Source organism: Schistocerca americana, chromosome X (assembly GCF_021461395.2).
Source record: "Schistocerca americana isolate TAMUIC-IGC-003095 chromosome X, iqSchAmer2.1, whole genome shotgun sequence".
Taxonomy (NCBI): Eukaryota; Metazoa; Arthropoda; class Insecta; order Orthoptera; family Acrididae; genus Schistocerca; species Schistocerca americana.
This window is the reverse complement of record NC_060130.1, coordinates 821,095,980-821,168,068: the sequence shown is the minus strand read 5'-3', so window position 1 is coordinate 821,168,068 and position 72,089 is coordinate 821,095,980. Positions and strand designations below refer to the sequence as shown.

Below are 72,089 nucleotides of genomic sequence, written 5' to 3'. Positions count from 1 at the left end.
AAGGGTTAGTAGCTTTCAAAGTCCCTCAGAGTAAGAGGAAGAGGGTATTAGAGACGAAGTATCAACTAGGACTGGCGAAGTGAATTATCTGTGCTCTTTTAAATTCAACCAACGATGTTCAGGTTGAAGTACTCTCGGAATGCCTAAATCTGGATGGTAGTACACGGAATTAAATCGCAATCTTCCCGGAAACGAATGAAATCCCTGAACATAGCTTGGACCGCACTGAATCACTTCAAGACATTGGAGACCGTTCTAAGATACGTCAAAATTTCCTTGGATGCGGCCGCTAAGTTAACTAAAAGCAACGAAAATACGATATATTTCCTTTTTTGCACAAAATATTCAGAAAATATTTGAAAAAAGAAGGCTCTACAGAACTTACGGTCGCCTCAAAATTGGCTCTGAGCACTATGGGACTTAACATCTGAAGTCATCAGTCCCCTAGACTTAGAACTACTTAAACCTAACTAACCTAAAGACATCACACACATCCATGCCCGAGGCAGGATTCGAACCTGCGACCGTAGCGGTCGCGCGGTTCCAGACTGAAGCGCCTAGAACCGCTCGGCCACACCGGCCGGCACGGTCACCTCAGAAGAGGAACTTTCCTGACGTATGTATCAGGCTGAAAATAGTTGCTTCATATGCTAAACATCGAGCAGTTTGCGTGTGTGTATCACTGACCACCGTGCAGAAACCTGACAAAGTCGTTTGGAGTTGGCGACATCGAGTCTGGACTATGATTCATTGCAGAGCAGTTCTTTTCAAAGATGATTGTCCATCAGTTTCCACAATTCCTTACGTCGCACATTCGTCTTACCCAAATGCAATAGAATTGTATTTGGTGGTAGTGGTGGTGGTGGTCATAGAGGTGGGCTCCGGTGTGGGAAGAAAGGGACTGTTTTTACGCCCAGAGGAAATATTTGTGCAACATTCCAGTCGTACAGTTGGGCCAGACATGATCGTGTGAACTGCTGTGGTTGTTTAATTTCTCGCAGATGAGGTTGTACACCGCATGGACGGGCCAGTGTAGTCCCCAGATCTGAATCTCACAGAGCATGCCTGGGTCGCCTTGGGGAACGGAAGAGCAAGGCAAAAGCCTCGCAGAATTCCAGAACTCTCTTTTTAAGGAACGGAATCGTGTGCAAACAGAACTCTTGAGCCACTGAGTCACCTTGCCAGATTACACTGGTCTTGCAATATGATTCGAAAGGCTAGAGGCGATTATGGGTTAACGCCCTGACAGCAATCACTTTAACTAGTAAGCCTTCTATTTGACTACCTGGACGATACGCCTGCTAAATTGATTTGGACCTTTGATTGTGGTTGTTATTATTAGCCTGCATTAGAGGTTATCACGTTTGTCAGAATCTGAATGAACTTAAGTGCTGAAATAAGTAAATGAGATGGTGGCCCTGCACTATCGCAGTCAATTGTTGATGGATGATTAATATACCAATACGGGATTGATCTGTTTTATAAAAATTAAGACACAAGTTTATTGATCATAAAATAAGACAAACAATACTTGTTAAGCATGATGTCAAATAAACCATGAACTTATGGTGACACAGTTAGATGCAACAAATAGTTTATACTCCACTGGGTGGCGATTGGTTTGCAAATACTAAGGTTTGTCTCATTAAGTTATTTATTCTGGCTCAAAACATGGATGACACAATCAGAAATTCCCTAACGCTGAATATTCTTCAATGCATTTATTTTACACAGAAGTTATACTACGTTGGTGCAGCTGAGAACATGTGGGGAGACTGCGATTCTGTTTGCCCTAACAAGCTGGAGCAGCAATACTATGCCCCTTTCTCGATGTGTAGCGCTGTCTCGGGTGACTGTCGTGGTTCAAGGGTATGCAGAGCGCCTATAATTCTTTATCGCAGGCACGATATTTGCAAAGTCGTGGCTGGCGATTTGTCACACGGATCTCAATTACTTTGTAATGGAGGCCTGAAATCCCGTCAAATTCCACCATGTGTCTCTCTCGTTCACTAGCCATACGATGGACCAATTAACTATACGGCACTGCGCAGAAAGAGATCAAACTTCAAGGTTGCAGACCTGGCGTGAATAAGATTGCCCTCAGCTCAGCGAGTTGTCTGAAACCACTGAAGTCTAAACTGTCGGTACAGCTAAGTCCTCGCCACAGGCTTCCCAGCCAAGACCAATGCTATTACAAAGTTATGTCCAAGACAAGTTTCCCAAGTGCAACCCACTCATAACAGGAGTCAAGACTAGAACCCTCTCCAGATTGCAGTCTGAATGAGAACACCCTCTCCAGAGCGGAGCCTAAATCAGAAGACCAAGTTTCTTATCTCCTTAGTTAACATGAAACCTCGGTAAACTCCACAAAAACACTCAAGCAATTGTGCCCACAAAGGGTTTCGTGTCAATCATAAGACTCCACGGACTCCTTGTCTCCCCTCTAATTCCTCTGCTCTACCCATCATACAATCCTAATCACAGTTAACAATATTCTTCTCTTTTCTGTAGAGGCAGCCAACCCCTGATTCGCAAATTCCCGCGCAGAGAGGAGAAGACATTGTGCTCCTGGCTTCTTTTTTTCCATGGCCACTTTAGACAACGTGTTCTGAGTTTTCGTTTAGCCCTAAAGTGAACAACACATTCATCACGGAGATTATTATCTGGACAGCCCAGACGTTACAGTGTGTTTGATCAGGGGCCTCGGATAAACCAAGAGAAGTACTTTTGTGTCCCAACATAGACAATTTCAGAGCCGCCGGAATGTTTCCTTCCATTCAAAAATTGTTTCGAAGGCCTGAGGGTGCCTATAGCCTCAACAGACAGAGGGATGACACGACCTGACAGCTCCCTTGATAGCGTCCAGTCCATGGTGAACATGGAAACTCGCGAAATCATATGGCCACCATCCCTGTTCACAAAGGGCGTTTATGGCACTGTCGAAATGCTTTGGGTGGGCAACAAAAATTTCTCTGGCGCCCCTCACCTGCCATGGCTAGAGGTGCGTAACAGGTAGGCAGTTTTTCCGCCTATTCGCCTGAAATCATTGTCTGCACACTGGCGCGAGAAATTATTGAGGCCAGCATTCTGTTCCTGGCGAGCGTTTCGAGATGTTCCTTTTGCTAATAGCTGTATGTAGCTTTCAAGGCCCAAATTTCCACTGCAAGATTTACTGTTAAATGACCAAACTGCCTGCTTGTTACCAACTCCCGAAAATACTATTCGAAGGAGAGCCACCATAATGATCCCGCATGCATGAACAGTTACACACTTCCATCAATGCCTGCTAACTTCTTGTGTCCTTATAAAAATGATGTCTTTCTTGTAAAATCAGTATTAAAGAATAGCCTTAAATATGGATAGTTAATGAGTGACTCGTCCACACTCAACATGATACAGAGCACGCTATGTTGCCGGAGGCATTAACCAGTAAACTTTTGACGTCGTGAAAGAGGATTTACGTTTTGGTCACTAAAAAGCCCACGCATATTTCAAGTTACAAAACATTTCTAATTATTTGTTTCGGACGCTATTGCAACACAAACTGTGTACCATTGCGCCTTCCCTGCTTTCCCATTCCAGTCACGAAATGTGTGTAGGAAGAAGGACTGCTGGCGACCCTCCGTAGAGCTCCATTCTCTATAAGTTTACCTTCATGGTCTTCTCGTGACATACGTGTAGCAGGTAGCAACATGTTGGTTAACTTTCTGGGACCATACGTCCCCGTGACGAATGCGTGGATTTTTCCTGAATAATCCCTATAACCTCTAACAATCCGCTAAGGGCCCCGCACAGGTGAGCGAAAGGAGCAAAAGTCAGTTATCTTCCGAAGGAGAATTCCGTAATCTTCTTCTTCGTACATCTAATGTTCTTACAAAGGATACTTTCAATGTGACTTTCAGAAGTATGATTTTCATACGATTAATTTTATGTGGTCTTTCCACTTTAAATAGCTCCATACGCGTATTCCCAGATATTTAAAGTGACTGTTTCCAGTTAATTTCAGCAACCAGTGCCTCAAAAGACAACTGGTCTTTCTGCCTATGTAGGCACAGTACGTTACATTTGTCTATGTTGAGTGTCATCTGCCGATTTCTTTACCCAGCGTTGATCATCTGCAGGTCTTCTTGCGTTTCGCTACAGGGTTTAAGAAATGCGACTTCTCTGTGTACATCACAATCCATGAAAAGCCGCATGGGCTGTCGACATTAGCAACAGTATGATATTACAGCCAGTAGTCGTTCAATAACACTCCCTTGAGGTAAGCCCGAATCGACTTTCCCGGTTGAACATATATCTACGTTAAGAACAACAAGGTGTACTGTATTGGGTAGAAACTCTACAGAGTTTCTCTGATACTCTGTGTTCTTGTGTTTGTTTCATTAGGGGACAGCAAGCAACTGTATCGAGTGCCTTCCAGAAGTTACAGAACATACACTGAAGCGCCAAAGAAACTTGTATAGGCATACGTACTCAAAGGCAGAGGTATGTAACCAAGCAGAATACGGCGCTGCGTTCGGCAGCGCCTATTTAAGACGACATGTGTCTGGCGCAGTTGTCAGATAGGTTACTGCTGCTACAATGAAGGTTCTCAAGATTTAAGCGAGTCTGAATGTTATGTTATAGTCGGCGCACTACCGATGGGACACAGCACCTCCGAGGTAGCGATTGTGTGGGGATTTTCCTGTATGACCATTTCACGAGTGTACCGTAATACCAGGAATCCGGTAAAACATCAAATCTCCGTCATCTCTGCGGGCAGAAAAAGATCCTGTAAGAACCAGACCAACGATGACTGACACACAGGAGTTACAGGAATGCAGCCGTTCCGCAAATGGCTGCTGGGCCATCAACAAGTGTCAGCGTGCGAACCGTTAAACGAAACATCATCGATATGGGCTTTCGGAGTCAAAGAACCACTCGTGTACCCTTGATGACTGCACGAGACATAACTTTACGCGTCGCCTGGACCCATCGACTGTGACACTGGACTGTTGATGACTGGAAACACGTTGCTTGGTCGGACGAGACTCGTTTCAAATTGTATCTAGCGGTTGGACGTGTATGGCTGTGGAGACAACCTCACGAATCCATGGAACCTGCATGTCAGAAGCGGACTGTTCAACTTCTTGGAGGCTCTGTAATGGTGTGCGGCGTGTGCAGTTGGAGTTATACGAGACCCCTGATACGTCTAGATACGACTCTAACAGGTGACATGTACGGAAGCATCCTGTCTGATCACCTGCATCCATTCATGTCCTTTGTGCATTCTGACAGACTTCGGCAGTTTCAGCAAGACAATGCGACACTCCACACGTCCAGAATTGCTACAGAGTGGCTCCAGGAAGGCTCTTCTGAGTTTAAACACTTCCGCTGGCCATCAAACTCTCCAGACATGAACATTATTGAGCATATGTACGATGCCTAGCAACGTACTGTACAGAGGAGACCTCCATCCCCTCGTACTCTTACTGATTTATGGACAGCCCCGCAGGATTCACGGTGTCAGTTCCCTCCAGCACTACTTCCGACGTTAGTCGAGCCCATGACACGTCGTGTTACGGCACTTGCGCTTACTCGCGGGGTACTTCACGATATTAGGCAAGTGTACCAGTTTCTTTGGCTCTTCAGCGTAACATACACCTGGGGGCAGGCGCCACCTACTGCCTTCTTAGTCTCGTCGGCGAACAGAGCAATCTGTGTTTTCACACGATCGCCAGTTACGAAAGCAGTGCTCCTTTCTACACAAGAGATACTCTGTCTTCGGAAGAGCCTTAATACACGAAAATAAAACAAAAAATTGACGGCAAATTGACGAATCGATATAGACCTGTAGTTTTTGCTTCTTTTACAGAGACCTTCTTGAAGACTGAAATAATCTGCGAATTTTACTCGTACCTCGTTACGTAGACCAAACATATCTTGTTCAGGAAGTACTATTTCATTTTCGTATTTCACTTGAGTTTCGAAACAATTCGTATTTTACTGTGCTACAAGTTTTTCATAATTCTGAAAGGACGGAGAGTAGATGGGCAGGCACTACTGATCTAAAAATTTCAACAAATCTGTGTTAGGATGAGCGTTAATGCGAATGAAAATTGTGATTAGCCTGACGTGGAGATCTGAAGAGGGGTATTCCTAGAGACCAATCCTGGTTAAGGTGTCGTAGTAGAGTAGACAATTATTTCCATGACAGAATAATTACACATCCACGAGTCGCAATACACGAGAAAGCCATTGATAAGTTGAAGGAAAAACACAGCGCATCAAGGACGCAGCGAGGACAAATTGTGCTCACGTGACGTCAGAAATGCGACTGTTGCATCACGTGGCACAGAGCAAGGTCTTGCTGTTTGTACATAATATTGCTCTACAAACTATGTGCGCAGGCTTAATTCCTATGAACCATACATTTGGTATCAGTTGCTAACAATACGATGGCGGAAAGTGAAGTTAGCAGATTATGTGAAACATGTAAGAAAATGGTAAAACAAACGGACATAAGTGTGATTTGTGGATTATGGTGTGGGAACTTGTTTCACAGTGAATGTGTTGAACTTAACAACACTGAAGTTCGCCTAGTAAATAGTTCAAAAGTAAAAATTAAGTTCTGCTGTGGTGCATGTGAAGTTAGTTTACACAAAGAACCTTTGAAAATGGCGTCTACAGCAAAATATCATCTGCTTGTTATAGGACCAGTCATAGCAGCAGCGAAAAAGTGAAGGTAGGTGACGATATAACAATCAGTGATGAATGCAAAAGTTCTGATATGCAAGACAACTCACGAAAACAAACCTGCAAAGGACATGGAGTTGAACTGCTGGAAATAGAAAACAGTGCTTGTGATGTGAATAATACGAAAAACCACCTGAGATTAACCAGTGCAGTTGAAGGTTTAACAAAATCTGTAAATCAACTAATAAAAGACAGTTCGAAAATGAGAATGCAACTCAGTACAGTGATCGCCACAAACTGTAGATTAGGAAAGCTAGCATCACATCTGACAACACCATCTCGCAAAAAAAGTGGAAAACCCCGAAAAAATATCACACTGATTGCTAAAAATAGCAACACTAAATGTCTAACAGCAAATCTAGAGTCGACTACTGAACCTGTAACACACGGCTCTGCTCCATTTATTCGAAATTCAAATGTAAGTTCGTCACAACCTCCTGTATTACTTGAAAAACAAATTGAGCATGCAAACGAAAAAAAAAAAATTACCACAATAATCGAGTTGGAACAAATAAACGATAGTGAATCAATAACCCACAGTGTAAACCGGAATCTCTGTGTGAATACTACCAGTATTTCCTCTTACAAAACAAAAACAGGGAAAGAAAACATTGCAACAACGACAGATGCATGTAACAAATCGACACAAACAAATAGGCCTACCAATAAAGAGCTTGCAGTCCATGAAGCGACAGAAGATCGATGTGTTAGCAATACTTCTTTGAACAATTCGAAAATCGGAGCCAGTATAAATGAAACCAGTTCCTATATCTTCGCCAGACCTTCAGATGAGAAACCTTCACCCAATACAGATACAAATTGGCGTGATGTACAGTGTAGGAAAAGAACTTTTCGATCTACAGATCAGTAAGTATCATTCACATCACGAAAACAACACACCAACAACATACACAAAACGAAGCAGAATGCATCTGCACAACCAAAAATGCTGTATGCAACTGCACTAAAGAGAAGTGTAGAGGAAGAAAAACCTCAAGCATCTGCCATATCATCAGTCAGAAATTCAAGTTCTAGAGAAAGAAAAAAATCAGGTAATAGGCACAGGTGAAGAACAAGGAATGCTATATGGCGAGAAAAGAGCATCGTTTCATTTAGGAAAAGTGGAAAACGGCACAACAACTGAAAATGTAACCAAATTCCTTGAGAAAATCTTTCCAGGGTATAGCAGCTTTCATGTAGAAAAACTGTAAACAAAGGGTGTGAACAGCAGCTTCAAGATTGGTGTGGACTTCCATCTAAAAGACAAGATGATGGACACAACACTAAGGCCAAAGAATGTTGTTGTCAGGCGCTTTTTATTCTGGAGATCGACCAGTGCCCCAGTAAAATAGTACCTGAAATAAAAACCCAAGGCCCCATAATATCTCACAGAAGTAACAGTAGAGATGATAGTTATGTGCCCATAGTTATAGCAGTTGTTAATATACAATGTTTAAGAACCAAGGTGGACCTTCTATCATTCCTTGTAGAAGAAGTCAAACCAGATGTTTTATGTATCTGTGAACACTGGTTAGATGAAGCAGGAGGTGATTATTACAGAGCCATTAAATATTTGGACATGGTAAATTCATGGTATCGAACTACTACAATTCATTGTGGTGTATCTGTATATGCAAGCAAGACTCTTAGTGTAAAGGAAACAGACTTAAAAAACTTTTCCACAGGCCTAGATCTAGAATTAGCTTCACTAGTGTTAACAGATATTGACCTTATTATTGTCTCTGTGTACCACTCACCAGATGGTAATTTTGAAAACTTTATTGCACAAATGGAAACCTGTTTGTCCTACCTAACACATCTTAAATCTAAAATTGCACTGTGCGGAGATTTCAACATACATATAGGTGATGGAAACACTAAAGAGAGAGTCTTCATGACTTTGATAAATAGCTATGGGCTGTTTGTTGCAAACCGACTGCCAACGAGAGGCGATGCCTGCCTAGACACAGTTATCACTAACCTCAATATCTGAGACTATAATACCAGTGTAGCTGAACCAATGATTGCTGACCATAGTGCATTAGTAATGGAAATAAGTATGAAATGCTCGAGTCAACTGCAACCAAGCTCATGGCACTCCAGTTACACATTTAGTAAAAGAATCATAAAAGAAGAAAGACTAAATGATCTTAAAATAGCCCAGTCAAGTGTAAACCGGCAGCAAAAAATAGCAGGAATGGGGGCCAGTGCCTCATTCGAATGTCTGTTCCAATCATTAAAAGCTAAATTTGATGATTTATTTCCAGAAATCCACAAGAAGTATCCTACAGGCAAAGCTAAAGGAAGGGACAAACCTACTACAAGGAAGATGTGGTATACCCCTGAGCTAAACAAATTAAAATGCATTGTGCAAATTTTCAGGGACCGTATGAAAGCAGCTAGAGATCTTCCATCTAGAGACCTGCTTCATTGTAACTATGTAAGAGCCAAACGAACTTACAGAAAACAAGTGGAGAAGGCAAAAAAGAGATACAATGACAGGCTCATTAAAGAGGCTTACAATTCATGCAAAGCAGCTTGGAATCTAGTAAACGAGTGCAGAAAAAAGCCCACCTCAGCCTTAAATTCCGGTAGCCCTGACGCCTTCAATCAGTACTTTGTTAGGATAGTGAAAGATACTATTAATGAAATACCTGACTCAGGCTTAGTCCCCAGAAGTCACATGAGAAACATAACCAGTAGCACTTTTGAAAACTGGAAGGAAGTGCACCCTAAGGATATCGTAAAAATAGTTAAGTCATACAAGAACTCAGAGAGCGAAGATATTTGTGGTATGTCTTGCACAATGCTGAAGAAAATTATTCTAGAGCTTGCTTAACTATTATCTATAGCAATTAACAAATGCTTATCCTCTGGTGTCTTCCCAATTTCTTAAACTAGCAAGGACAGTACCAACCTACAAAAAAGGTTACCCATCTGAAGTGTCCAGCTACAGACCAGTTTCTATCTTTCCTATTCTAGCTAAAGTTATGGAGTCTGTTATGAAACTCCAGTTACAGAATTATTTAGAAGTAAATAAGCTCTTCGAGGACACACAGCATGGTTTTCGCAAGGGAAAGTCAACGTTTACGGCAGCACTGGACTTAACCAGAAAAATGAGGCAAGGATTCAAAGACAGAGAGAGTGTGGCACTGACACTGTGCGATCTTAGCAAGGCATTTGACTGCATTTCCCACAAGATACTGCACAATAAATTGAAGTGTTACGGTCTCGGAGGTGTTGTTCTGGCAACTTTTCAGTCTTATCTGGAAAACCGGAGACAAGTGGTATCAATTCATGGAGCAACATCACAAGAACAAAAGCTGGAACATGCAGTACCCCAAGGGTCCGTCATAGGGCCTCTCCTGCTCCTTATTTATGTCAATGATATGGATTATAACAACAATATGTTACAGTTTGCTGATGACACCACCCTTTTTGCCAAAGGAAGAACTGCTGCAGAATCACTCCAAGAAACAATTGTACTCTTCCAAAACATTAAAGAATGGTTCATCAAAAACAAAATGAAAATAATGAAGAAAAAACACAACATTTGATGTGCACCCTTAACAACATCGGATGCCATGATAATATGGAGGCTGTCAAATTGTTGGGCTTCATGATAGACAGGAAACTAACAATGAACGAACGCACAGTGTACGTGTGCTCCAAGCTCTCCCGTGTAATATACCTTCTGAGGAGGTTAAAAGGTGTGTTGAGTGACCAATATCTCATAACAGTATATTATGCCCTATTCCATAGCCACGTCAATTATGGCCTACTGTTATGGGAACATTCTGCAGGTTGTAAGGATGTGCTAATTCTACAAAAAGAAGCTCTCAGAATATTCACATCAAGCAAAAGATAGGAGCACTGCAGGCCTATATTCAAGCAGATAGGAATTATGACAGTCTTCAGCCAGTATGTGTTTTTACCAAGGAGTCTTCAGCATGAGGCAAGATATACACAATCACAATACCCGTAACAAGAGGAGCATCGAAATACCCAAGTGTCGACTGACGGGAACGCAAGACAGCTTTCCAGTGGTTGCCCTAAAGATATTCAACTCACTGCCTTAAGAAGTGCAATCCCTGCCGCTAGGAACACTCAGAAGGAGAGTAGCACAGGACCTGAAAGAACGCCCATTGTACTCCATTGGTGAATTCTTTAATAGTGACCGAAGTGAATGGACAAACAAATATTATTTCTATTAAGTATAAATGTCTTAATTTTGTGAATATTTTTTAAAATGTATACATGTAATTAATCTTGACGCAGTCTGTCCAGTCATGGCTGGTAAACGACACAGATCTAGTAACAAAGTAATAAAGTAATATGTAGTTTTACCTATCAAAGAATAGCACCTAATACGTGGATTAAGCAAGCGGATCAGGAGACAGAGCATGCATGAAAAGAACCGATAAATTGGGGTAAAGTTTGTTTCCCAAAAAAGTTTGTGTGCAGCACGAACCGGCCGCTGTGGCCGAGCGGTTCTAGTCGCTTCAGTCCGGAACCACGCTGCTGCTACGGTCGCAGGTTCGAATTCTGCCTCGGGCATGGATGTGTGTGATGTCCTTAGGTTAGTTAGGTTAAAGTGGTTCTAGGTCTAGGGGACTGATGACCTCAGTGCTTGGAGCCATTTGATTTATGCAGCACGCATACCGACGTAATTCAGTCTGTGCTCTGACTGTAAACTGGAGAGTGTAAGTTAGTAGTTTACTCCTAAATACAAATCTTTATTGTTTCCAAGCAAAAGTAGATAGCATCATAGTAAGTGTTCTGTATAGTAGCCACTGACGTATCCAAATGTTTATAGCGCCTTACTGAAATCTATGGTACCAAACGTATCTAATGTATTATGCTTGTTTTTACCTCATCCTCTGATATTAAGAGCATTCAGAACAATTTCGTAATGAACGTGTCGATAGGAGCTAAAATACCTTTGTTCTGAGAGTAATTTCTACATTTCTGATTGCTACAAGGGACCATGAAATTTCATGTGAAGATATTCATTTTTCTATGAGAATTCTTGTCAAAGGAATTAATCGTTGGGTACTACGTGAAAGTAGCTTTTGAAATTTTGCATTGAATCGGTTCATGAAGTATAATGCAAACAAGTATTTTTAATTTTTTGTTATTTTTCGAATCATTAGTCATAAAATAGTTGGAAGATAATTCTCAAATGGTAGTGGTGAGCTATTAGTACTGTAGAAACTTCGTGAAAGTCAGAAGTTATGAAGTTACGGAAAAATTCGTAATTTGTACGACGTGATCCTAGGCAGATTGGCACTGAAAACTGTCACGGTTGAAACTATTTGACCTAACTATACAATGTGTTTCTTAATGTCATTGGAAAACGTCCGGAGCACGTAGAACGTGCCGGGCGGATAATGACTGCCCACGAGAGTAAGAGACTACGATTCTTTGCTGCTGACGACGTGATACCAACCATCACGCCGTCACCATCTCGCTCTTAACACGGCAAAGTTACGAACAGCCTGTAACACTTATATCGATTAGAAGTAGGTTTATATTATGTAACTGTGTCTCTGAAATTATGGAGTGTGTATTCTTTGTTTGTGATAGGAAAATTAGAGTTTTGTGATGTAAATATGAAAAACCCAAAATGATTTGTTAAAATTTTAAATTATTATAATATGTGTATGCCCATAAAAAGAAAATGTTTATTGAAAGCTGGTTCATGTTTAGGGCACTAGTATTTGTAATATGTAAAAGATGTAGGGAAGTCCCTCCGCAACGGAAGTGGCATGGCGCGATGTAAAAGGTAGTTTTGGCGTTCAAAATGAACGGCTCCTTGGCGTGAACGGTACGCAGTATGTGACTAGCCGTAGCACGGTACCCTTCGACGGTGTTATGGTAGCTGCTATACAATGGATTTGCCTCGGATGTGGATCTGGGTATTATTTGGTATTCTCGGCAAAAAGGAATGGCTCTAATATGTTGAAAATCCGAAACCAAGAAGAGAGTTTATAGAGGATTCGAACATGAAAAGCTGTGAGTACAGTTAGCCACCATGTCCCTTGCCACCAATCTTCGCCACTGCTTCACTACCTTCATACATTCAGTTATGTATATGGGCATGGACCAGTTAATTTGTGTGTGGTTTGAATAATAATCACAAAAACAAATTTGTGTCCAGAACCATATTTTCTATGCTGATCACGAACCTATTTAGGGTCCTCGCCCAAGTGCTACTAAAACCGAGTATACTGATTTAAATGAACAATTCTTGCATTAAAATTTTTTAAAGTAATTTTTTGCCTAATGTAAAAGGAGTAGTAAAACTTAAAAGTTAAAACTACAAAAGTGAAGTTAGATAGGATTTTGCTAAAGTATCCTTAGTTTATTACAAAGTATAGTTTTGTAGGACTGCAGTGCATGGTTATGCAAATGTTATTGTCTAAAATACCTTCTTCACAGCTGATAAAAAGGCAAATAAGTTAAGCTCATTTGCAAAAATAGCGTGGTTTTGATTTCTCTCATGAATGGTTCCTTTTTTGAAGTTAATTAAGCTCAGTGTTGTGTTTTATTGTCTTAGAAAGTAAATTATGAACTACTCCATGTGAAGTAAATGATTATCTTTTTGAATTAGTCTTTCTTTTTACTGTAATAATCAGAGAGAGTTGACTAGAGAAATTATACTAGTTTATGGGTCCCCATCATATTCTCCACTTAGTAGAAAAAAAATTGAACTATTACTGTTGCTAAGGAAAACTAATGTATGTAGAGGAGCTTACACAGTGTATTTATGAGATCATTCATCTTTACTGTTTTTATGTCAGTTAAGATAAAAGCCCCTCATGTAAAAATTTAGTTCTGCACTTCATGCAGTAACATTTCAGTATTTGATTAAGTAACGCTCTTGAGTGTAGTTGTCATTAGTATGAGTTTGGTGTAAAATTACTTCTTATAATTTACTGATGTGTGCGTTATTGATAACCGCTGCTACACACAGTTCAGAGTGCACTGTGTTAGTTTTTATCCTGTTTGCTATTCAAAGGGAAATCTCAACGAAAGTAACTTCAATAACCAATATTCAATTTTCTTAAACGTATATTCCAAAATTAATGTGCATAATTTGGCTGGCAACTTTTCATTTTTCTTCATCCACTTATGATTTTATCACTTCCATTAACTCCCAAGGTTAAAGTCCGTTTGGTTTTCTTCTGTTAATTTCACCAAATTCAAAATTATAGTCCGATACCTTTGTCCATTAGACACATGCGCAGTCAATCTTAAAAATTCTCCCAGATGGTAACAATAACTTGTTTCACGGTACGTTAGTGTTATATGTGGCTTTTCCCTTGACAGGAGTAAAGGTTCGGTTGTTAGGGAAGAGTGACATACAAACTAGTGTTACAAGTCTTCTCCACAAATGCTGTAACGCTCCACCCTCACAGCTCTCTCCTACTTAAAAAAGTTCTCCTGCACTAGTACATCCGGAAGTAAGGATATTTTGGAGAAATGGCTAAAGTTCTGCACCCATATGGTTTCGTATCATCGCGCACTTCACTTCAGTGAGCAGTTCATTCTGGAACTAAGAATTGTCACTAAGTACCAATAATCAACATTAGCACTTGTCTTCCTCACCCCAGATGTATTGACGTAGTAAGCCTTAGACGCCCGTTCAGAGGACACACTACTTTACCTGTTATATCTGTTATCCAAATTTGACTGTATTCCACTACAGCTGTACGACACAGTAATTTCCGTAGATGTAAATCCATGAAGAAACATAGGCAGAAATGCAATCTGGATTTGATCGACGAAGACAGGCGCACAACAAGGGTTTGGTTCTGCGTGAGGAGAAGGGTAGTAGCGTATCAGTGGACATTTTGGTCAGAAAATCGCTGACATCAGCGTAAGTTTCCTGGAATCGATCGGAATGTCTTTCCTGGAAATCCCTGTTCCCCTCTCTTCTCCATCCCCTCCCCCCTCCCTCATCCCCCATCTCCTCTCCCCCTCGCTCTGTGGGCGAAGGCGTCACGTCGACGTGATCGTGCTGTCTGCCAATCGCTGTAAGGTACGCGGGGTGTCATGGATGAATACCAGAGGGGCTCTGCTGTGAAAAGAACTAGCGCCACCACCACCACCACTTCTGGTTGTCAGGCCACATGGTGAGCGACATCCAGGTGGTATCTCCCCACTGTCCGGGGCATCTGGAGTAGAACTGAAGCAGTCCTGCTTCGGTCTGATAGCAGATGACCAGCGAAGAAGTGTCTGGAGACGCCACAGATACCAACCCGATTGTCGCCTGCAATACGGCCTTGCAACCAGGAGTAATGGTCTAGGGTGGCATTTCATTAAATGACAAGCCCCATTTGGTTGTCATCAGCGGTACCCTAGCAGCACAGTGGTACATTCATAAGACAGGCCCTGAATCTGCTACAGCACATATTAAATTACAAGAAATAACAGAAGGCAACAACATGAAATTGAAAGTGCACATTGTCAGTCAAAATACTTAGATCCTATAGCATCTAACTATTCCTTTTTATACAGTATATAAGACTGTTCTTACGTATTGTGACATGTGAATGTTTGGAAGATATTCGTTTAGTTTATTTTGTTAATGTGTGTGAAATCTTATGGGACTTAACTGCTAAGGTCATCAGTCCCTAAGCTTACACACTACGTAACCTAAATTATCCTAAGTACAAACACACATACCCGTGCCCGAGGGAGGACTCGAACCTCCTCCGAGACCAGCCGCACTGTCCATGACTGCAGTGCCGTTTAGTTTATTGTTTGTGAAGAACCATATCTGTTTATTAGGTCCCTGAAGTGTCTAGCTACTTAACGAGGCATTTTACAAATACCAAGTTTCAAACTGATAATTAATTTTATGGTTGTGGCGATTCCTATTCTGTTTTGCATCACACTATCTCCACTGTTATGTTACTGGTCATTTTTCTTCGGCTAGTGATTTATATTCACTGTCTATGCCCATTGTTCTATTAACTGTAGTTTCTGTATCATATTTTTCACGGTAACATAGGACCGAATAGATGGTACTGAAGTAAGACAGGACACTAGTACTCTAAAGGAATGGCGTCCCACCCATACCCTTCCTAGCTTGTGCTACCTCTTTAAGGATCTCTTCGTCCGCAGGTCGTTAAACCCTCTTCTTCCTTCTGTCCGTCTCTGCGACATAAGGTAGTATGAGATATACTTCAAACTGACTCATTATTGATACTGTAAGTAATGCATAACTTCACTTTTAGGCAGTTGATTGTTCTATTGGATTCATGTACTACAGTAAAGATAATGCTAAATTTCATAAATCTATGCTTTTGTACGTCGGTCATCTGACTCCTGGACAGCTGAATTACCCCTTCCTTTCTCATCGAGTAGTAATTACACACAACAAACTTTAGATAATAAACCTGTTTCGGACAACTGACAGTTTTCATTTAGGTAACGCAGCACCAAACCGTCCAAAAAACAGTGTCGACTAATAACCAAGATACAATCGTACGGAGTTTCTTCACAGAAACGCGATTGGCCAAAAGAATTTTTGACTGGTAGCACACTCAACATTGTGCTGGACGAATAATGTTCAACGTGAAACTCCAAAGGATGCGTAATAGAATCACTTACATTCTCCGTTTAGACAAACTATTTACCGGGTACAGCCAGAAGTACTATGATGCTAACCACTGACTATGCTGTTGTCTGCAAGAAAAAGCTGTAGTTTAAAAATCTGAGGGAAAAGCAGAAACGTTTGTCAGAAATTCCATTTGGTAAAAGAATCACAGCATTCTTTAAATGTCGAGAAATATAAAAAATTCCCATTAGAAAAAACAACCAAAATTAGTGGTAAAGTTCCCAAAGCACGTCATGTCGTTTACATAGTTAAGGCAACACCCAAACGCGATATGAAATTGGGCGAACAACTAAAATTAGAAATAAGGATGTTCAACGCAATAGAAGGTTCTGGTAGAGTGCAATCCATCTGCGAAGCAAGTAGCGCACAAAACATTAGGGCGATCAGTTTTAGAATCCAGTTCGAGCGCTCGGGCCCCACATCTGGTAGGTGTAACAACAGACCAACGAATTCTGAGATGAAGTGGTGGGTTTGTAACAGAACGACACAGACCATTTGAAAATGTAAGACAGATGATGAGGGAACATATATGTGATCATTGTAAGACAAGCACACTGATGTCGAGAAGCCTGCTCGGGTTCAGATGTTCTTCGGATCATCCTTAGCGTCGCCAGCCTACAGAGCTAGAGACAATTTTTCGGAAATTTGCTGTAAGTTCCTATGGGACCAAACTGCTGAGGTCATCTGTCCCTAGGCTTACACACCACTTAATCTAACTTAAGGGGGGTAGGACGTCAAACGGGCCGACTTGGAGCAGGAGAGGCACCACAGGACATTTTAATTTCCACTGTCTATACTTTTACAAGTAAATTCATAAAACTTTGTCAGCATGACCAGGAAGGATTCAGGATTCACACTCGTAGCAGCGGAAGTTCAAGACCATAACAAAATAATTTTGTTAACGTGAAATTTCATCATTTTTCACTTACTATTGGCTGCATTTCTTGCTATAGGTACACTTTTCTTCATAAGTAAGAGAGACTGCACAGCATGCAAACCATTCTTACAGGTGTCTGAAACTCTAGAATCTATTTAATTCATGAAAAAATGAATGAGCTGTTACGTTGTAAACTTTATGTTTAGAAAAAATCAAATTTTGTAGTTAATTATCTCCATTTTTACCACAGTTTTTAATAGATTTGGAAAATTCTAGAGTTTCATACACCTGTAAGTATGGTTTGTATTCTGTGCAAAATTCATCAAAGAATCTCTCTTACTTGTGAAGAAAAATGTACCTATAGCAACAAATGCAGCCAACAGTAAGTGAAAAAATGATGAAATTTCGTATCTAAAAAAATTTATTTTGTTACGTTTTTGCACTTCCACTGCTATGAGTGTGAATTCTGAATCCTTCCTGGTCATGCCGACAAAGTTTTATGAATTTATTTGTAAAAGTATAGACAGTAGAAAATAAAATGTCCTGTGGTGCCTCTCCTGCTCCAAGTCAGCTCGTTTGACATCCTACCCCCCTTAAACTAACTTACGTTAAGGACAAAACACACATCCATGCCCGAGGGAGGACTCCAACCTCCGACGTGGGAAACCGCGCGGACCGTGGCGTGGCGCCCTAGACCGCGTGACTACCCCGCGTGGCGCTCCAAACAAATTTCGCGACGTACTGCTGTGCAGATTTAATCGAAACACTTAATGGCGGCCCTGGCTTAATTCTCTGTCCTGTTAGACTAATAAAATAATCTAAATTAGTGCACCAGTCTGGCCTTTACCTGCGAAACAAGGTTCAAATTTTCGCTACTTCATTCTCAATAACCAAAGTCTCGCAGCAGTCAACTACTTCTCGAAAGATTTGGTTGTCTGACCACTGGACTTGGATTTGCACACCTCTAGCAGTTCGTACACCGTCTATAAAAGGCCACTAGCAACAAAACAGGAATACTCAGTGCCTCACAAAAAGGTAGTGTACTCACAAGACACTGTTGGATGTCAATGTAACTACATAGACATACACCAAACTGGTGTATATGCAAATGATTAGACTTGCAATTTTCTGCAAAAACGGCCACCAGAGTGCATTACTGTTGTTTGTGTTTAGTGTTGTTACCAAAAATGGTTCAAATGGCTCTGAGCACTATGGGACTTGAACATCGATGGTCATCAGTCCCCTAGAACTTAGATCTACTTAAACCTAACTAACCTAAGGACAGCACACAACACCCAGTCATCACGAGGCAGAGAAAATCCCTGACCCCGCCGGGAATCGAACCCGGGAACCCGGGCGTGGGAAGCGAGAACGCTACCGTGTTGTTACCAGACTTGGCAGCAAGATGAGCGGCGTAAACAGTGTCAGATGTTGAGTAATTACTAGTTAGGACACAACAAATATTGCTTACTCGTGTGACAGATTTGTGGAGCATTCGGTTATGACTCTGGCCCTATTCTGGACTACACTGAGGAGCCAAAGACTCTGGTACACCTGCCTGATGTATAGGGCACCTGCAAGCACGCAGAAGTACCGCATCGCGATGTGGCATGGACTCGACTAATGTCTGAAGTAGTGCTGGAGAGAACCTACGTCATGAATTCTGCAGGGCTGTCCATAAATCCGTAAGAGTATGAAGGCGTGGAGATCTGTTCTGAACAGGCATCCCAGATATGCTCAACAATGTTCATGTTTGGCGAGTCTGGTGGCCAGCGGAAGAGTTTAAACCCAGAAGAGTGTTCCTGAAGCCACTCTGTAGCAATTCTAGAGGAGTGGGGAGTCGCGCTGTCCTGTTGGAATTGCCGAAGTCCGTAGGAATGCACGACGGACATGAATGGACGCACGTGATCGGACAGGTTGCTTACGTACGTGCCACCTGTCAGAGTCGTATCTAGACGTTTCAGGGGTTCCATATCACTCCAACTGCACATGCCCCGGACCATTACAGAGCCTCCATCAGCTTGAACAGTCATCTGTTCACGTGACGGTCCATGGAATCATGAGGTTGTCTCCATACACATACTCGTCCATCCACTCGATATAATTTGAAATGAGACTCGTCCGGCAGGGGTAACATGTTTCCAGTCTTCAACAGTCAAATGTCGGTTTTGACAGGCGAGGCGTAAAGCTTTGTATCGTGCAGCCATTAAGGGTACACGCGTGGGCCTTCGGCTCCGAAAGCACATATCGAAGATGTTTCGTTGAATGGTTCGCACACTGACAGTCGTTGCTGGCCGAGTATTGAAATCTGCATCAATTTGCAGAAGGGTTGCACTTACGTCACGTTGAACGATTCTCTTCAGTCGTCGTTGGTCCCTGTCTTGCGGGATCTTTTTCAGCCCGCACAGATTTGATGTTTCACCGGATTCCTGACATTCACGATACACGCGTGAAATGGTCGTACGGGAAAATCCTCACTACATCGCTACCTCGGAGATGCGGTTTCCCATCGCCCGTGCGCCAGTTATAACACCACGTTGAAACTCTCTTAAATCTTGATAAGCTGCCATTGTAGCAGCAGTAACCGATCTAACAACTGCGCCAGACTCTTTTATTATACAGACGTTTCCTACTGTAGCACTGTATTCTGCCTGTTTACATATCTCACTCGTACCTGCACCAGTCTCTTTGGCGCTTCATTGTGTATGGAAAGGTGGGGGAAGGCATACTTATTACCACGGAGTCGGCAGACCACGTCCCACCACCACAAGGGAGGCTCACGATACTGTTCACCAAGCACAATGACCTCTTCACATCTGCGAATGCCATCCGAGAAGAAATAACGCATTCAGTGCAGCATCTTGTGTCATCCTCGTCATTGAATGGAGCCTAGCAATAGCCGGACTAGGGAATTACCGTACCATCCGTAGGCTGGTGTTAACACTAGAACACAAACGGCGGTGTTTAGAGAGATGCCGTGACCGTGCTGAAGATTAGTGTTGCACTCTGTTCAGTGACGAGTCGTGGCTCCGCACAAACCTGGATGACCACCTTCGGCGAGTACGCCGGCAATCTGGGGAGAGATCCCTTTCTTCTAATGTTTTGAAGAGGCACAGCGATGTTACTTCTTCATTAACGTGTGTGGAACCATGGGGTATGACTTCGGGGCATGGCTGGTTAGGACTGAGGGAACTTTGACTGCACAGTGGTAGTCACGGACATATCGTGTCCTGATATGGTTCCCCTCAGGCGACTGTATCACGGTGCCATTTTTCAACAACACAGTTTTCGTCTCCACACTGCGCTTGTCCTTGCGAACTTCGGCATAATCTTAAGGTACCATCGTTGCCAGCAAGATCCCCAGTTTTATCCCCGAAAGAACGTATGAGGGACCAATTTATACATCAACTCCGTCCTAGTGCAGGTATCAAATTTATCGAGAAGCAATTACGACATTTATCGGCCACATTGCCTCAGTATATGATTCGACGGCTTTATGGCACCCTTTCCAACCGAATAAGTGGATTAATCCAGACCAGAGAGAGTAGAACGTGTAAAATATCTGTACCTTAGGGACTTGCGTTTAATAGGAGATGACAATAAATCTCCCGATTAACGAACCTTCCTCAAGAATTGTGTTTTTAACTACACTGTTTTTGTTTTGAAACATTTGTTTGAAATTTATTCTCTCATTTTCATATTTGCGCTGTAGTGTTTGGGGAACGCATTTCTTTCAATTTCTGACTCTTTAGAACTTTAGTTATCCTGTCACAATTTGTGTGTTTGCAGATGTATGACAATAGAGTTTCTTTCTCATATCATATTCCTTCGAAGTTAATGGAGACTACCGTCAGAGCTGGCCTTTCGTGATTCTCATTGTTGTTGTCCTGGTGCTGGAAGGATCTGCCGCTAGGATGACTCCTAACGTTGCCCAGGGTACGCCCGATCGTTTGCGTTGGCATATTATCAGCAGATCGATGTTTGGGAAGATCCTTTCTTGTACCACCTCCAACTCCAGTCGACAAAATCTATCAGCTGACAGGCATAGCACCCCCGGAGATATGACGAAGAACAGCGACAGAAGCTGAAAAGAAACAACAGGAAAACGATCCCAGGCACCCCGTGTCTGGAAGTGATGCACCGTGCTCGAGGCTGAAGTCCAGAAAGAGTTTGCTGCAAACAACTGAAGCAATCATATCTTCACCTTCCACTTCCGAATTGAGCTGTGGAGGGACAAAATAATTGGAAATAATGGCCAAAACCTAAAGGAAGAGACTACTGCTGGTATCCAACTACGTTCCCTATTAGATGTGAAAGACTCGGAGCAGACTGTCGACTCGAGTGACGCGGTACAAACAAATATTGAAAAAATGGGGATACATTTCTGGAGATGCAGCCTGCGAATGCGGAGAATCTCAAGACGATGCACGCCTGTTGGTCTGCCCGAAGTTGCTGAATCCTGTACACCTGAAGACCTGGTCGCAGCAAATGTCCCAGCAATCAAGACTGCCAATTTCTGGGCATCAAAACCAATTTGACTAGTATAAAATCCTGTGTATATGTTGTAGATATGTTTGATTTTGTAAATAATTTTATTGTACTGTCCTGGATACGAAAATAATTGTAATAATAATAATTATCCTGTAATATTGCAGCTGTTTCTCACATCAGTAACTGGCAAATATTTGAACGTTTAACAGTATTCAGACACAAGAACTTCATCACAAATTTATGTACAAGAATATATGTCATACAACAGCCAACTTCGGAACATTCTTCTGCTTCGTTTCCTGTCATTAACTGACCGCATTTATATATCTGATAGTACAGCCGAAGAAATGTATCTCTAAATCTTACATTTCCTCATTTTATTACCTTTGCGTCGTTTGAACTGAGGATACGGCCTGATACGAAAAGTCATCATGATAAGTGGGGTGATGCTGCCAGGTTCTTCGCGAATTTGACTCGATTTGTTCTCACTGGTATTGTATGACGTATCCTCTAAACCTGTGAAGGTCCATTTACTTTCCTCCTCCCCTTCTGGGTGCTTCACTGTTTTGGTTATTAAGAGTATTTAAAAGAAAATCGAAAAAAAGAGTCACACGGAAACATCAATCTCAAATTTGGACGAAATAAATGAAATTTATTTATTGACCCAAGCCAAGCCTGTCACCCAACACCACCTCCAGCTGGCTAATGGCTCCACGCTCTGTTGGGAGGCCTCTTTTTATCCAACAAATCTACGTTCACTAACCTGAAACACTCGCCAAAAGAAACAGGAAAATAGCTGAGCAGAATTCGACCCCCGCACATGGTATCGCACTTTCGAAGGCTTTGTAGTCTTTCCGCACCGAAAAAGTAAACTTGTTGAGTACGAGAGACCACTAACTCCAAGCTTCCGGAAAGGTAATCACTTTAAAGCACATATTGTACCCACGACATGCCAGGGCTGCCGGCTGTTTTCGTGAGCTCCCAAAACGCTCCACGAAATTATTTAAACTTTAGGCATTCCATCCAACCACAATTACGAGCAGAATGCAGGTATTCTCATTGACCATTTTCTACTAGCGCTAATAGTGCTACGGTAAAATGCTGATCCCTGCCGGGATTTTTATGAGTTTCTCTGCCACGGATGTTGTACCCCAAGCCGTTGTAGCGAAATCACTCGCCCCGTGAGCCAGCCATGTACGCTCCGGCCGCAAAACATTTAGGAGGAGTAGAAAGACCATCCCATCGGCTTCAGGATGAAGAAACATTCCTTCCCCCTGTCCCCGACCCTGTGCTGGACAACAGCCAAAGTAAGAGCACCCAGGCATGCCCAGGGTATGAGATGTTACAGGGTAAATGTGGATCTCAGTTATCGACGAAGACCATACGACAATTTCGGTAGCATCAGTATATACACTCCTGGAAACGGAAAAAAGAACACATTGACACCGGTGTGTCAGACCCACCATACTTGCTCCGGACACTGCGAGAGGGCTGAACAAGCAATGATCACACGCATGGCACAGCGGACACACCAGGAACCGCGGTGTTGGCCGTCGAATGGCGCTAGCTGCACAGCATTTGTGCACCGCCGCCGTCAGTGTCAGCCAGTTTGCCGTGGCATACGGAGCTCCATCGCAGTCTTTAACACTGGTAGCATGCCGCGACAGCGTGGACGTGAATCGTATGTGCAGTTGACGGACTTTGAGCGAGGGCGTATTGTGGGCATGCGGGAGGCCGGGTGGACGTACCGCCGAATTGCTCAACACGTGGGGCATGAGGTCTCCACAGTACATCGATGTTGTCGCCAGTGGTCGGCGGAAGGTGCACGTGCCCGTCGACCTGGGACCGGACCGCAGCGACGCACGGATGCACGCCAAGACCGTAGGATCCTACGCAGTGCCGTAGGGGACCGCACCGCCACTTCCCAGCAAGTTAGGGACACTGTTGCTCCTGGGGTATCGGCGAGGACCATTCGCAACCGTCTCCATGAAGCTGGGCTACGGTCCCGCACACCGTTAGGCCATCTTCCGCTCACGCCCCAACATCGTGCAGCCCGCCTCCAGTGGTGTCGCGACAGGCGTGAATGGAGGGACGAATGGAGACGTGTCGTCTTCAGCGATGAGAGTCGCTTCTGCCTTGGTACCAATGATGGTCGTATGCGTGTTTGGCGCCGTGCAGGTGAGCGCCACAATCAGGACTGCATACGACCGAGGCACACAGGGCCAACACCCGGCATCATGGTGTGGGGAGCGATCTCCTACACTGGCCGTACACCACTGGTGATCGTCGAGGGGACACTGAATAGTGCACGGTACATCCAAACCGTCATCGAACCTATTGTTCTACCATTCCTAGACCGGCAAGGGAACTTGCTGTTCCAACAGGACAATGCACGTCCGCATGTATCCCGTGCCACCCAACGTGCTCTAGAAGGTGTAAGTCAACTACCCTGGCCAGCAAGATCTCCGGATCTGTCCCCCATTGAGCATGTTTGGGACTGGATGAAGCGTCGTCTCACGCGGTCTGCACGTCCAGCACGAACGCTGGTCCAACTGAGGCGCCAGGTGGAAATGGCATGGCAAGCCGTTCCACAGGACTACATCCAGCATCTCTACGATCGTTTCCATGGGAGAATAGCAGCCTGCATTGCTGCGAAAGGTGGATATACACTGTACTAGTGCCGACATTGTGCATGCTCTGTTGCCTGTGTCTATGTGCCTGTGGTTCTGTCAGTGTGATCATGTGATGTATCTGACCCCAGGAATGTGTCAATAAAGTTTCCCCTTCCTGGGACAATGAATTCACGGTGTTCTTATTTCAGTTTCCAGGAGTGTATCTCGCTTAGATACAGGGTGATTATTATTGAACTGTATGAAGAAAAAGTAAATTAGTTAAAATTGCGGCGTGCACACACTTTATCCAACATGTAAACTTCACCACAGATATTCGGGTTTAGGTTATGACGTGTTCGACACGTCTGACATCATTGTCGACGATTAGACGCTGGCGAATACCAAAATTCCGCATGACCCTCTGAAGTGTCGGAATATCGATGCTGTCGATGACCTCCTGAACGCCTGTTTTCAGCACAGCAATCGTTTTGGGGTTATTACTGTACACGTTGTCTTTAACATAGCCCCACAAAAAAAGGAGTCGCAAGTGTTCAGATGCGGAGAACGTGATGACCAATCGAGGCCCATGCCAATGGCATCTGGGTACCCCAGAGACAGAATGCGGTCTCCAAAGTGTTCGTCCACGACATCAAACACTCTCCTCCTTCGATGGGGTCGAGCTCCGTCTTGCATGAACCACATTCTGTCTAAATCATGGTCACTTTGGATATTGGGGATGAAATCATCTTGCAAAACCTTCACGTACTGTTCGGTGGTCACCGTGCCATCAACGGATATCGCACCGTTTATTCGTGACTAGACACTGCACACCACACAGTCAGCGGTTGTGGGTGAAGGGACATCTCGGTAGCAAAACACGTATTCTCAGTCCCCCAAATGCACCAGTTTTGTTTACTGACGACCAAATCCAAATGAAAGTGGGCTTCATAATTCTCATCACGTCCCGCGGCCAACCGTGCAGTTTCAACGTACTAACTCAAACCGTTCAGAAGTTATGACGATTTTATTTCATATAGTTCCATAATTGTGACCCTGTATGTACCATCGTAAAGAGGTGAAAGAGATTAGGGCGTGTACAAACTGAACTCCATCGACAAAATTTCGGAGGTTGTTCAGGGATAATTTATGACTATTTTGATATGAGAGCCATGTTTTTCGGTGACTCGTTATAGGGTGATTCCATTTCGTTTGATTCCTAGCCCTCGACGTATATTTGCATCTCTAGTTAAAAAATGAAGTTTCGAGTTCTGGCCCAAGACGTGCCAATCTGTCCCGAAAGACAAGTGTGTCATCTTCTGCCTCTGCCAATACCCGCAATGCATGCTGTAAGGTGGGGGAGGGGGGGGGGGCGGGAGTTAGGGGGGGGGGGCGAGGAGTTAGCAGCACACCGCTCTCCCGTGTCGTTGTCGGGTGTCTTGACCCACGAAATAACCGGTCGACTAGCCTCACGAGAGTGGGTATAGCTTGTAACAATCCTCCCACTAAGAAAAAAATCCATGACACTACTGGGAATCGAACCCGTGTGTTAAATATTAGCGCTAGCCATCCGCGTTGACCACACATTCACGGAGATAGACGTCTTTGCCTCTGAACTGGACTGAAAATATATGTACAGCAATGGAACTGCCTACGATAGGTGCTGTGTGTCTTGTTCCATTCACTCGCGGTAGTACAAAGAGTTGGAGGTATGCACCTCGTATATGGGTTCAATGATGCAATGAAATAACGGCGCTGTGCTGGGCTGTTCCTGTTGCGACAGCAATAACATCACAGTGCTTTCGCATCTGTGCATAGGTGCCTAAGAAAGCCGGTTCATTCTGTGGTTCTGTTGTATGTTTTGGTGATGGCAGATGATAGGTTTTTTGCTGTCGTGAAGGCAAGTTAACAGAAATAAGGTAATCGTGGTAACACTCTGAATGAATCATAATTACGTCATTACTCTGAAATACTCAGAAAACTCTCTGAGTAACCTTCGAAATTTTGTCTGTGTAGTTCGCGTTCACCCTGCGGACAGTAATTCTTTCCTCGCTCAACATGCGACTGAAATAAGATAGAGAATCGGTAATACTGGTGCAAAACACACTTTCCTCATCACTGTGCAGCAGGGAGCGGAGAATATATTAGTAGAGAAACGTTGTCTGCTAAGTAGACTGCGTAGGGTGTGAGATCACCGAGTGACAGTAGTTTTTGTCCGCTATGGCGAAGCCATAGAATAAATACCGACTTCCGCGAGGTGTGTTCGTAGCTTCACGCCTCATCGGTAACGAGGTCGTTAAAACGGTGCGTTTCTAGCAGAACTTTCTACTGCTACCTGGCAGCCATTGTTAACGCGCCACCGCGGCCGCAACCACTTTTATTATTCGTTGTGGGCCGTGCTAGCCATAGTAAATACGTGTCAGCCGCTCCTCGCTCGTTTAGCTGCCCCCCGCTGATAACCGACACAGCGATCGTTCGTACGACTCTTATTGCAGAGAAGCCAGGTCCGCTTGATTTAACAGCAAGCTTTTATGGGTTTTTACACCATTTACTGGAACTACGCTTTGGTGCTCGTGTGGCAGCAGGGTGATTACACATCTGTCAACGAGAAAGCTGCCCGTGCACTTCTGTACACGGGTTCCAGCGTGTTACTTTACTATTCACATCATAATGTTCATAATATGGGGCTGAAAGATGAGGGCCTAATGAACAATGCGAGGCTTCGGACATTCACTTAAATGTGACGTCATATGTTACGTAGATGGGATATGTGACGTCATTGTATGTTTTACTTGTAGTTATGATTCGTGCGCTTTATTTTCAGTACGTTCAGTTCTTGTGGTTGGTGGCTTAGATCGTGTTGCTAGTTAGACCTATACAGGTCTAACGGATATGTCGAATGAACTGAACAGGCGTTTTCCTTTGTCGTTTTCTAATGGAAGCCGTGAACAGCTGAACAGTACGGTACCTTGATTAGGCTGGAAGGTGACTGGTTGTGTGGCACGGAGTCAACGAATATGTCTTGACAATATTTTTAGTTAAACATTTGGATGTCCATAGTAACATTGACGTTGCTCATGAAAGCCTCTATTTTACATTGTGGTCTTTCATTTAAGCGTTTTTTCTGAGTTTGAAGCCGTTAATAACAAGAAAATCTGAATTAAAACCGCTGCTCTCTGATAGGTCCAGTTAGTTTGTTGTTTGGTTGTTTCTTGCGCCTCGTTTCTCCACCACGGTAATGACGTCGTAGGTCTTCCGCTTTGGAATGACGATGTTTATTAATTCCACCGAAGGACAGGAGCTGATCAGCTGTAACAGTGTTCGCTTTTCTTTAATAACACGATATATAGTTGTATTCTAGGTTATGATTCAAACGCATTCGATTTTTGAGTGGCTGAATTCCATCGTCTAGCAACTTACCATACATGAACGATTTTCATGAAGTCTACTTACGGTTCTGATGATGAAGTGTGGCGACCTTGTCGTGAATTGTGTTTCAATATGCACTGAAGAACCAAAGAAACTGGTACATCTGCCTAACATCGTGAAGGGCCCCCGCAAGCACTCAGCAGTGCCGCAACACGACGTGGCATGAAGTCGACTAATGCCTGAAGTAGTGATGGAGGGAACTGCCACCATGAAACCTGCAGGGCTGTCCTTGTATCCGTAAGAGTGCGATGGGGTGGAGATCTCTTCTCAACAGCACGTTGTGAGGCATTCCACATATGCTCAATAATGTTATGTCTGGGGAGTTTGGTGGCAAGCGGAAGTGTTTAAACTCACAAGAGTATTCCTGGAGCCACTTTATGCATTGTAATTGTGAACATGAATTGGTGCAGGTGATCAGACTGGATGCTTACGTATGTGTTACCTGTCAGAGTCGTAACTAGACGTATCACGGGCCCCATATCACTCCAGCTGCACACACCCTACACCATTACAGAGCCTCCAACAGCTTGAACAGTCCACTGTTGATATGCAGGGTCCATGCAATCATGAGATTGTCTCCATACCCGTAAAGGTCCATCTGCTCGACGCAAGAAACGAGACTCGTCCGACCAGGCAACATGTTTCCAGTCATCGACAGCCCGACGGGCCCAGACGAGGCGTAAAGCCTGTGTCAGTTCTTGTAAGTTAATTGTGTACGTCCTTCACGTCAGTGAGGTTAGCCTGGTGGGAACATCTTTTAGAAATACCACCATTCGATGTTTAAACTCTTGCAAAGAAAGAAAGGGATCCCTACAGTACTAACACGAGCTCGTTCTCATATTGGTATAAATGAAGATGTCACTGCATATTCCGGTAAATATTAACGGAATGTACGACACTAGTGTGTAATGACAGAGGAAAGTTCTGTAAGCACCGCAGTTTTACCGATTTCCAAGACTGTCAACCACAAACATATAAAATACGGTATGTATAACATTTAAAAGATTGCTACACACCCAGATTTTTATGAACTTCACATTGCATTCGCCATATAATGTGGATTGAACGAGCCAAGCGAGATGCCGGCAGTGTATCGAACTCCTCGAGCAGCAGCGGCCGCCACCAAATCCCTCGCAGCCAGCGAGGGAGCCGCACATGACTGCCCTATACTACGCCAGACCATCGTCCCAGGAACGGTAGAGAAACTTCCGTTATTTAAACAGTATGTATGTGTAATAGTCTGCGACGCAACTCACCTGGTGGCTTGCCCAAAACGCACAGCTACGAAATCCGAAATTCATGGAGAGGGCATCCCTTCACAGCAAACAAATCGAAACTCGCCGATGCCTACACTATCACCAGCCCCGAAATCTGTGGTCAGGTTTGTGGAAAAGCGTTGGTAATGGGTGGAAGGGGGGGGGGGGGTGAGAGAGAAATTGGAAATTTGTGGTAAGTCCTATGGGACCAAACTTCTGAGGTCATCGGTCGCTAAGCTTACGCACTACTTAAACTAACTTACACTAAGGACAACACACACACACACATGCCCGAGGGAGGACTCGAACCTCCGATGAGGGGAGCCGCGCGGACCGTGATAAGGAACCCGAGACCGCGCGGCTGGTGACAGAGAGAGAGAGAGACAGAGAGAGAGAGGGAGAGAGAGACAGAGAGAGAGAGAAAGAGGGGGATGGGGGGGGGGGGTGGAGTAAACATTTACCGATATGTCTAACGTGGCGAGCAAGTTGTTGAATTATCTCTGTCTTTCACCCAATGTCAAGACGGTATCGCCTAGTGTATACTGTGAACAGAGTGTACAAAGAGATTGTACAATAATCTTATGTAAAATTATAAAATTAAATGTTTCAGTATTGGCACAAACCAAACCAGGTTATGTAAAACTATGCCAATGTCAAAAGTTTCGAGCCCCAGCATTATCTGATAGTTTCTTCAAAATTTCACTTTTTTACAAAATTTCTGAAGCTTGTAATATAGAACTTAAAAAATTGTAGTTTTGGAATTAGATTCAGTTTGCCATAAAAACATATGGTATAAACTTCTACGAATCTACCTCATTCACTTCATGAATTATTAAGTAACAACCAATTTCCGTGCCAAGTATTATAAAATAGAGTTATATAAAATTATCTTAGTATAGCAAATACAAAGCTAAAATGATGGCACTGTAATTGATGTAAGTAATAATGAAACTGTACCAGCTTTCAATATGATAAAGGCTGAAGTGTCTGCACTGCACAGGTTATAAGATCATTGTGAGACACACAGAAATGTGATACGTTCCACTTCAGAATGTGCCGTGTTTGTGCCTGTGTCCGCTTATGCCTTGGATTTTTTTCGGTTGGGTAACATACGTCGTACAACTTGTTAAACGGCGTGAAAGTGAACTAACTTGAATTAATAATTTAACTGGAAAGCTAGTGTTTCTTGTTCGATGTTCTGTTTCATGTAGCCCCCGCGCCCCTCCCTATGGACAAGTAGTAGAAATTGTGTCTCAACTGTGTCAATTTTTAGGCCCTTTTAAAAGGCTGTGGTATCCAAAAATCAAAAACCAAGGCAGCCAAACACAAAAACGTTCAAAAGCTTAAGATTAATAAACCTAATTAATTTTAACCACTGGCCCACGCACTCCATCCACTCCCCCTTTCTCTCTGGACCAATAAGAGACGAGCGACCCCTCCTCCCCGAACCATCTCTTATCATTTCCAGAGCCTATGTGTGGGTGGCATCTTTGTTTTCCTGTTCACCACAGGGAGTGGATCATTGTGGAACACCAGCAACAGCACAGATCAGCCAGAGACCTAGCTGGAATGAGGACACGAAGCACGATATAAACCATCGCATTATTATTATTACACAGAGTGTGGCATTGGTAGTAGACGAGTAAAGAATACTTGTAGGAGAACTACCAATCCTTCTGTGTTTTGCAGGAATGGAGCAATGTAACTAAACTGCTACATCCCCCACCTGACACGTGAGCCATACTGGGTGGAATCTGCCAGTGATCCCAGGCAGAATGAAAATGAATAAATGAATGTAACTCACGCAATACGAGTGTGTGACGTCACTATAAAACTTGTAAATAGATACAGAGTGTATGTACACATGCCAGTCATCCATATGACATGGAGCGATGCCAACAGAGAAGGAAAATAGACTGTTTCTAGATATGCTGTCACAGACTCACAGAGGTCACGACGCGTCTCTCGCTATATGACAAAAAATGCGACCTTAGAGAAAGCTGTAGACTTCGTGCACTGTGTGTCGATAAGGCGATTCACCAACGACGAATAATTAATCATCCACGAATAGGAATTAGTATGTCAACAACAAACGTGCAGTGACTGCCGGAAAAAAAGTTCTGCATATACCTAATATCAGTAGAATCACCGCCATTTCGTTTCCATTTTCACCACCGCATGTCACTAGGTAGCTCAGAGCTGCCAACGCAACGGCGTTCCTCGCGTAAATGAAATGCCTTGCACAGGGGAGGAACCGCCACACCCTAAACGTGCGGACATTGGCAGACAGTAACAGCGAGAACTCTTTCTACGTGTCGGAGGATCTCCGTCGTACTGTCGTTCGTGGTAGCGGCCAAATTCCTTTTCCCCCGCCCACGAATTTTCACTACAACATCCAGAGGGTGCTCTTTGACCAGCAATGAAACAGTAGCTGAATAGGGAGTAGGCCAACCCACAGGAAGCCAGTGATGAATAAGGCTGTTCGTGTGTCACCTGCGGAAGACACGAGACAGCCAGCGGACGCAGGCATATGTAAAACGTTCTAAATCATTTTTATTAGACGGCTCATGTATGTCGCTCAGCTCATCTGTAAGCTGTAGGTTTTACCCATACAGTCTTATAAGCAAAACACGTCGATATCCTGTATTAAACGGAATGCGTTATTCGATAACAAATACGTCCCACATGTACTCGACACAATACTGAGATGTAATGTGTTGAACCTTAACATTTAACCATAAATCCTTCTCTCTTGGTTATAAACTATCATTGGAGATTCTATAATGTACCGTATATGACATTACCATTGGAGGTGAAGCACAAAATCAGCTAGTATCAAAGTCAAGTTCAGAGTCTGATGCTTCTGAGAGGGGAAGACTGTACGTAGGATATTAGTAAATCACTTTTCTGTTCTCTGCCAAGAAGGTGAATGTGACAGTTCGTTTGGAAAGCCACTTCATCCTAGCATGCGATGATTTCCTCTTACGGCTAGAAGTGTTCTGGGTAATTTAAATTGGGAACATACGTTTAGGAAAACCATATACCATATCTATTAATCCAACCTCGTATGGGTCTCAGGCTGAAGAGAAAGCCATGTAAACCGACGCTTTTTTTTTACGTAAAACACGTTTTAAAAAACGCGTCGATTCATTTCAAAATACGGGGTATGAAAGCAGTAAATAATTACAGAATGATGACAATCGATATTTATGGGTATTCTGTGACAGAGTATTGACATTAACATGACGTTGTGGAGCTGTGACACTCTTCCAGATAAACACAATGAAGAGCCAAACAAATTGGTACACCTGCCTAATATCGTGTAGGGTCCTCTCGAGAAAGCAGAAGTGCCGCAACACGATGTGGAATGGACTCGACTAAAGCCTGACATTCCACATATGCTCAATAATGTTATGTCTGGGGACCTTGGTGGCCAGCGGAAGTGTTTAAACTCAGAAGAGTGTTCGTGGAGCCACTCTGTATTAATTCTGAACGTGTTGGGTGCCGCATTGCCTTGTTGGAATTGCCCAAGTCCGTCGGAATGCACAATGGACATGAATAGATGCAGGTGATCAGACAGGATGCTTAAGTACGTGTCGCCTGTCAGAGTCTTATCTAGACGTATCAGAGTCCCATATCACTCCAACTGCACACGCCCCGCATCACTACAGAGCCTCCACCAGCTTGAACAGTCCCCCGCTGATATGCAGCGAGCATGGATTCATGAAGTTTTCTCCATACCCGTACAAGTCCATATGCTCGATACAATTCGAAACAGTACTCGTCGACCAGGCAACATGTTTCCAGCCATCAACAGTCCAATGTTGGTTTTGACGGGCCAAAACGAAGCGTAAAGCTTTGTGTCGTGCAGTCATCAAGGGTACACAGCTCCGAAAGCCCGTATTGATGATGTTTCGTTGAATGGCTCGCACGCTGACACTTGTTAATGTCCCAGCATTGAAATTTGCAGCAATTTCCGGAGGGGTTGCACTTCTGCACGTTGAACGATTCTCTACAGTTGTCGTTGGTACCATTCTTGCAAGATATTCTAGCCACAGCAGCTATGTCGGAGATTTGATGTTTTACCAGATCCCTGGTATTCACAGTACACTCGTGAAATAGTCATACGGGAAAATCTCCACTTCATCACTACCTTGGAGATGCTGTGTCCCATCGCTCGTGCGCCGACTGTAACTCCACGTTCGAACTGACTCAAATCTTGATAACCTGCCAATGTAGCACAACTGTGCCATACACGTCTTACACAGGCGTTGCCGACCGGAGCGCCATATTCTGCTTGTTTACATATCTCTATATTGGAATACACATGCTTATACTAGTTTCTTTCGCGCTTTAGTATATACATCTGTATGTATAGACAAACAAATCGAAAACACGACGAACCAACCAAGCAAATTACACAATTTTTTTTCGTCTTGTGTCAATACGAATTCTAATATTTTTAGGAGGCATGACTGAAACTGATGTTATTATTACTTATAATACCTATGCTCTTGTTTGTAAGGCTAGGGATAAAGTTGCATGCATTAGTCTATAATCTAACAATTCCTTCTCCGACACGACCTTGAGTTTCCTGGATCTTGCCCTTTCGATGGATTTCTCTTCCACCATACGGTGAGTATCACGACGTTCCCTTCTGCAGAATAACAGCGTATTACACTGGTAAATGGTTATTTGTCGTTATCCCTCGACCAAAGCACATGAAAATCGGAATCAGTTCCGGAAACATGGTATGCAAGCGATGAAAATAGTTACAGATTAGATCGACCCAGGCGGGTAAACATTTGGTGACGCATCGCTGCTTTGAAGTACGTACTGGTATATGTATCAGACACACAGTTTTTATCGACAGATGCGCAGCCTTGCTCGTCTTCACATTCCATGTGCGTTAACTCCGCTGTAGTGCGTGTGAGATAGCGATACGCAGCCGCGTGGTCTCGGGCGCCTTGTCGCGGTTCGCGCGGCTCACCCCGTCGGAGGTTCGAGTCGTCCCTCAGGCATGGGTGTGTGTGTTGTCCTTAGCATAAGTTAGCTTAACTTCGATTAAGTAGTGTGACCGATGACCTTAGCAGTTTGGTCCCATGGGAACTTACCACAAAAAGTGGCGATGCGCACATATACAGATGGTGGTAGTATTGTGTACACAAGGTGTAAAAGGGCAGTCGTTTGGCGAAGCTATCATTTTTACTCAGGCGATTCGTGAAAAGGTTTCAGAAGTGGCTATGGCCACACAATGAGAATTAACAGACTTTGAACGCGGAATGGTAGTTGGGGGTAGACGCATGGGACATTCCATTGCGGAAATCGTTAGGGAATTTAGTATTCCGCTATCGATAGTCTGAAGAGTATGCCACATTACAGGCATTACCTCTCGCCATGGACAACGCAGTGAGCAATGGCCTTCATTTAACGACCAAGAGCAGCGACGGTTGTGTAGAGTTGTCAGTGCTAACAGACAAGCAACATTGCGTGAAATAACAGCAGAAATCAATGTGGGACGTACGATGAACGTATCCGTTATGACACTGCGGCGACATTTGGCGTTAATGGGATATGGCAGCAGACAACCGATGCGAGCGCCTGTGCTAACAGCACGACATCGCCTGCAGCGCTTCTCCTGGGCTCGTGACCATTCGCATGGGACCCTAGACGACTGGAAAACTGTGACGTGGTCAGATGAGTCTCGATTTCACTTGGTAAGAGCTGATGGTAGGGTTCGAGTGTAGCGTAGCGCAGACCCTACGAAGCCAAGGCACTGTGTAAGATGGTAGTGGCTCCATAATTGTGTTGACTACGTCCTCTGGTCAAGCTGAAATGATCATTGATTGAAAATAGTTATCTTCGGCTACTTAGAGACAATTTACAGCCACGTATGAATTTCAACTTCCCAAACGACGATGTAATTTTTATGGGTGACAATGCATCATGTCACTGGGCCACAGTTGTTGGCGATCCGTTTGAAAACATTCTGAACAATTCGAGCGAATGATTTGGCCACCCAAATCGACGTTCATCCTATCGAACATTTATGGGACGTAATCGAAAGGTCAGTTCGTACACAAAATCCGACACCGGCAACACTATCGCAATTGTGAACGGTTATAGAGGCTGCATGACTCAATATTTCTGCACTGGACTTCCAGCGACTTGTTGAGTCCGTGCCACGTCAAATTGCTGCACTACGTCGGACGAAAGGAGGTCCGACACAAATGCTGGGAGGTATACCATGACTTTTTTTCGCCTCTCCGTAATATCAACTTACATCTTAAAGCAGCACGAAGGTGTGTTCTTACTACCGCAGCAAAGTCTGAAAATCCGAAACCTTTTAAGTAAGTGATAAAATAATTATAGATTAGATAGGTGATCCCCTGTATCTATTTACAACAACGTGCTGATATTAGTGTTGCGGGACGGTAACGTACCACATCTGGGAAGTTGAATCTTCTGCCGGACATAGCTGCGAGTTTATAACAGAGCATGTCTCCCATTTTTACTTCTATAGGAAGTAGCTGATTCTAGTAACATAGCCGACGAATTAGTTTCAGTCATCTGGCAGAGTACCTTCGATCTCCCCCAAGAGATCGACTGCTAAGAGCTCTCAGTATCGCTGTTTTGTGTTATCAATTTCTACTTTAAAACTGTAGGCATGCAGTATATAGAAGTATAACCCATTATTTGCTCCTGTCTCCTTTTTTAAGTAAAGTATCGAGGTATGGTACAGCATCTTGCTATTACCGGGTATCTCATTTCAGCTACAGTCTCCCATGACATTTAGATAGCTAGCTAAAAATATAACACTGATGCATTCTAATTTTAGCAATCATAACCAGAAAACACATCATGATCAAGTGATCAACAACATGTAACAAAGTATAACATCAGTAGGCCCAAGCACTACATATACGAAAACATAAGAGGTAATCGGCTAGGTCTTCTCGACACACTTTGGCTCCTCTGTGTGTCAAGAAGGAATGTTCTATACCTCTGCCAGCAAGACAGTGAGGCTCTCTACAGATGTACACTCGCACTTTGCATTCTACGATTTAGTGCCACTACAAGTTTCTATATTGTTGACACGATCAAAAAGCCTCTGGGGAGGTATTGCATCCCATATTGATTTGCTTATGACGAATACAGACATCCACCAATAGACATTCCACAGTAGAACTGCCAGCACTGCTGTTTGGTGGTTCATGAAATCGATTTCCAGGTTAAATAATTGAAACTATAGACATATACAGCATCGCTTTACTAGGGGCGCTTTTTTTCGAGAAGTCTTCGGTCCGGAATCTCACTGAATGGAGTAGAATTGTCTTCAGTGACAAGTGTCCCATAGAATAGAGCCCCGATGACCAGCGAAGAATTCCGAACAGCGATGAAATACCAACCTAACTGTCGCACGCCTTACGGTTCGAGAGCCAGAAGTCTGTCTGGGGCGCCAATTTTTTCGTAGCTGGACCCCTTTTGCTGTCATCCGCGACACCCTTACAACACAGCGATACGTCGCGATACACCGCGTTTGTTGCCCTCCATGACAAGCCTTCGTGGACTTACATTTCAGCAAGATAATACCCGCTCGCACACGGCGAGGGTTTTTACTGCTTGTCTTCGTGCTTGCTAAAGCCTATCTTTGCCAGCAAGGTCACTGGGTCTCTCCCGAATTATGGACAGGGTCCGTCAACTATCTCTGAATTTTGACGATCTAACGCGCCAATTAGATAGAATTTGCCACGTTATCCATCAGCATGACACCCAACAACTCAGTCAACCAATTGCAAGCCGAATTGTTGCTTGCAAAAGGGTCAGAGGCGAACCAACGCGTTATTGACTTTCTCAGTTTGTGAAGCTCTTTCTCTTGAAAAAATCATATAATTATTCCGAAATTGTGATCATTTATTTGTCTGTACGTGTACATCACATTGACCGAATTCCGTCCGATTCGGATAATTCCTTCGTGGTGAGTCTTTTTTTGCTCATTGTGGTGTCACCGCCAGACACCACACTTGCTAGGTGGTAGCCTTTAAATCGGCCGCGGTCCGGTAGTATACGCCGGACCCGCGTGTCGCCACTATCAGTGATTGCAGACCGAGCGCCGCCACACGGCGGGTCTAGAGAGACGTCCTAGCGCTCGCCCCAGTTGTACAGCCGACTTTGCTAGCGATGGTTCACTGACAAATTACGCTCTCATTAGCCGAGACGATAGTTAGCATCGCCTTCAGCTACGTCATTTGCTACGCCTAGGAAGGCGCCATTATCATTTGCTATTTATCTTGTGATGCATGTACCGTCAGAGCGATGTTCACCCATTATGGATTAAAGTTAAGTATTCCAGAAGCTACGTACCTTTTTTGCTAGTCTCAAGACATTGTCCTGTTCCAGACCTCACGCCAGCCTGCGTGAGCTTAACGCGTGCCTTTCGGCTTCCTCTCATTGTGGGTTGGCGCTCTGGCCAGTCCACAACACTCATAGTGTATATAATTACCTTAAACGTTTTTTCCCCAAACAAAATACCCAGAATAGTGCTAGTCATAAGAGGAAATCATCGCTTACAAGGATGACGTGGCATTTTCTAAACGAATTGTCACATTTATCACATTAAAAGAGAAGGAAAAAAAGACTTAGTAATATCGTACCTACAGACTTATCGTCTCGGCAGGAGACGAACATGACTTCGATATTAACAGATTTGTGCTTCCTCTTCAGAGACAATGTCAGAGCACTAACGATATTTGAGAGCTAGGAGAGAGGAGGATATGAGGTATAATCTTAATATCCAATACTTTACACCTGTTTCTTTTTTGTATCTAGTACAATTGGGAATGTATTTGTTACTAAATAACACAGTTTATGTAACATAGGATATTGATGTATTTTTGTTAATAAGACTTTATGGGTAAATCCTACAGCCAACAGACATGCTCAACGACGAAGCAATTCGGCCGTTACCACGAACGACATATATGGCGGGTATTCTCTGACACACAGAAAGGTTTTCCTCTGTTGTTGTCACCCTGTGTCCGCGCGTTGATGGTGTGACAGTTCGTTATTTCATTTACACGATGATCGTCGTTGCATCGACAGCTCTAAGCTATATGGCGACATCCAGTGGCGGAAATGGCGATGATTCTACTGTTACAATATGTGCAGACCGTTTTTCCATCAGTCATTTTATGTCTTGTTCACATATTAATTCCTATTTATAGAATATTAACTGTTCGTCTTTGGTGAATCGACTTATCGACAGACAGTGCTCGAATCTGCAGTACTCTCTAAGATGGCATTTTTTTCATCTATAGCGAGAAATGTGCCGTGACCTCTATGAGTCTTTGACTGAACGTCTAGAAATTCCATAGTTTACTTCTGCTGCACTGTTGCCTTTGCTTAGTCTCATTTTGGTGGCTGGGACATGTATATATATTCTGTATCTATTTACGATTCTTATAGCGACATCACACACTCATATTGTGTGGCTCATATGTTCTTATTTTGCCTGTGACACTGGCAGGTCTCACACGGTATGGTCCATGTGGGGGATACAGCAGTTTAGTTACAAAGCACCGTTCCTGCCCACGTTTGAGGAAATTCCATATTTAATAGCAGTGTGATAAGTGTGATAGACACAGAAGGATTAGTAGTTCTCCTACTAGTATTTTATGCGTCTTCTAGTAATGGCACACACTCTCTAATAATAATAATAATAATAATAATAATAGTAATAAAACAGATAGAAGCTCTAAAAGCATGCGCAGAGAAAGTAGGCCTGCTGATATCACCTGAAAAGACAGTGTTTATAAACAAAAATTTAAAAATATTCAAATTACAAACTAAATATCGAGAAATTAACAGAGTATCACACTTTAAATATCTAGGAGAAATTATCTCTGAAAAAGCTGCACAACAAGAAAGAATACAAAAAGCTCGTAAAGGTTTAGGATGGTGCAAAACCTCTATATTAAAAAATGCTTATCTTTAAATGCCAAAATTATACATTACAAAACAGTAATTAAACAATCAATGTTATATGCCAGCGAAACTTTGGCACTAAACAGGAGAACTGATGTAGAAAATCTAAAGAAAGAAGAAAGAAAAATCATTAGGTAAATTTTGGGACCAAGATTGACCGAGAATGGATATAGACTACAGAAAACGTCAAAGATTGAAGAATATTCTAAGATGGAGACAGACATGAGGAAAATAAGCCTCAAATTCTATGGCCACATAATGAGGCTTCCCGAACACAGACTAACAAAATGAATAGTAAAACACGTAGATTCCCTCGCTAATGGAGGAGAATGGATCCAAAATGTTAAAAAAGACTTGGAATTAGCCATAGTCACCAAAGAAGAAATAGACGTAAGAAACAATTTCAGAATAAAATTAGAAAACTGGGAGGTTAAACCAGAGACAAAAGCCCGGAGAACAGAGACAAAATCGAGCGAAGAAAGAAGAGCTGAATCCACGCAAACAATAAAAAAAATGGAGGGCAAAAAAAAGGAACCAGAAGAACAAGAAGAACGGAAAATGAACCATCTTTACTTAGCATCCTCCACTATAGGAACTTTGCGACTAATAATAATAATAACGTGATAATTTATATCATGTTACATGCCTTAATTCCACCTGGCTGCTCTGGCAGATGCCTGCTATTGTTGGTATTTCATAATGATCATCTCCCTATGATGAACAGACCAAGAAAGATGCCACTGACGCATAGGATCCAGTATTAAAATCTGGCTGGTGTGGGTCGAAGAAGGAAGCCTGCCTCTTATTGGCTCAAAGACAAAGTGGGAGGGGAGATCATCACTTGGCATTTAAACGAGTAGCGACTTTTATGCGCAAAGTAGTCCACAGATTCTCGATGGTGAACGTGTAGGCGTTAGCGAGTTACGACTTGTTTGCTGTGGTGCGATTTCCTCTCTCTGATTTCGTAGCAGTGATTTTTGTGCAACCATCAGGATGGTTGCATCGGAGACGATTACACATACATATATTTTTTAAATAATGTAAGTCTGTCTACCAATCCTGCGGAAATGATGTGGCGTAGTGATGGGCAGACATGTAGACATCTCCCTCGCTCACAGCCAGTTATTCGGTGGAGGCTGGGGTCACTAGAGCATCTCACTTGGCTCGTTTGACCAACATTATCCAGCGAATGCAGTGGAGAGTTCCTCGTGATCTAGGTGTGTATTTGTAGCAGTGTACTAAATGTTACAAATAACGTATTTTACATGTTTATTGTTGACAGTGTTGGAAATCGGTAAATCTGCGGTGTTTACAAAATTTTGCTGTGACATCACACTCTGTGTCGTACATTCCGTGGTGATATTTCTGCTAGGTGTTCCCACCAGGCCAACAACACCAAGGTGAAGGACGCACACAACCTCAACCCGTTGATGAACTAACTTTTTCCAAAAAATCTAATAACTCACAAGAATCAACTTTAGGAACAACTTCTTGCTTTGTAGTGAACATTCTGATGTCATTAATTTAGCCACATGCTGCATTTTCATAGTATTGTACACCATAAATTACGTTAATATTTAAGGTCATTTGCATAATATGACTTGACGTCATCAATTTAGCCACACACTGCATTATCATTGTGTCTTATACCACCAAAAAAAAATGGTTCAAATGGCTCTGAGCACTATGGGACTTAACATCTATGGTCATCAGTCCCCTAGAACTTAGAACTACTTAAACCTAACTAACCTAAGGACAGCACACAACACCCAGTTATCACGAGGCAGAGAAAATCCCTGACCCCGCCGGGATATACCACAAATTACGTTAAAATTTGCCATCAGTTACCGAAATATGTAATGACGTCGTTATTTCTACCAACGTTTTCGTTTCTAACATATAAACTATGGGGCCACACGAACACACACACACACACACACACACACACACCAACACACACTAGTAATGAAATGGTGGCTTAGCAATGATAAATAATAAGTGCGCACAACCTGCATTGTGATTAAGTGAGTGCATCATGACGTCGGCGCAACGCGATGCTGACGGTGGTTCGATGAACTCCCTGCCAGGCAGGGGCACACTTTATATACCCTCCACAGATAATGCCGCCAACTGCCGTCTGTGTGTGTTTATTGCACGTTAGGCGATGGTCCCACTAGCCCTTTGCGGACGGCAACCCTTCCGATCGGCGGTGGCCATACTGCCGCACCAGCCTACGACCCTACGGGTACGTTTCCGCTTTTGTGTCAAGCGTATCTGCCCACTTATCGGTATGATGGCTCCCTTCTGTGACGGAATGGTGCTGAAATGTGCTCGAACATCTGGATCTACTTGCATTTTCGGGACTCCTCTCATAGATTCCATCTATGGGAACAAAACTCGATATTTGCACTTGCGTTTTCGTGTTTGGTGCGAATTGTGTCTTTAAAAGGTTGGAGTGACGATGAAATTAGAGAAATACTGTTAAATGTAGACTTAGCTGTGGAATTTGGCAATGCTTTCGAAGACCACGAAGACAAAGGTATTACCAAGGGGAAGTGAAGATTCATCGAGTGACGTTGGAATCATTAACGAACTGGGTCCTTCGCAGGCAAGAAAGAAGAAAAAAATCGAGAACACTGAGTACAGATGGCTGACATACGTCGTGTTTACATCTGAGATTTACGCTTTTTATAACGATAAATCTGCAGTGGATCCTCATTGTGGACTAAGTGAGGCACCTATTGAATGTGGATGTTTTGAGCTTATACTGGACAGGCTATTGATGAGATACGTTGCCAATGAAACTAACAACTTTTGCAAAGTAGTGAATGAACGCTTACAAAGATCTTCCCTGGGAATACAGTGGACAGATACAAATGCAGACAAGATGCAAGACTATTGGTTTACACACAAAATGACGGAAACATCTTTCCTTTCGAAAGTAATGTCTAGGTACAGTTTTTGATAGTTCTTAGAATGTTATATTTGAGTGAAGCAGGCGCTGTGGGAGACGCTAAGAGGGTGAATAGGCTTCATGAAATTAAGTGTACTGCGAATTTTTTGACAGTGAAATTGAAGTTAATCCTATATCCATTAAGAAATTGGTGCTTTTACGAGTGTCGAATTCTGTGGGAAGGTATACTTGTTTTAAACAGTATATACCAAGCAAAAGGCACAGACCTGGAACAAAACTGTTTACACTGTGCAATATTGAAACTATATTTGTTTTAGATATCATAGTGTGAACAGAAACTGAAGAGCCTTGTGGGCTTGGTGTTTTTGTCGCTATTGTAACTACTCTGTTGAAACTATACCTCAACAGAAAATTTTACGCTTCTATGTAATACTTAACTAGTAATTAAGTAAAATAAAATGAGTTGATGAGAAAATAGCAACGAAATAGCTTGTTTTATTTCAAGAAGCTATGTAATTCATGAGTCCCAAAATAACTCAGTCAAGGGAAGTAGGTGAGTGTACAAAAAAATTATCTTCAAAGGGTTAATGTGATTTGACCGTGTATGTCAAAGATCGTATTAAAAAGATTTTTTTGCGTCTAGGTTCATGGCGCCACTTACACAGTGTTAGTTGTATTTCAGCAATATATGCGAATTTCTTTGACGCCAAGTCATTAGATTCATGCCCGTGAAAATGACGGATAAGGTCAATAGATCGTAATACTGCCACGCTCATCGCCACCTCTGTTGTGGATTCCACTTGAAATCATGTGAGAGTAGTTTGAGTAGTCTGCAGTGTCCCAGCCTTCACTAACGTCCGCAGTGGATCACTGGGCATCTTTTCGCCCTCTAGAAAAGGCGTTATTAGATGAGATTTGGAAGGGAAGTGGTTGGCATGCGGCTCCCCCAGCTTTCCGACCTTAGAGTTTCCATTTCTGATCATAGGAACTCTTCAGGTCGCTTCACGAGCGCGCCCCCTTATGATCCTCCCACCATGGAAAGATCTCTGGTACTGCCGGGAATCGAATTTTTTTATATTCTTGTTTACAAAATCATGGTAATTTGTTTTTAACACTACGTATGAAATATACAGATTTTAATGATTATCGGTACTTTGTAATCGCAAAAAAAACATTTTTGTATTCATTGCGAAAATTTTTAGCGTTTTCCATAGCTATTCGTGGTTTTAATGTTTTTCATCTTGATTGGTATAGATGATTTTTAGATTAGAATACTCAACTACCTTAGTCTTACAAACACATGAACAGATAGATGCATATTAAAGTATATAGTAACATGCAAATGTTGTTATACCGTACATTGACATAATGACGTTTTTCTATCACAAGTAGTGGCATACTGTCCAAAAATACTCACGCCGAAAATCAGTAATTTTTGAGAAGATTTTCTCGTGGAGTCATAACACCTGCTCCGTTCACCACCACCATCTACCACCATGGTATAAATTCTCTTAAGGTGGTCGCATTCAGGCCGAAACCGATATCTATTGTAAATAAATATTTTAATGCGGTCAAGACTGTTTTTAATTCATTTTTAAAATACTTACGTTGGAAAATGCTTACAAGAAAGTTTCCAAATTATTATATGGAGATCATTATAAAGTAATGCCATCAAAAATAATCATAAATAGACAACAAAAGAACACCCATTAGTATCTTAGCATGGTCCCGAAAGACTTAAATAGACTTATTTGTGTGAATTAAGTAAATGTCGAGTGAGTTATTTTACACGCTTGGAAACAGGCGTGAAAAGTAAAGTAATTGCTCAATTGTGTTCATTAATCATAATTTAAGTGCATCTCTTTTGTTACAGCAAACATCTGTTGTTAAGCAAATACAAAATCTCATGAAAGGTATCCGAACATCTACGTAAAGTGAAATTGACCACTAAATGTCACCAGAGGCGGAACCGTCTAAAAGAAGGCGTAGAGTGTTGCGTTGTCAGTGGCGAAGCGGAACAGCAGATTGGGTCGGTCAGAGAGCACAATGACTTCGAACGTGGACTAGTCATTCGATGTCACCTGAGTGACAAATCCATCATGGTCGTTCCAACACTTCTAAAACTGCCTAAATCGACAGTTGGGTTATGTGATTTGAATGTGAAATTCAAAGCCGAAAGAACAGCCACAGCTGTACCAAGAGCAGGCAGACCTAATGTACTGTCCATCAGGGACTATCGAACATTGCGGAGGGTGGTCGTAAAATATCACATCCAGTCAGCGAAAGGAGTCACTCGCGAGTTCCAAAGTGCTGACAGCAGTCAACCTAGCTCAGTGACTCTGCGTAGAGGGTTAAAAAGAATGGAGTACCATGGTCGAGCAGCTCCTCATAAGCCACACATGTCCTTACTCAATCTAAGCGACGCCTGATATGACCTACTGTATGCTTTCTACAGAGCGACGCCATTCGACAGCGGATGACTGGAAACAAGTAATTTGGGGTAATGATTTACGATATACCCTGTGGCAATCCGGTAGAATTGTTTGGGTTCTGATGGAAACTGAAGAAACGAATTAAAATTTGTGCCACGGCCGAACTCGAACCCAGATCTTCTTGCTTAGTAGGCACAACTGCTGACCGTGTAATGCTGTAATGGTCAGCATTTCTGCCCAGTAAGCAAGAAGACCCATGTTCGAGTCCCGGCAGTGGCACAAATTTTAATCACTTTCTTCAGCTTCCATCATTATTGTAGATAAAGATGAGACTTAAATTTCTCGGGGAAAATTTAATTATAAGATCTAGAAGTGTTTGAGGATTGGCAAATGCTTGGAGGAAGGTGCCTGGCATCATGTGGAGTACCAAAAGTGAAGTGTGGAAGAGGTGGTGTTATGGCATGGGATTAATTTGCCATGGTCAGTGTGTGGTTTCTCATTGAGCTTGGGAAAACACTAAATATGGAACTATATGAATACATTTTACATCATTGTGTTGTACTTACTGTAGAAGAACCTTTCGGAGGAGATAGTAGTTTGAATCAGCATGAAAGTGAATCCTGTCAGTAAGTAGCATTTGTGAGGCAATGGTTTGTGGAAAATAACATTCCTGAAATGGACTGACTTGCCCAGAGTCGCGACCTGAACTCAATGGAAGTCAAAGATCAGCACATTCTCTGGTTTCGGCTCTTGAGGAGTAACAGGTTATAATTCCTTCACCGACGTTCAGATACCTCGTTGAAAGTGTCCCCAGCAGAATTCAAGCCGTGAAGAGTGCACATAACCCATATTAATGTCCACTAATACACTCCTGGAAATTGAAATAAGAACACCGTGAATTCATTGTCCCAGGAAGGGGAAACTTTATTGACACATTCCTGGGGTCAGATACATCACATGATCACACTGACAGAACCACAGGCACATAGACACAGGCAACAGAGCATGCACAATTTCGGCACTAGTACAGTGTATATCCACCTTTCGCAGCAATGCAGGCTGCTATTCTCCCATGGAGACGATCGTAGAGATGCTGGATGTAGTCCTGTGGAACGGCTTGCCATGCCATTTCCACCTGGCGCCTCAGTTGGACCAGCGATCGTGCTGGACGTGCAGACCGCGTGAGACGACGCTTCATCCAGTCCCAAACATGCTCAATGGGGGACAGATCCGGAGATCTTGCTGGCCAGGGTAGTTGACTTACACCTTCTACAGCACGTTGGGTGGTACGGGATACATGCGGACGTGCATTTTCCTGTTGGAACAGCAAGTTCCCTTGCCGGTCTAGGAATGGTAGAACGATGGGTTCGATGACGGTTTGGATGTACCGTGCACTATTCAGTGTCCCCTCGACGATCACCAGTGGTGTACGGCCAGTGTAGGAGATCGCTCCCCACACCATGATGCCGGGTGTTGGCCCTGTGTGCCTCGGTCGTATGCAGTCCTGATTGTGGCGCTCACCTGCACGGCGCCAAACACGCATACGACCACCATTGGCACCAAGGCAGAAGCGACTCTCATCGCTGAAGACGACACGTCTCCATTCGTCCCTCCATTCACGCCTGTCGCGACACCACTGGAGGCGGGCTGCACGATGTTGGGGCGTGAGCGGAAGACGGCCTAACGGTGTGCGGGACCGTAGCCCAGCTTCATGGAGACGGTTGCGAATGGTCCTCGCCGATACCCCAGGAGCAACAGTGTCCCTAATTTGCTGGGAAGTGGCGGTGCGGTCCCCTACGGCACTGCGTAGGATCCTACGGTCTTGGCGTGCATCCGTGCGTCGCTGCGGTCCGGTCCCAGGTCGACGGGCACGTGCACCTTCCGCCGACCACTGGCGACAACATCGATGTACTGTGGAGACCTCACGCCCCACGTGTTGAGCAATTCGGCGGTACGTCCACCCGGCCTCCCGCATGCCCACTATACGCCCTCGCTCAAAGTCCGTCAACTGCACATACGGTTCACGTCCACGCTGTCGCGGCATGCTACCAGTGTTAAAGACTGCGATGGAGCTCCGTATGCCACGGCAAACTGGCTGACACTGACGGCGGCGGTGCACAAATGCTGCGCAGCTAGCGCCATTCGACGGCCAACACCGCGGTCCCTGGTGTGTCCGCTGTGCCGTGCGTGTGATCATTGCTTGTACAGCCCTCTCGCAGTGTCCGGATCAAGTATGGTGGGTCTGACACACCGGTGTCAATGTGTTCTTTTTTCCATTTCCAGGAGTGTAGTTCCGGATACTTTTGATCAGGTAACGTAAACATTAACAGATAGATCTAATGGAGAAATTATTTATGCGGCGTCATACGCAAAGAAAATATACAAATAAAATGACAAAAGCCCAAATGCAAGTTTCACATAATGTTATTTATTGAATTTACTTTCACTTACTAGAGCATGAACAAGATGACATACCTTATTAGTGAAGAAGCCAACAAAATTATGCACGTTCGTTTGAATGCATTTGCCTGTGCGGAGCGCATGTTTTCGACACGCAATAAATCAGAGGCATTATTTCGACAGCTTGATTTCGTACGAATATTCTATACACTACGAAGATCGTTTTGTGCACTACGCACTCAACACGTCTTTGTTTGTTAGTGCTAGCAATGACAGAGATGAACTGTGAGGTAGATATTCTTGAATGCGGAGTACAGTGGTATCTGTAGGAAGTTGTGGAAATGGTCGTACTACTCTCGTTTTCTTTTCGTTTTATTATTTAATTTCCACCAGTCCAATAGATACACTAATGTGTCTTTCTGTTACATGAACTGTAATCACAGTTACTGATAAAGTTATCCTTCTTTTCAGCCGTGGAAATGGTTCGATGTCAGGGCCTCTGAACACACCGAGTATGATGCACCTCTGATTGGTTCTATTGATCTAGTCAATCGTTCATTGGCACGTAGACATATCTCGAGCCATAGAAAATGGCGTTGTTGGACGTACTGCATTTATAACATAGTTTTATATCTGTTAGTCTATCACTAAACGGCAAGAAGTTTCAGAAACAGCAATCAGAGCACTCTCCGCTGAAGAATGAAAGATTCAGTCTGGTACACTATCATTCGTTGCTACCGTCTGATTCATTATTCCTAGGTTTCCGCACCTCAGTCGGTAAAACCGACACTTTGTTGTCTGTGTGTTAAGACCACATTTCCTCAGGGTTGAGAAAAAGTATCAAGTTCAAATTTATGTCACATACTAAGGTCTACGGGCCCTTGGCAATGAAAGAAACTTAAACTTCTGTCAGTGCATTCATGATGTCACAAAATTTGATACTGGCAAACTCATTCATCAAAACCTGTCGATGAACTATCTATGTGCAGTACATAATTAAGTTTGTATAGAACCTTGAGAGCGCGAGTCCTACTCGCATTTGTTCGATGTTTTTGCTGTACTTTTTGCTGGCCCAATGCAATCATCTATATTTTCCAAGACTTTCTCCCGTTGTTAGCACCCAGTTTTCGACGCTGTTATGTTGCTGAGTATTTCCGCTCGTAAAGCTTGGTATGTATTCTGCGTTGTACTTTCGCCGACATTGTCTGCTAGAGCCAACATGGGTTTGAGCATTTTTGAACAGATTCTGTGTTGATTTCTGAACAAATCATAAGCAGATTTTTGCATGGCCGCTGATGCACGTGCTGTCTCTGCCAGGGAAACCCCCGTCGCATCTAAAAATAAAAAGAAACTTTCCCATGGACAAAAGGGAACGGGGCTATACGAGCTGACCCGAACAGGTGACTGCTAATCGCTGTTTGCTTACGTGTTTGATTCGGTGTGCCAATGATAAGCGTTGTTATAATTGTTAGCGAAATCCAAAGATTCAGATTACCAGAGTGGCAATAAACGACTAACAGGAATAACAGGTAAGAAAGGTTACATATTATCTTCTCGGTGTATCCAAGAAAACAAAATTTTGACAGAAATGTTTTGGCAGATCGCTACACTTCAGTTTTACAGTCCCCTGTTAGCAGCTGCTTTAAGTTCTATTTTCGGAATAGCGCGATAAACGCGTTGTACGAACGTTCAATGACGCCTAACCGCAGAATAAACGCGGGATAACTGTATCTGTGATCCTCGTAGGGTTAGTGAAGTTTTCCAGAGAATAGATTGATTGTTAGAACGAGGAAGAAGTACAAACGTGGAAATCACACAAATTATATGGAAGAATATGACGATTCCAAATATGTATAAAAATTTCGTACTACTACTTTTCGATCTCATGCTTGAGAAACTAGAGTGTATGAATGGAATATGAAACAGTCTCCTAACATAAAACTTTTTGCTTGTAGTAGGCCTGATAGACATTTGATATTGGTACTTCGTCAATTATGTACTGTCATGTGATTTATGTAAATGAGGTGCATAAAAATGACGATTTGCACCAAAACAATCTCTCTTATTTGGCGTGTGTTACTTTTGCTGCTGTATTAGAATGACCTATTTCGTTTTATGTTGCAGGCACTGACAAAATAGACGTAATCAAATCGAGAAACCCTACCCATCTTGGGTCCTATTCGTATTAACAGTTTTTTCAATATTAGAAAACGACATTTTAATTTTTCACGTAGAAAAACGTTTGACGAACTTTGATAAGGTAATAGGGTCTTTCGCAGAAAGGAAAGCGTGCTATGTAAAACTGTAACACGATTAGAGAGAAAAAATGCTGGGACCTAAGGACTGAAGAAATGTCTACTGTCTTGCTTATTTCTTGTCTTCACTGGTTTTATGTTTCCTACACTTAATTTTATTTCACAGCTAAGAGAAAGTTATTAGCTAATATGCACTAAAGAGCGCAAATTTTCTGAAGAGTTTCTGTTCTCTTGGTCACAAATAATACCATCCAGCATTAATTGTGAATAATTTTTAAGGGGGTAGGATGTCAAACCGGCCGACTGTGAGCGGGAGAGGCACTACAACACAATTTAATTTCCACTGTTCTGGATATAGGATTGATGGCTTCCATTATAAAACATACACGTTTGAATACCACAGAGCGAAATACAGTGATGCTCGTTAGAAGAATACTGTGTCAACAGTATGGCACTGCACTTTGGCACCCTTAAGACCGAATAACATGTCTTACATTTCCTCTATCACATGTGTTTTATGTATCAAACTCTCAGAAATATGTGCGCTACAAAATGAGCAATTTTTTGAAAAATCGATCTTTTTATATTTTTGACGTCCTATTTAAAATCAAGTTCTTGCCCCTGTTCGGAAATATCGTAGATCTGGGGCTGTTGGAGTTGCACGCTACTTTCGGAATTTCGACGAACCTGTTTGCTAATCATATTCCTGATGCCCTTCGGACAGTTTTCCTGTGCAGCGCAAAATTTGTGAACTAGCAGGGCTGTGCATTGTGTTTTCAGGTCAGCTAGGTTCGTGATGCATTTCCCACACTATTAATCTGCAGGCCCATTAGCTTCAATTTAAAGGCCTTTCACTGTCACAATAACAAATAAACTTCTCGGATCTGTCACTTTCATTAGCTGCATCTCTTGGTGTAAAGGACTTGTCTGCTAAGTTCTACTGTTACCTCTGCGAAAGGATTACTTACTATCTAGGATTCACAATATACTACTTAATATGGTCTCATCTAGGAAACAGTAGACAGAAAGCTTTTGAATTTCCAGTTCAATCCAGAGGGGAAGAAATGCCACACCAACGAAAAGAGCTTCTGCGACACTTCCAACTGCTAGTCGATTATGCTTCCAGCATGGCTGCAATGAAAGCTTCGTAACTGGATTGTTACCGTTGTTTCTGGGCACCTATAATGTCTACTGTGTGAGCCACAGTAGTCTCGTTCCTGAAACACGACAAAATCTTCGCCAGAGAAGACACTACAATTATCAAATTGCTCCCGCATCCCGTGCTCTGGACGGGAAGAAAATCGAAAGAAAATGTTTTAAAACAGAACAATGAGTAAAGAAACCTCTCAGTGCCTAAAAAAAGGAAAAAGAAACTTGAGGTACATTTATCAAGACACATTAAGTTTTTAACAAACATGTTTGGTTTAAAAATTTTCGGGAAGAGAAAGAAGGACAGGCCAAGAACGAAAGTAATCGATCTTCAGGAGCTGACAAAATGAGAACATTATCATGAAATGAAGAGGTCAGTAGAAAACAGAGAACGGCTACAATGTGAAGGCTTAGCTTTTAAGATATTAAACCTTATGGTGCAAGGTACGTCACTCCAGTATATATTGGTTCTTCCACATTGGCAATTTTCTCTACTATAACATTAGCTGTTTAGTTGAAATAGAAAACTGTGAAAGATTGATAAAAAAAGAGTTAGGGAAATTAAGGATTAGAGTGTATTGTATGCCACAGAAATGTCTCAAAATCATTTGCTTCGAAGGCGACGTGTGGTTTTGCCCGAATTATTGTTTTCGTTTTTGACCCATAAATGAAGACAATAAATTCGAGGAAGATACTTCTGTGTCTCCTCGCTACAGGTTTTCTCACTTGTTTTCGGGAGTAGGGAGGCCTACTCGATACTTCATAGTAAACCAAGAGCTACTGCAGCAAAATGAATAATCAAATCAGTAGGAAAACAAATCAAACACGTAATTATTTAAACGAGTTTCTTCCTTGTTTATGGCTGGAAGACTTTCTGATTTTCAGTATTCACATATTTTAAATGAAATTCAGCTTAATTCATTCTATTTGAACGTCGTACGAATCCAATGAAGTTGAGCTCCTACAATGAAGACAAAAAAAAGCTGGTATGCCTGCCTAAAATGGTGTACGGCACCCGCGAGCACGCAGAAGTGCCTCAACACGACGTGCCATGGTTTCGACTAATGTCTGAAGTAGTGCTGGAGGGAACTGACATAATGAATCCTGCTGGGCCGTCCATGAATCCGTACGAGGAAGTGGAGATCTCTTCTGAGCACCACGTTGCAAGACAACTCAGATATGCTCAACAATATTCATGTCTGGGGAGTTTGGTGGCCAGCGGAAATGTTTAAACTCAGAAAAGTGTTCCTGAAACCACTCTGTAGCTATTATGGACGTGTAGGGTGTCACAGTGTCTTGCTGGAATTGCCCAAGACTGTTGGAATGCACAATGGACATGAATGGAAGCAGGTGATCAGACAGGATGCTTACGTAAGATCACCTGTCAGAGTCGTATCTACACGTATCAGGGTTCCCATATCACTCCAACTGCACACGCCCCACACCATTAAAGAATCTCCAGCTTGAACAGTCCATTACTGCCATCCAGGGCCCATCGATGCATGAGGTTGTCTCCATACCCGTACACGTCAATGCGCCCGATACAATTTCAAACGAGACTCGTCCCACCAGACGACATGTTTCGAACCATCAACAGTCCAATGCCGGTGTTGACGGGCCCCGGCGAGGCGTAAAGCTTTGTGCCGTGCCTTCGTCTCCGAAAGCCCATATCGATGATGTTTTGTTGAATGTTTCGCACGCTGACGCTTGTTGATGGCCCAGCATTGAAATATGCACCAATTTGCGGAACGGTTGCATTTATGTCACGTTGAACGATTCTCTTCAATCGTAGACGTTCCAGTTCTTGCAGGACCTTTTACCGGCCTCTACGATGCCGAAGATTTTATGGTTTACCGGATTCTTGATATTCACGGTACACTCGTCAAAGGGTCGTACGGGAAAATCCCCACTTCATCGTTACCTCGGAGATTCTGTGCCCGTCGCTCGTAAGTCGACTGTAACACCACGTTGCGGACCGCGGTGGCCACGCGGCTTAGGCGCTGCAGTTCGGAACCGCGCGACTGGTACGGTCGCAGGTTCGAATCCTGCCTCGGGCATGGATGTGTGTGATGTCCTTAGGTTAGTTAGGTTTAAGTAGTTCTAAGTTCTAGGGGACTGATGACCTCAGATGTTAAGTCCCATAGTGCTCAGAGCCATTTGAACCATTTAACACCACGTTGAAACTCGCTTAATTCTTCATAACCAGCCATTGTAACAGCAATAACCGATCTAAAAACTTGTTGTCTTATAGGCGTTGCCGACTGCAGCGCCGTGTTCTGCCTGTTTACATATCTCTGTATTTGAATACGAGTGTCTGTACCAGATTCTTTGGCGCTTCAGTGCATTTTGAGTGTCATTCCTGAGCTGGGGTCTTGCTAATATTTTCTGTATCGTACCAATTTTAGTATATGTGTCGCCGAAGCGAGTACAGCAAGCAGTGAGTGACGCTTACCGCCAAGCTACACGGGCGGACGTCGCCACAGCGCGCTCAGATAGGTCAATATACTGCAACTTGCACGCAGGCCTAGAGAGCAGTATCGTGCCACGTAATTCATTACACCAAGAACTGTATTACACTTCCAAAATAATGACGACGGCGTTTGTGCCAGTGTAGGCGATGACGTGCATACCGTCGCTTTTGGGCAGTAGCGTGACAACGAAAACAGTGGTGGCGCCTTTCGGCTGACGGTTATGCAGCGGGAGATGAGAAGGACGGGGGTGCAGCACGCAGCGTGGGCGCCGCGGCAGGCCAGCACGGCCGGGCGGCCAACCAGCCAACCAGCAAGCTAATTACAAAAGGGAGCAGTGCGGCCCGTTACACGCCACTGCCGCCCGGCCCGCGTTTCTTCTCGCCCCCCTCCCCGCTACCGCGCTCTCAATGCTTCAGTAATTTTCACGCCCTTCGAGCGAGTGATTCATGCTGAAGAAATGTAGACGTTTTCAAGCAGCAATGCCAAAAGGTAGCGAGCGCGCCGCGGTCCCTGCCCCGCCGAGCCGCCTGCAAAGAAGTCGTGGACATCAATTACGGGACGTGCATTTACTGACCTCAATCCGGCGGGTTCCGCTTCTCGCCCTTTGTCACTCGTTTAGCGGAGTTTCACTTTGCTCTCTTTGTGATTTTACGTGCGCAAGAATGACACGAAAGCACATTCCGCGCCGCGCGAGCGGTACAGGCAGTCGGCCGTATAGTCATATCCCTCATCGTGCCGTCGTATCGTGACGTGTTTGTCCAGTCTCGGTGTGGCTCCGGACGAACTTCGTCAGCACGCTGTGTCCGGCGCGTCCAGTACTACTGGATCCGCAGACACTCTTTGTGATACAGCTGACACATATCACGTGTGGCATTACTACATCTCCACTTAAAAGCTGAAATCTTTTCTTTACCTAATTTAGTTTGGTTTATTTGATCAGAAATCGTAAGGAGGAAACTTAATCGCGGTAGATATAGTGTTATTAAAGGACTAGCGTAAGAACGCTTGTTAGCCGCCTGACTCTATTCGTCCACACGCAACGTAAGCGCATATATCTCACTGCATATAGGTGGGTGTGCGGCGTAACTGAAGGCGTCGGAAAGACAGGCGAGTAAACTACGGTGGGAAAGGTCTAACGATATTGTTGAATCCTGCCTAGTCGTCAAATGTGGCGTGTCTAGGAACCTGCTTTCTCGGTACGCTAGACAACAAATGGTTCAAATGGCTCTGAGCACTATGGGTCTTAAACTAGACAACAATTCAAACAAAGCGTATTACTGAGTTTTATTACGAAAAGTAAATGACAGTTCTTAACTTTGTGTTAAACAAACATGTCGCAAGCAAAGGGCGTCAGACAAAATAGGAAATCTCTTCAGTATAACAATTCCAGGTTTGAGCTACAAAGAATGTACAAGCAAAGTAACGAGCATTGACGCTTCTGTCCCAGTTGTTAGTCTTGAAGCTGCTGTAGAAATGGGGCACTAATGTCCTCTTCACATCGAGTCTGCTGCTGTCGCGTTGTTGTCCTGGAGATGGGTCGGTAAGCGTGCAATTGAATGACGTCTAGTCATAGCCCTCTCCACTCTATCGTTCCCGACTGGCATGTTGGCGATAAACTTTACGTCGTAACAGATATAAACACTAAACCATAAATACTTACTGTTAATTGTGAACAAAGACTAGAATTATTAAGAATACGAAACTGTATTTGCTTATTGTCGGTACTACAGTAATATGTCAATAAGATGAGAACATCGGACGAAAACTTACAAGAGAGTGGTCCAATTCGACATGTTGAAAACTGCCACGAAATGTTTTATACATGAAGAATACACCGAAAGAAATACAATAAGTGTTAAAAATGTTGAAAACTGTCAAATTTGTAGCTCGACAGACTATTAAAGAAGTGTACACTCTTGTTGTAGCTGCAGCAGTCAGCGCATGCGCGACACGCCTGACACATATCGTTGGTTGGCGGCACATCGGTAAACAGGTAACGCGGCACAACACGACTGTAATTTGTAAAGCGAATTTCAGTCTCTACTGATACTTTCTCTGACACAGTCAGTTGCTCACAGTTAGTCTACTATTCACTCCAATTTGCTACTCATTTAATATCCATAAGAATTAGTATTTGCCTTTGCTGTATCTCTATGTTAACAGCGGCCCTAAAACTGAGTTAATTTTCTTTGTAGTTTCATCACATACGCTTCCTAATAGCATTTGTCTCTGTGCAGGTTCCAGAGTTCACAGTAATGTGGAATCCGTTTAATGATTTCAACCTTAGAAAGATAATATATGAAGAACGTTGTATTCAGTCGAAATCGCTTGCTTCTGAAGACCTACATGTGTGTTATTTGTGGTTAATTTCTTGGACACTAATTCGAATGATGTAGACATTTCGTTAGGAATTATGGAGGCATTAGAAGTAACAGGAAATAACTCTGACGATTCCATGAATTGTGGTTCAAACGATGATCTTGTAATTAAAGTTCAGAATAAAAATGGAATTCCTTCCAAGCCCAAAGAAAACGTGTACAGTGATGGTTTTACTGACCAACAAAAGGATGTAAATTTTTTGGTTAAACATAGGAGGGAGAAAATGCTTCAACCTAACCCTTTCATGGTTAAAATTTATTTTCATAAATTTGAAAAATAAAAGGTTGAAAACTGTCTTGTTTTGTGATACATGATATATTTTCACTACCAAAAAAGTTATGGACTGACCGATTGTCAAAACAGGTGAAGTGGGACACATATGTCCCACGAACCTAGCTACATCCATGTTTTCTCGTGAAAGTAGGATTTTCAGAACTATATTTCTAATGGTACCAAAACACATTTATTTTCCTGTCAATTGGAAACGTAAAATACTCCACACAAGTTTTCAAAAATGGTTCAAATGGCTCTGAGCACTATGGGACTTAACATCTGAGGTCATCAGTCCCCTAGAACTTGGAACTATTTAAACCTAACTAACCTGAGGACATCTCACACATCCATGGCCGAGGCAGGATTCCAACCTGCGACCGTAGCGGTCACGCGGTTCCAAACTGAAGTGCCTAGAACCCGTCGGTCACATCGGCCGGCACACAAGTTTTCAACATAACATTTGAAGGTGGCTTAGACATAGCACACACCAATGATTTATACATTCTATGAAGTTTTCGTGGGTATGTATATGTCCCACTACCTACAAATTATGTACAAGCCAATAGGATTGGTTCAAATGGCTCTGAGCACTATGGGACTCAACTGCTGAGGTCATTAGTCCCCTAGAACTTAGAACTAGTTAAACCTAACTAACCTAAGGACATCTCAAACATCCATGCCCGAGGCAGGATTCGAATCTGCGACCGTAGCGGTCTTGCGGTTCCAGACTGCAGCGCCTTTAACCGCACGGCCACATCGGCCGGCCCAATAGGATTACTAAGGTGTGTGGCAATGTTGTAAAACAATGTGTATGATGTGTAACATAAAACAGTTAGTTACTTCAGATGTTCTTGTAATGAAGAAGATGTTGATTCGATCTGATTTTCGTGAAATAAAAGCACTATGCCACCTATAACAATACGCCACCCAATTTGATTGCTCACAGCCTTCTATATATCCAACCTATTGTCTGTAGAATTTTTTTCAAGTTACGAAAGCATCTCGCTACATGTTAGCAACAAACAGATGTAACAATAGACGTATAAACGTTTATAACTGCGTATTACTTTAGTGGGACATACGTATCCCATCAACGACGGAAGGTTAAGCAGTGTGCAATACAGGTTTCATTTCGTAAAATCTTAACATGAATTGTATAAATGGTAGAAATATTTACGTGGATTACGAAATATGCGCCAAAATGAAACTGGGAATATTGTGGAAGGAAACTATTCGAAAGATTTAGAACTGCTCGTGAGAATCAATGCACTGATATCTAGGGAGATCTAACAGACTTGGCACTCTGAATTCCAGGTGATACCACCATTAATGATTTCCAGGCTTCTTCGACATGGTTAAATAGATGCAGAAAATTGTACGGAAAAGGAAGTTGTAAAATTACGAAGTATACCTGAAGTAAATCTGTAGCGGAGATGTCATTAATAGGTAGTACTGTAGAGAAATTCTTAGCTAACCTGAATACGAAGCTTCTTGTTATCCCCTTAAAGATTGTGCATAAAGCCAATCAGTCAGGTTTTCAGCAATAACTGCGTGCAAACCGCACTTTGTCATTTCGATCGACGAAAAGGCAGAGTCACTTGTCCAGTGAATGAATGCTATGACGCATCCTTATACAACAATGTCAGTGTCACTGGATTACTGTTTTCTCAACTTTATACACTGAAGCGCGAAATAAACTGATACAGGCATGCGCATTCAAATACAGATATATGTAAACAAGCAGCATACGGTGCTGCGGTCGGCAACGCCTGTATAGGACAAGTTCAAATGGCTCTGAGCACTATGGGACTTAACATCTATGGTCATCAGTCCCCTAGAACTTAGAACTACTTAAACCTAACTAACCTAAGGACAGCACACAACACCCAGCCATCACGAGGCAGAGAAAATCCCTGACCCCGCCGGGAATCGAACCCGGGAACCCGGGCGTGGGAAGCGAGAACGCTACCGCACGACCACGAGATGCGGGCTATAGGACAAGTGTCTGGCGCAGTTGTTAGATCGGTTACTGCTGCTAAAGTGGCAGGTTATAGAGATTAAAGTGAGTTTGATCGTGGTGTTATAGTCGGCACCCGAGCCATGGGACGCAGCATCTCCGAGGTAGCGATGAAGTGGGGATTTTCCCGTACGATCATTTCACGAGTGTACTGTGAATATCAAGTATCCGGTAAAACATCATCTTCGACATCGCTACAGCCGCAAAAAGATCCTGCAAGAACGGGATCCACGACGGCTGAAGAGAATCGTTCAACATAACAGAAATGCAGCCCTTCCGCGAACTGTTGATGACTGCACGACACAAAGCTTTACGCCTCTCCTGGATCCGCAAACACCGACATTGGGCTGTTGATGACTGGAAATTTATTGTGTGGTCGGACGAGTCTCGTTTCAAATTGTATAGAGCGGATGGACGTGTATGGGAATGGAGAATCCATGGAGCCGGCATATCAGCAGGGGACTGTTCAAGCTGGTGGTGTGGGGCGTGTGCAGTTGGAGTGATACAGGACCCCTGCTACGTCTAGATACCACTCTGACAGGTTTCACGTACGTAAGCATCCTGAATGATAGATCACCTGCATCCATTCATGTCCATTGTGCATTCTGACAGACTTGGGCAATTCCAGCAGGACTATGCGACACCACACACGTCCAGAATTGCTACAGAGTCGATCCAGGAACACTCTTATGAGTTTAATGACTTCCGCTGGCCACCAAACTCCTGAGACATGAACATTACTGAGCATATCTCCGATGTCTTGCAACATGCTGTTCAGAAGAAATCTGCCCCCCCTCGTCCTCTTACTGATTTTTGGACAGCTCTGCAGAATTCATGGTGTCAATTCCCTCCAGCTCTACTTCAGACATTAGTCGAGTCCGTGCAATGTCGTGTTGCAGTACGTCTGCGTGACCGCGCGGGGCTTACACGATATTAGGCAGATGTACCAGTTTCTTTTGTTCTTCAATGTATCTGTCTTCAGAGCAGGGAAGAACTGACTGCTGGTGAAGGCGTCGTGCCGTGTTAGGCGATGCGTCGTGGTTCTGCACTACACAGGACAACCAAAGACTGTGTGTTGGCGACCTTGGGAGAGGAACCAACCACCAAATGTGTTGCAGAGATCCATCAGTATCCCTCCTGGCGTCATATGGGCGGGAAGATTCGGAATGACTTCAGGTCACGAACTGGTAGTGACAGAGGGAACCGTGCATCAGTCATCGTGCACCCTCATGTGTTAACTCTCATGCGGAAATATCGTGCTGCCGTTTTCCAACAGAACGATGCTCGTCCACACATGGCACTTTTAAGTACGAACTGTCTACGTGATGATGAGGTACTCCTGTGGACAGCAAGTTCCCAAGATCTGTCCCCAGTAGAACATGTCAGGAGCCAGCTCTGTCCCAGTGCCTGTTTGCCGGATATTAAGGACCTTTTGCAACATTTGTGGCCAGACTGCCTCAGGAGACAATGCAACCGCTCTAGAGCACACATATATCCAACCCACAGGGGATGAAACGTCATACTGATAAGTGGGCTCATAGTGCCAACTTGTTTTTAGATTTGACTAAATTTTGTAATCATTAAAATAACATCACATACCCCCTCAATACATCACGTTTCGTTTCGTTTCCACCTCCCCTTCAGGGTGCCTCACTTTGCTGTCAGAGAGCTAATGTGCAGGCGTGATAATCATAAACGTTAAAATTGTTAGTCTTTGAAAGCTGGAGCCAAACTAGTGCTTCGAATCGTGAGAAAGCGAGCCCTCTCTTACTGCTCTACACGCTGTTAGATGAGTGTTAATATTCCACCTTGTTTCAATGCAATTTACAAAATGCTTATTCTGTTCTTGCCTCCCAAGCGTTAGTCTAACTTTAGAAGACTAAAATTATTGTAAAATAAAACTAAAAGAGCTAAATCTCATGAATCAAATGACATACGTTTTAGCGTATTCATGATGAAATACTTGGGATATTTAGAGTTGGAGAGTAGCCCGATGTAACCAAGAGAGCGGAAACACAGTGTTTCAAACGTAAAAAGTAGGGAGGTTTACTTTACAATAGCACATTTCCTTAGGTTAGCTTGACATATTCCATTCATTGATGAGCCACCTAACATGGCGCATATCTACATCTGCATCTACATACATACTCCGCAATCCATCATACGGTGCGTGGCGGAGGGTTCCTCGTACCACAACTAGCATCTTCTCACCCTGTTCCACTCCCAAACATAACGAGGGAAAAGTGTGTGCCTATATGCCTCCGTACGAGCACTAATCTCTCTTATCTTATCTTTGTGGTCTTTCTGCGAAATATAAGTTGGCGGCAGTAAAATTGTACTGCAGTCAGCCTCAAATGCTGGTTCTCTAAATTTCCTCAGTAGCGATTCACGAAAAGAACGCCTCCTTTCCTCCAGAGATTCCCACTCGAGTTCCTGAAGCATTTCCGTAACACTCGCGTGACGATCAAACCTACCAGTAACAAATCTAGCAGCCCGCCTCTGAATTGCTTCTATGTCCTCCCTCAATCCGACCTGATAGGGATCCAAAACGCTCGAGCAGTACTCAGCAAACAGCCGCACATTGCTATCCACCCTATCCAAAAGATCATTTATGTAGATAGAAAACAACAGCGGACCTACCACATTTCCCTGGGGCACTCCAGATGATACACTCACCTCCGATGAACACTCACCATCGAGGACAACGTACTGGATGCCATATTCACCGTCTAAGGTGGTTCATTAGTGAATGGAACATGTCAAGCTAAAGTAAACAGATGTGCTATCGTACGATTTCTGCATTCTGTTTTTTTAAGACTAAACAATCATCTCTGAGCGTTGCATATACGGACATGGGCATGTACGCAAGATGCTTTTTGATTGTAAACGTTATATTTTTGACAGACCTTTGCATAATATGCTATATTTTGTCTACTAATATGACAACTTGCCATGAGGTTCCAGCTCACAATGAAAACGTTTTATAACAAAAATTATTGAACGCCAGAAGACGATAGCAAAGCCTGTGAAACCGGTTGTCGAAAATAAAGAAGTATTTATGAGATTTTGGCTATAGAAAGCTTTTCTATACTTTCTCTTGCTTACATGATGACCATCAAGTATTTAACACATTAACTCATTCTTGCAGTAATCGTAAGCTTAATGTAGAGGAGTTCGTGCTTGACATAATCTGGGCTTTACTGGTTACTTACTATCTGGAAAGCACTGTGGGGTTAAGAACTACCTATGTGCCACAGGAGTGGGGGTGACACTAAAGTGTGACTCAGGATCATATGGCGCAATTTAAATCAGATCTGTTACGTACATGACTTACTATTTGTATAAAATTCTGTTGGAGTTAGATTCCCACTGCCACTTACGGTGGGGGTGTGGATGACAAGAAGTGACGTAAAAATTTCATTAACCTACCTGTTGATCTCTCTTTCCTGTATTTAGTTGACTTGGAATAATATGAAAAGTGTGAAGTGCAATGTGTCTCCTATTTGTCCAGCTCAGTGCATCAACCAGAACGCGAGAAAGATCACTGTAGCGAGCCAATAATTTTGTCAACGTATTTCTGGGCCTACGATCAATCTAGACAGCTGAATACCATAGATAAACTTAACAACCTACCAAAGCCGTATGGTGTAAAACAGAAGAGCATCAGACATAAAGAGATTGGACAAAGAACGTCAACTGCTAAATCGCAACGGTGACCAAAGTGTGTGTTGAGTGATAATAAAAGGCGATTATTGAAGAGAATTGTGACGAAAAGTAAGGGCATGACATCCGCAAAAGTTACTGCAGAACTGAGCGTCACACTCAGGAATTCTGTTAGCATCAAAGCAACACGAAGGGAGCTCCACAAGCAAAGAATTACAGAACCTGCTGGAATTCCAAAACCACTTATCGCTATGCAAATGCCCGTAACAAGAAAACGCAGTGGCAAACTTATAAAACCTGGACTATGGGCAATGGAAAGAAGTCATTCTGCCACATGAGTCTTGTTTCACGCTGTTTTTTCCAACCTCTGGCTGAGTTTACGTTTCAAGGGTGAAACATGACGAGCGTTCGACAATAATTTGGGCAGCCATATCGTGGTATTAAATTGGCGTCATGGTTACCCTGAAAGATCGCATTGCTGCCGAGGATTATGTGACTCTTTTTGGTGATCAGACCCATCCCATGCTGCAATGTTTGTTCCCTAATAGTGATGCTGTGTTCCAAGACGACACGGGCCCCTGTTCACACAGCTCGCATCACCACGACTGGTTTTACGGGCACGAAGAAGATCTGTCAGACCTCACCAGATCTCAATATCATTGAGCCTTTGTGATCTACTTTAGAGAGGGGAGTGCGTGATCACTGCCCACTCCATCACCGTTAAGTGAACTCGTCACTATTTTGTAGGTAGAATGGTGTAAGATTCCCTTGGAAAACATACATTAATAGCGTTTCTCAAAAAGAACGTAGCCTTGCCTCCAGGGATTCTCATTTCAGTTCCCGAAGCATTTTCGTAACACTTATGTGTTGTTCGAACCTACTGGTAACAAATTTAGGAGCCCACCTCTGAATTTCCTCGACGTCTTCTTTTAATCCGCCCTGGTACGAGTCCCATTACGCATATGTTCAAAATTTTCTTCTAACGCCCTGGATAGATTTCAAACAAACTTGAAACCTCCTTTTGATATAGGTGCGGGTGTGATAAAGGGGTAACGGACAAAGAAGAGGAGATGAGTAGGTGAACGGAGGGAGGGGGGATCACTAGATGGACAGAGAGAGGGGGAAGGAGATGGAAGCAGAAAGGGGGAAGGAAGAGAAGAATGGAGTAAATAAATGCACTGCTAACGCCGGGGTTCTCAGCTAGATTTGTTATATATGCTGATTACATTATAGCTCACCTGAATGCACATGTTATTTTAATGATTGTCAGTGAATCAGTCTGTTAGTTTTAGGCCATCCTTTTTATCACATAAATTGTCGAGCCAAAGGAATATTGAACACATACTGTAGACGCTGTGGTTAGTAACAGAATACCGACTTTTAACAGAGAGAAAATTAGTTCTTGTGACCAAAAAAAATCAATTCGCAGGAAGCTGAAAAACATATGCCGTAAAATTTGATTACAGTAATAAAAGAATGGGATTTAAATAGAAAAATACAAATACGAATGTATTTCATTCCGTGATTGTCAGTGACTGGAAGTACGGGGCAAGGAAAAAAGGCAGTATACAGGCTGAATCAGAATTCCACCGACAAAATTTCTGAGGTTTTCCAGAAATATCTTCTGAGTATTTTGGTTTAAGGGTCCAACAGTCCCTGGCAGCTCGTTACCGGCTAGTAATGTAATTATGATTTACTCAGTTTGTTTCCCCAATTACCTTGGCCGTGTAGAAAATAGCTCCACAACAGCGAAGAAGATTTAACATGCAAACACCAAAACGTACAACACACAACACTGAGGAATGGAACAGTTCTTTAGAAATGCGAAGCACTGTGATGCGGTTGCTGCCGGTGCGGGGAACCTCACCGCAGCGTTGCATTCAGTGAACCAATACGCGAGGTGCATATCGGCCAATTCTTTATCAGTAAACTTATCTATAGTACTTCTGTGTATCAGTTGCCGCACCACACTGCCGGAAGACAAAACCCGTAGACGAACCAAGCAGTGCTGAATGCAAACTAGAGGGCAACGCCTTAAACATAGTATTACTTTTGTCAACAGTAGGTACAAGCGAATGGAAACAAGACATTTTCACTGTTGTGCACTGTTTTCAGTGAATTACACACACAAATATAATTGGGGTCGATGCATTAACTCTGTAACGAGACGCCAGAAACCGTGTCCCCTTATGCCAAGAAACTCACAAGGTGTCCGTTGCCAGCTTCTGAAAATTTGTCGGTGAAGTTCTGGTTTTCCATTTAGGAGATATCCAAAAAATGGTTCAAATGGTTCTGAGCACTATGGGACTCAACATCTGAGGTCATCAGTCCCCTAGACTTAGAACTACTTAAACCTAACTAACCTAAGGACATCACACACATCCATGCCCGAGGCAGGATTCGAACCTGCGACCGTAGCAGCAGCGCGGTTCCAGACTGAAGTGCCTAGAACCGCTCGGACAACGGCCGGCAGCCGGCCGAAGTGGCCGTGCGGTTAAAGGCGCTGCAGTCTGGAACCGCAAGACCGCTACGGTCGCAGGTTCGAATCCTGCCTCGGGCATGGATGTTTGTGATGTCCTTAGGTTAGTTAGGTTTAACTAGTTCTAAGTTTTAGGGGACTAATGACCTCAGCAGTTGAGTCCCATAGTGCTCAGAGCCATTTGAACCATTTGAACAACGGCCGGCAGAAGGTATCCCATTTTAGAGAGAAGAGTACAGTAAGTAATGTCAGATTATCACACTGAGAGTAAGTCATTGTTTATGTTGTCGGTATATTCTTGAAAGAGTTCGCCTCCAAAACTAAGTGATCAGCGCTGCTGGCTGCCTTGCGGAGTACCCGGGTTTGATTCGCGGTACTGCCAGGGATTTTTCCTCGATAGGGGGACTGTAACGGGTTGCACTCAGCCTCGTGATGACAACTGATGAGCTGCATGACCCAGTAACAGCGGTTCCAGGTCACGTAATCTGACAATAGCCGGGAGGAAATTGTGCTAGCCCAACCCCGCTCCATACCTCAACCAATGCCGCCGTTGGCAGAGGACATCACGGCGGTGGGCCAGTACTGATTGTTCTTCTTTTTAAGCTTGTATCTCGGTAAGAGATGATGTAAAAAACAGACGGAAGAGAACATTTTTTCTTGTTTTCCGCGTCTAGACAGGAAAGGGAACTACAAAAAAGATCTACTTGCCACCACCACTTGTGTCCTAAGAAAAAAAGACCTGCACCTCTTCAGTCATTGGCGTCCATGTATGTTTATCCCAAAACAATCAACCCTTTATTAAAAGAGGGGTAGCGAAGGTAGGAAGGAGGTGGCGAGAACACACAGGGAAGTGATGAAAATGAAAGGAGCTGTGTACGGGCTTTTTATAAATTTACTAATTTATCTTTTGTAATGTACCAGAATTTCGGGATGGTGAAAAATCCAAACATGTCCTCCCTAAATTTTAGTGGAGATTCCGTTTTTAATTCGTTCAGAACATCATGTCGGCAAAATACGCATCAGCATCTCATGGCCTGGACGTTCCAGTTGGAAGACGGTTCACGAAAGGCGCTCTATTGAAATTTTGAAAAAAAAGTGCTTGTATCTGGAGTTACGGACAAGTGCGCAGTCTCGATCATTAAGGTACTTCGAATAACCTAGTTACGATTTCCGTCGGGGCCAAAAAGGCAGCGGACTGTATGGCCGCGTATCAAATTCACAGCGTTAGTTTTCGTCGCAGGGTAATGAATCACGTCTGAGAATATAAACGACTGGAATGTGATCCGAGCAGGCATCTGTCGGGTAATGAAAGCCGAGATACTCTGCGCGCGCCTCCAGGCGTCAGACGAGGATCACATGAGAATCCACAACACAGTGAACATACAGGGGAGTGTATGCGAGGCGGATGCTGAGACAAACTAAACTGATTGACCTGTTTGCCATTGACGATATATCAGGCGGGTTGGGCACTGGTGTCGAGAAAGCCTGCATGCACCGCTTTCCGTACACGACGTCATATAATCTGTGGAAATTTGTGTTCGATGGGATTGGGGGGCCGATGCATTTGTAATGCGTCGAGTACAGTCTTTGTCCGGAGTAGTCATGGAGGTGGTAAGGAGTGCAATGGGGCTGCCTGCGCCTGTGGGCTGAGGTTATACTCTTAAAAGTGTAGTGTAACCACGGTTAACCTGACAAGGGTGAAATATTATACGTAACGTAAACTAAAAATCTGGCCGATAAACAGCACAGAATTTTTTATTTTTAAGGCTGGATACAAATAGAAGGTTTGGTTTCATGACCAGTCAGTCACTCGTAGGTTTTCGTCCCTTGGTATAAATTTCGTTTTATGCTTAAACAGCAAATCAGCTTGTGACGATTATTATTGTTTACCACCGTGTCTCAAACATGGTGGCCCTTCAGGGTATTATAAAGGGGAAGGCCTCAAATACGGCCAACAGATTCGGCCCATATTGGGCAGGTCGCTTGTGTACAACATAAAACAAAAGACTCAGTTATTCTGGCTCAACTACCAGCACCCCCGTCCCCTCCTCTCTGTTTCTGAGAAAATTAGCCCTAAAATTCATGAGGCGCAATCGACTCAGAAATTACAGGGTCGATAGATTCTGGAAAACTGAGGATTTTTCACCAACATGTACGGGGGTCCGAAAACGAATATTTTCCTGGAAGTCGAGGAAATGAACCTATTCGACTGCCGCTTATGTATCTTATGTACCAAGAAGGTATGCACTGTTGAACGAAAGCGACCAAGACATCTGGCACGGAACCAGAGAGCCTGTATTCTGTTCCCAGTTGCATTCTACAGTATCTTTTTCTTTTTAACTGATTGGAATAGAAGGGTTAATACGGTAAGTGTATTAACAAGAAATAATAGCGAAGTAGGCAAATAAATTTCTAAAGCGACTTGAATTAGTAATGAATTAAAATTTTAAGCCTCGTTGTATGAAAACAGTTCCGAGCAAGAAGACGAGTAATCAACCCACGATATCGCATAAGGAAGAAAAACCAACAGCGTCTGGAAATATGTTCCCTCCAGTTTTCCCGTGTATATAAGAAACTAATGATTAAGCTGGTCCTTGGGGTATAGAAGAGGTCAACTGCTTAACCGACTCGTCAAACAATGTTTACTTCACTTGGTTCAAACCAGAGGAATATAAGAATTCTATTTACTAATCATATCTTGAGAATATTTTAAGACTATATGTTGCTGATAATAAGTTTTGTCTGATACTACATTTCTGGGGTGGGGAAACCAACACCGTCATGTATCAACACAACGGAAAAACACCCAAAGTTGCAGGTTTCACATTTATTTATTTGATGACAAGTGCCGAGTAGAGACTCATTTTCAAATCATCCGAATAGTCAAAATGGTATTTCCAAATATATAAGAACCACGTCAAGGTAATAAACATATACGTATAACAAAGTGCAAACGAGCAGTTACAGAGCATACGGATATATCCGTATAGAGTTATGTGCATGTTCCATAAATGCTTATTATTACTTCGTTGTGCATTAGTGTTTTTTTATCTTGACATGGTTCTTATATTTTGGGAAATACGATTTTGACTATTTTTTGATCTGAAAATAGGTTCCGACCTGAAACTATTCATTATGTAAATAAAACTGGAATTCTATGTTGCAGTGCCTGTGTTACTCCAAATTACGGTGCAATGTTCCTTCGGACATGGATGCTGTCGGAAGGAACAGGCATTGCGACGACCACAGCCGTCATGAAATACGTGAACTGTACTCGCAGCTGCGAATATAGACAACCATCAGCTATATAACGGATGAAAGTGTTGTGGTAGACCGGGACTCGAACCCGGATCTCCCGCCTTACCATTTGGCTGCCCGAGCACGACAGACGACCACACCTTAGTTTCCACATGTTGTCAACCGCTTGTCCACAACTTATACTCGTATATCCATTATGTATATTCCCGTCCAGGGGAGACATTTTACTTGAAAGTAGCTTGCCCATTGTCGGCGGATAAATACGATATTGCAGTGCTTGTGTTGCTCCGAATAGCTTTATGCATGCACACCCAAAGGAACATTGCATCCTAATTCGGAATACAAATCTAAAAAATTGCAAACTGTGAGTCGAGCACGTGTTCTCTGCTCCGTAGTCAGCTGCCTTGATCACCGTACCAACTGCGCTTTAGCTAAAAAGCTTTTATCTTATGGGTACATAGGCGTCAGTCGAAAGAGTTTATTTTCTCGATTTCTAGGAAAATATGCCTTTACGGACCCCATATATCTTGAGCGGAAATGCTGAAGTTTCAATTATCTATCGACCCTGTCAATTCTGAGTCGATTTCACTTCTTGAGCATTAGGAGCAGTATTATCAAACGCGGGGCATGTTGAGTCTTTTATTTAAGGCTGTACACAAGCGACCTTCAAAATTCCGGATGGTAATAATTAAGGTCCAGTTACTCACAGGGCTCCAGTGTGGGCTATAATTACTACACTCATGGAAATGGAAAACAGAACACATTGACACCGGTGTGTCAGACCCACCATACTTGCTCCGGACACTGCGAGAGGGCTGTACAAGCAATGATCACACGCACGGCACAGCGGACACACCAGAAACCGCGGTGTTGGCCGTCGAATGGCGCTAGATGCGCAGCATTTGTGCACCGCCGCCGTCAGTGTCAGCCAGTTTGCCGTGGCATACGGAGCTCCATCGCAGTCTTTAACACTGGTAGCATGCCGCGACAGCGTGGACGTGAACCGTATGTGCAGTTGACGGACTTTGAGCGAGGGCGTATAGTGGGCATGCGGGAGGCCGGGTGGACGTACCGCCGAATTGCTCAACACGTGGGGCGTGAGGTCTCCACAGTACATCGATGTTGTCGCCAGTGGTCGGCGGAAGGTGCACGTGCCCGTCGACCTGGGACCGGGCCGCAGCGACGCACGGATGCACGCCAAGACCGTAGGATCCTACGCAGTGCCGTAGGGGACCGCACCGCCACTTCCCAGCAAATTAGGGACACTGTTGCTCCTGGGGTATCGGCGAGGACCATTCGCAACCGTCTCCATGAAGCTGGGCTACGGTCCCGCACATCGTTAGGCCGTCTTCCGCTCACGCCCCAACATCGTGCAGCCCGCCTCCAGTGGTGTCGCGACAGGCGTGAATGGAGGGACGAATGGAGACGTGTCGTCTTCAGCGATGAGAGTCGCTTCTGCCTTGGTGCCAATGATGGTCGTATGCGTGTTTGGGGCCGTGCAGGTAAGCGCCACAATCAGGACTGCATACGACCGAGGCACACAGGGCCAACACCCGGCATCATGGTGTGGGGAGCGATCTCCTACACTGGCCGTACACCACTGGTGATCGTCGAGGGAACACTGAATAGTGCACGGTACATCCAAACCGTCATCGAACCCATCGTTCTACCATTCCTAGACCGGCAAGGGAACTTGCTGTTCCAACAGGACAATGCACGTCCGCATGTATCCCGTGCCACCCAACGTGCTCTAGAAGGTGTAAGTCAACTACCCTGGCCAGCAAGATCTCCGGATCTGTCCCCCATTGAGCATGTTTGGGACTGGATGAAGCGTCGTCTCACGCGGTCTGCACGTCCAGCACAAACGCTGGTCCAACTGAGGCGCCAGGTGGAAATGGCATGGCAAGCCGTTCCACAGGACTACATCCAGCATCTCTACGATCGTCTCCATGGGAGAATAGCAGCCTGCATTGCTGCGAAAGGTGGATATACACTGTACTAGTGCCGACATTGTGCATGCTCTGTTGCCTGTGTCTATGTGCCTGTGGTTCTGTCAGTGTGATCATGTGATGTATCTGACCCCAGGAATGTGTCAATAAAGTTTCCCCTTCCTGGGACAATGAATTCACGGTGTTCTTATTTCAATTTCCAGGAGTGTATATGGCAGCGAAACTTGGTAGATTTGCTAATGCGTTTACGCTGGAAAGAAATTAGTTCCAGTTTTGGCCAACAAGTGCACATCTGGCGCAGTGAATGCAAGAAAGAAGTATAGAAGTGTTTTCATATGTAATGGATTAGGAACGGGACATGGGGATAAAAGGACAGATAAGTGGGAAAGCTATAATGTTACTTTTATTATTAAACTCCGCTTACAAAATTCGTTCAATAGGAGCACTGGAGTCGTCGACGACATGCTGCATCCACAAAACGACGTAACCTGACGCACCTCTGCTAGTATTCTCTTCGAAGAAGAGCGGACCGAGGTTAAAGGTGTTTGTGAATCCGCACAGCATAGTCACATACGGCGAGTGTAATGGCTCTCGTGCACAACACGCTACTCAACAATGCACCAATTTGGCTGTTCTGTGTATTCACTGCTCCCTGTACTGTAAAATGTCTCTCGTTACTCCGTAGAACATTGCCCGGCCACGTGTCATCAATTTCTATCCGTGCAACAAACCGAAGAGCAAATTCAGTACGTAGCTGCAGGTCGTGAGGTTTCACTTGTTGCACCGTCTGGATCTTGTGCGGGTAGCAGTGTAATACAAGCCACATAACTTTCCATACTGATGACTAGACAATAGACAATTCTCGTGACACTAGCTGAAGCCTTGCACATGCTGCGTGGCGTTGCATCAGCAGCAATCTTGTCAGTGACTTCCAGCAGGATTGGACGCTTTCCTCTCCCAGGTGGCACACATAGCTTACCCGTGTTTTAGAATTTAATTATCATCTTCTTTAAAGTATTTAATGACTCCGGGCCTCTCCTCAGACCTTTCAGGCGGTGAGACTCTCTCAGTGGGCAATGTAATTGCTACCGCTCAGTAACGGTGCACTCTCTTCATTCATATTGTTCACTAATGCTACAGTTTATCTGGTGACAGCATGGATGTTATACCGTCATAAAAACAATGGACTAATTAGCTGATCTTTGAATTTTTGCTGCCGTACGATAATTACAGCCCCCACTGGACCTCCGTGAGTAAGTGCGCTTTAATTATATCAACAAGGTATGAGCCGAATCTGTTGTCCGTGTCTGAGGCCTTCTCCTTGTATGCCAACGGCTGAATGCTGCTTCTTTTCCGTTTCTGCAATTTATTGCGACACACGGCTTGTCATTTGTAAAAACTATTATATAAACCGTCATAAACAATATCATTAGCACTAACCACATGCCTCTGTCAAGAGTTCGAATTTCTTGCCGATTGGCGCGCTGCTACCGCAGTTTATAATGAAACGAGTAGGAGCGATTGTGCTTGATGGATAGTAGTGACATATTTAGTCGCAGGAGCACCCTTTATGAGCTTCAAGTTAAGCAGACTGAATTCCTCATGAACGGAGTTCACATGTGAAATTTCGTTTCTTGATTAATTTTCTCGTTTGTTAAAATCTTTTCTAGTGTAGTCGGTAAGATGACGGTGTCATTTCGACATTTCATTCGAAAATTAAGTTATATGACGCTTTCAATCTGGATTTACATTCTCTGTGAGCACGGAAATCAGAAGAATCCGTATTTGGATCTCCAACAGAGTTGGTGACTTTCATCTTTGAAACTTGTTACGCAGTTTCATAGGTAGGTCACCTTTACTCGTAAATGAACGTTTATTTGTACTAAGTCGATCACTGACTGCTGCGGACGTCTTGTCGACGACGGAACAATTTGAGATATACCAGCTCAGAATGGCAAGGCTGACTGAAGGAGGATTTTGGTCACGTCCTTTTGGAGGAATCAACGCGCCATCCACCTTATTCAGTTTCGATAAAACACAGAAAATCAGAATCTGGGTGTCTGGGTGACAATTTTAACATCGCTTCTCCCGCATCCATAAGCACGTTACACATATTTTTAACAACAGGATAATATTGTTGGTAAAGTTATGTTATAATTGATATCCAATTAATAGCATACATTTACTTCGTCGAATGTCAATATGTAAATACAATTTACAACTTCAGGTGTCTGCTTAAAAAATTGCCAATTTACACTAACTTTTATTCGATTATGTACTCACCTTAAGCTTCTAGTGACGTAACAGGCATTATTGGTGATCGCTTTATTAAACCATGTGAACGGTCGAAAATTGCATATCACGTATTTCAACACTTTTATCATGGCATATTAGAGCAATATTTGTATTCCAGGCGCTGCTGTGTGTTGTAATACCTCTTATTAGGCACCTGAGTGCAGCAAAATGTTTTTGTTATGGTTGTGCCGGATCAATTAATACATCGTCATAGGTATTCCTGACACAGTTATGATATGCGTAACGTCTGTATTAAAACTAAATTTATTTAAATAATTATTATTTGACTAATTAAGCATAAGTACTGTTTTTTGACGTTACTTGTACTAAAATCCCGTAAAAGACCCAGATCGAACATTATCTTGAAGCCTTATTAGCACGCATAATCAGTAGGTGCACTGTGAAAGGCGGGCTTTGCTGTTCTTAGACACTGAGCTGTACCGATATTGGACCTGTCTCTCAACTAATGTGAGACTAGGTACTATTCTACTTAGACCCATATCGTCATTACGACACACAGCTTGCTTGATGAACGAAAAATTAGTCTGTCATACATGTAACAGAATCTCGCTCCTGTACACTGAAGAAGTTTGTGGGATATAATTCCTAAGTTTCTCTCTCTGATTTCCGTTTTTTCAAAGCTATCAGTCAGTTTTCATATTGATGCGGTGCATTAACATGTTTATAGTAATTGGATAACATATTATCTTATTTCAGTCAGCTGCCATATATGTTGCTTATACTGCTCATCTAGACAATATAATGTAGTACATACTAAGTATTTTATCTAAGGAATTCACTGAGTTGAGGCTGTAACAATTTACATAGCATGTAATAGCTCTATAAATAGTTATATTGAACTGAGTAAGACAAAAGTAATTGATATTTATAGTGTACGTAAGATCCCACCTGTACGTTTCGTAGAGAATTACACTTTTCTACAAAACAATAGTTCCTACAAGAAATGTTTTAAGAGGTCTCAAAACATTCATAAGTAACTCAAAGTGTGCCGCTTGTTGACACCAGATGGACAATTCACACCTTTCTGAATGTTACAGTTCTCAAAGCCGGTGTGTCAAGTTACTTCTCGGACAGCGAAAAGCAGGCACGCGTAACTGGGTGTAGAGTTATTGCCAGACGCCAGTG

The 72,089-nt window shown here is 43.4% G+C and overlaps 1 non-coding gene across 1 annotated transcript; it reads right to left on the bottom strand.

Moving 5' to 3' along the window:
* Positions 1 to 52,479: 52,479 nt before the first annotated feature.
* On the bottom strand, positions 52,480 to 52,588 carry LOC124557495. The gene has a single exon (XR_006968748.1). It is a non-coding gene; the product is annotated as a U6 spliceosomal RNA (small nuclear RNA).
* Positions 52,589 to 72,089: the final 19,501 nt, after the last annotated feature.